At 35.4% G+C, this 72,089-nt stretch overlaps 3 protein-coding genes across 3 annotated transcripts; 2 read left to right on the top strand and 1 right to left on the bottom strand.

The window, feature by feature from the left end:
• Positions 1–3,922: 3,922 nt before the first annotated feature.
• LOC140139057 (NLR family CARD domain-containing protein 4-like) lies at positions 3,923–6,618 on the top strand. The gene has a single exon (XM_072160839.1). It carries the CDS (start codon positions 3,970–3,972, stop codon positions 6,616–6,618), a length of 2,649 nt encoding a protein of 882 aa, XP_072016940.1. The 5' UTR covers positions 3,923–3,969.
• Positions 6,619–13,123: 6,505 nt separating this feature from the next.
• Positions 13,124–37,130, top strand: LOC140139056 (NLR family CARD domain-containing protein 4-like). The gene is made up of 8 exons (XM_072160838.1): positions 13,124–13,229; positions 15,042–15,154; positions 17,240–17,551; positions 19,495–19,869; positions 21,928–22,122; positions 23,266–23,457; positions 25,836–26,834; positions 31,772–37,130. Exons 2-8 carry the CDS (start codon positions 15,088–15,090, stop codon positions 33,862–33,864), a joined length of 4,233 nt encoding a protein of 1,410 aa, XP_072016939.1. The 5' UTR covers positions 13,124–13,229; positions 15,042–15,087; the 3' UTR covers positions 33,865–37,130.
• Positions 37,131–49,381: 12,251 nt separating this feature from the next.
• LOC140140047 (crk-like protein) lies at positions 49,382–71,646 on the bottom strand. Its single transcript, XM_072161859.1, has 4 exons — positions 71,350–71,646; positions 62,264–62,380; positions 58,467–58,608; positions 49,382–54,199 (listed from the first exon to the last, which is right to left on the bottom strand). The coding sequence occupies exons 1-4, from the start codon at positions 71,370–71,372 to the stop codon at positions 54,134–54,136; spliced, it is 348 nt and encodes a 115-aa protein (XP_072017960.1). The 5' UTR covers positions 71,373–71,646; the 3' UTR covers positions 49,382–54,133.
• Between the last annotated feature and the right edge of the window lie 443 nt (positions 71,647–72,089).

Below are 72,089 nucleotides of genomic sequence, written 5' to 3'. Positions count from 1 at the left end.
AATAGAGCTACGTTAATATGGAAACATTCACTTGTACATTTAGGTTATGTTTGTAAGCCTAAATATCATAATTTTGCATAAAACATTACTTTATACCATCAATACAGCATTGGAATGCTATTGCCTGCCAGGCATTTTCCTTTTCCTGGACGTCTTAATAGTCCCTTACTTTCATATCATATAAAAATGGGTACGCTTGTACCGCACTAATAAGGGGGCACACCACTCAATCAATGCGCCATTTGTGTAACCCTAATGAGTTCAGGTAAAATACAGAAACTATTTGAGGTATTTTGGGCTGGTCTTTAGACTTAGTAATCAGAAAGAGTGGCGAATTATAGCTTAAATAAAAGTGGAAAGCCTATACATAAATTCGTCGCATTTTTACAAAAAAAAGTCGCATTTTTATAATTATTGAGAAAATAGGTCCGCGAATTGAAAAATGGCAGAATCGTGTTTGCAGTCTTGAGAGCATGTCAAAATCATTGGGGATTTTTGAAATCATCGTTCGTTGAACGATATTCAGGTGACCTCAAGCCTTTCATATAAATCAATAGTATCTCGCTATCAGTTGAGCAATATTTAATCCGATCCAACTCGTATTTTATTCGTTGCCGTATATATTTTGACGTCACAAAAAGTATTCGAAGCCGAATATTCGCCTTATGCACTATGAACCGACCCTTATAGGGAAAAGGGGAAAGGTCGAAGGTCAAAACGTGGCTTCCAAAGGGGAAACAAATTCAATGGGCTCAGATTGTTCCGCTTGCAAAAACATTTTAAACAAAGAATAGTTTGCCATATTTCAGGTGGCTTCCCAGCAAACACAAAACGTTTTCGACATCATTCGCAAAAGATTATAAAATGTTGTCAGAAAACGTTTAAATGTCGGGTTATATAAAGGGTACATTAATGGTATAAAACGTTTTCATAACATTAAAAACCATTTGTTGGTAATTTACTGCAAACACAAATGTTTTACAGAAAACATTTAAATGTCGAGTTATATAAAGGGTATAAAAACGTTTTAATAACATTCCAAAAACGTTTTCGAAAACTTGGAACAAATCATTTTAAACAGAATGTTATTTTGGGGTTGAAAAAATATTTTGCAAAAAATGTTTGCCCAAAATATTTACAATAACGTTTTTAAAATGTTTTCACGACCTTTATATAACCCGACATTAAAATGTTATTAAAACGTTTTGTAAAAACATTTTAAGAACATTTCTGTGTTTGCTGGGTGCAAACATTTTAACATAATGTTATTTAAGTGTTGACAAAATATTTGGCCAAAAATGTTTGCAAAAATAGTTTACAATGACATTTCAAAAACATTTAAAAAATATTGTTGTAGTGTGTTTTCATACAAAACGTTTTAAAACGATTTCATGACCTTTATATAACCCGACATTTTAATGTTATTAAAACGTTTTACCTAAACCAAAACCCAAAATATAACTTATTTAAAACGTTTTAAAAACGTTTTTGTGTTTGCTGGGTTGTTACCTTGACAACACGGCAAAAAAGATCAAAGCCTATACACCAATCCGAGAAGCGTTTACTGTATTTGGCCCTCTATTGACGGCAACACAGATGTACCAGAGCGGGAGATTTAATTCGTAATTCAATACTCATGATTGTGTATTGAATATCACTATTGTGTACAATTCCCGGGTACAATTCTGTATAGCACACAATAAATAATGGATGGAACCCCCGACCTCAGGACACCGCAGTTTTACATCAGGGGACACCGCAGTAATGGCGAAGTCGGATAGGTGTATAAGACCTGTTGACCTTGACCTATTTTATGATGTTACTTTTCTTCTTTGATTTTTGTTTGCCAAAGAGACCAGTTTGATTAAAATCGGCGCAATTTTCAATCGTAGACCCCCAAATTTGACCTCTGACCTTTTGTCTATAACTCGATAACTGTATGTCGGAGACAGGTCAAACTATACTTTTTCTGAATCCCTATGATGTATTTGAACCAGTACCAAATTGCACACCTGCATTGGCAGCCATTTTGGATTTATGCAAATTAAGCATTGTTCTACTACTTGGACTTTCGGGACTTTTGATATGGTCTCTAATATACTTTTCTGAAATGATTTTGATTAAATGGATTTTGTTGCAATAAGTGGTGGGTTAAGCCCTTATATTCCCTAATTTGACGGGGCTATTAGAAAAGGGACCAATGCATATCTTTTTCCACTAGAGATTATTCAATAAAACTGTTTTCAAATTGTTTCCCTCTCTAGCTGTATCTGTTAAAGGGGGCACATTAAAATTACCCATTTTTTGTAACACTAAATGCGAAGGGGGGTGGGTGCAATTTCTCCAATTTCCTATATGAAACGTCATATACTCAGTGGCGTAGCGTGCCCGCTCTTATCCCGGGGGCTGAAGAAAATTCAATTTTGCCGCGCCCTTCCTCAACAGCCCGAAAAGGTTGACCCAATTTTTTTCTTCGGTGGTTTGAAAAAGTGAAGAGAGAAAAAAAAGGATTATAGGCGCTAGCGCCCTAAATGCAACACATTTTGATCTATAGCGCCCTTTTTTCTTAACTAATTCTTTTTGCCCCTTCTTCTTCTGCCGCCCCTTCTTTTGCCGCCCTTCTTCTTCCGCCGCCCTTCGTCTTGGCCGCCCCTGCTTTGACCCCGGGGAAACTCGCTAAAGCCCCCAATACTCGCATGTATACCGTTATATTTGTATCTAGGTGTCTTATCTTACAACCACACAATATCGCTATGACGCCATAATGCGAGAACGCCCTCGCAAAATTGGGAAATTCTGGCAGAGGTACAACAGATTATGAATATATGAATGGAGTTTACTATTTTTGTTACTACCAAGTTAAAAGTCGGCATGTCTTGGAATAAATTTAGGAGAAAATAAATGAAAATAATGAAAGTCACATACTATATAAACCTACGGTAATTTTTAATGATCAGCCTTAGCCCTGGGTAATATGTTGGGGTAAAAAGGAATGCACATTAAACATACTAGCCAGTAGTGTTTTCATTCCCTCTCATTCTACTTCCAGGTCACACTTCTTTTGGCTTTTCGTTTGCAAAAGAGGACAATATGGAATTAGAAACGTCAAGTATATCCGGGTACGGGTCAGATGGAGAAGCCGGAAAATATACCACAAAAGGAAGAAAACCTGATCAATGTAAGATGCGTGAAATTATGCAAATTATATACTAGCCTATGAGATCAAATTAAAAACTTAATCTTTTTACATTAGGACTTAGGATTTAGAAAGATTTGTGTCATAGATTCCAAAGATGCGTTATGGTTCATGATGTTTCTCAGATGTAAACAAAACTGCGCGGGGAAAAAATACCCACCCCACTCAACCCCACAACAGCAACATAACACAACCCTGGATGATGACCGTCATTTTACACGATACTGAAAATATACCTATATATACTACAGTTTCCGCTTAATGTGAATATGTCTAAGGTTTGACAGTTGTCATTTTGTAGGGTTTAACAAAAGTGGTACCACGCAAGGTATGACAGAAATATGTCATTAATTTTTATTGGCTTTGATTTTTATACAAACACGCCCTTAATAACTTAATAAACTACGACATACAAACTACCGTCGCTGTACCTCTACGATTGTATATGAAAAAAGAAAACAATGCAAGAAAGAGTTGATAACATGATGGCACCACCTTCAAAGGAAACTAGTACAATGCCGTTTTGTGACGATTTAAGTGATATGAACAACATTTATATCACTTGTTTATAAACTTAAATAATTTCCTCAAACGCATAGATAAGGTTTTGTTTCTCGTACCAAAAGTTAGTTATATTGTTATATATTATTAAATTTTCAATCTTATAAAAAACAACCCTTTTTATGTTAAATGTTTTGATTTTTTCCCTATCACATACAGTATTTAATTTGGAAGAGTGCAAGAATGAGTTGGTCACATTCTACCGCCATGCAATGAGCAGAGTGCAATTGTTACAATGGTGTGACGAGTCAAGAGATATGAACGACATATATGTCACGCTGAAGTTGCAAAGTAGGTCTGGAATAGCTACAAAGTTGCTTTCAAATAATGAAGATCTTGTGTGCGTTCAATCTTTACAAGGCGAACCAGAAACACGGATACTACTTAAGGGAGTAGCTGGCACTGGGAAGTCAACTTTGTTAGCCAAATTGGCCTACACTTGGGCAGAACAAAAGAATGACTCTCCACTCGCCAACTTTGAATTGTTATTCATATTAAGTTTACGTGAAGTTAAACATAGTAGCTTGATTGATGAAATATTCGATCAAATCTTTGAATCACACACCAGAGTATCCAAAGATGGGCTGAAACAATACATCGAAGTTAATCCACAGGCAGTCCTTCTCCTACTGGATGGCTTCGATGAGTATTCTGCCAGTGATCTTTCTAATCCTGTTGGGAGCTTACAAGAAATTCTCACTTTCAAATCTTTCCGGGATTGTTACACGATTTTGTCAACTCGACCTCACAAGGATTTGAAAGATCATCAATCAAGCTACGTAGTAGTAGATGTGTTAGGATTTTCACGAAAAAATGTTAAATTGTATATGCAAAGATTCTTTAATGGCAACAATGATATGGTCCAAGGGCTACAAGTAAGACTTGAAGAATCTGAAAGACTTATCTATTTGTCAAAAATACCAGTAATACTAATGTTAATGTGTCTGCTTTGGGAAGATGAGAACAAGTTACCAGATACACAAACACAACTGTACCAAGAATTTTTTTCCTTTTTATGGAGAAAATATTGCATCAGGTGTGGTACAAATGTGTATTTCAATATCAAACTTGATAGTGAGTTTGAGCCATTTATATCACGATTAGGTCAGGTAGCTTTGGATGGCTTATGTTCAGAAAAGTATGTCAAAGAGGTAAAGATTGTATTTACTGATATCGACTTTGGTAAATCGTTTCAGTTGGGGTGTGAAACAGGGCTACTTAGCAGAGAAAGACTGAGATCCAAGTTGAGTCGACGCAGTGCCGTAACATTCCTTCATATATCCTTTCAAGAATTCTGTGCAGCAAAGTACTGGGCTAGTTTGTATACCACAGATCCCGATCAGTTCACTCAAATTCTGAGTCGATTGGAATCATGGACGGTTTTAATGAGAAAAATTGAACTTGTTAAATTTTGTTGTGGATTAGTTGAACTTGGTGGGGTGAACTCTATCATACGACATGTAATAGATGTTTACCTACGTATCTCTCATCCAAAAGACATTTGTATAGGCTATTACAAACCAAATGATGGCAAGAAACATATAGTAAATATATTGTCTTTGTTGTATGAGAATCAAAGGACCCCTAGTGACTGTGATTCAAATGATGACAGCATTAATCCACAATCATCTGTCAGTCAGCAGTGCCAAGATAAACCCATCAGTAGAACAGAGTGTTCATTTGATCCACCAGGGGAAGATTGCGCAACTGTTAAGAGCCCCAAGAGTGGCGCACTGAAGTCCTCCCTGACTCAATCATTCAAAGCAATATTTCCTGACGACGGGTTCACATTAGCTGTAGCTAACAAATATCCTAAAGCAATATCAATATTTCACACTTTTGTTAGGTCTGAATTAGGATTCTCAATACTATCAACAGTGAAATCGATTAGCTTTGAGAATCCACATTTATCAAAGCTTGTTGTTGATGATACACTTAAATGTATGTCATATGTTCAGGACGTGAAATTTAAGTTTTCAGAAGTTGACCCCAATGTCAAATACGAATTTGAAAACCCAATTCAGTCAGCAGTTGAATCGGTTATCTTTGTCAATCCGCATTTATGTTCATGTTATGTTGCTTATATAATAAGATCTATGTCAAATGCTCATGTTCATGATGTTAGTGTTACGTTTTCAGAATTTGACCACTTTGATCAACTTGGAGTAATGTTGATTGATAAACAGTGTTTGGCCAAGTTACCTAACTTGAAGTTAACATTTGCCAAGCTGAAAGGAGATCACATTAAAATATTAAGTGAATATCTTCCCAAGGTATCAAACCTACAAGAACTGAATGTCTCAGATAATGATCTTGGAATGGCAATAAGACCTCTAGCACAGCAACTGCAGTATTGCACCAAATTAACAAGGTTAAATTTATCTAATACCCGGCTGGAGGAAGACCACATTAAAATAGTGAGTGAATTGCTTCCCAAGGTAACCAACCTGCAAGAACTGGATGTGTCAGAAAATAATGTAGGAATGGCAATAGGACCTCTAGCTCACCAACTACAGTTTTGTCCCATGCTGAGTAAAGTTCACTTACGTAATGCAGGTATTGCAGATGAGGGTGTTATTGAACTATCACAAAGATTTGTTTCAATGCGCAATCTGACTCACCTTGATCTCTGGCATGGGCGGTCTTATTTTGGAAACCATGCTGTTGATGCTTTGTTCAAACACATTCACCATTTAACAAAGCTTCAGTACTTGCGTTTTAGTTGCAAGCTTGACAATAAGTGTAGTGATCGTGTCAAGGATTGTATTGCTGCGACAGGAAAAAGCACACAAAATAGCCATATCGAAATGAAGCAGGACGCTGTGCAATTACTGCAGAATGCAGCAAGTAAATATCTATAAGAATTTAGTTTTCTTGATCGAAAGAAATCATATCAGCAATCATTGAAGTAACGATTTATATTTTACTTTAATCATCTTGTGTCTGAAAACCTGTTCAGTAAATAACACAAATTAAGTCAAATGCACGATGAGATATACGACATCCTTTAATGAAAGGTGCTCAAGATGGTATTAGGGGTGTTTAATGTGAATAACATCAAGTGACAAGGACTTGAAACTTTGTACCCTTATGTTATATTGTCACTTATCTGACCTTGGTAAAATTTGATCAACTTCGAAACAAAATGTGTATAATCATGGCGTGTGAAGTGGTTATCGTAGTTCAAAATGAAAACCGCTTACTCGCTGGCAAAATACGTGACTTGCTCAGACTCATATAATTTGGATATTGCTTCTGTACAAAAAGTAGTCGCGATTTTGATTTTGAGAAAGTTATAAAATAATATCATATCCCTGATAATGTTTAACATACTAATGCTAATAAATCAGTGTCGTTTTAATGCCAACTGATAATATAAAGCATAAAGTCGTGCAACGCATTTACTGCAATATGAAACCAAAATTTACCAATCTAGTATCAATAACATGCCTTTTCACCTCTTGCCAAATCTGTGTAGCTGATAGTATGTGGAGTAACGATTTGATATATCTTCTCATCTGGAAAAAGATTACAAATCGGGCGCAAAACGCCCCTTATTTAATCTTCTGTGCTACTTATGCATATATAACTTAAAGAAAAGCTGTACATATTTGACTTGACTTCAACGTCATGTTCAAATCCTCTTATACATGTAGGTGGCTATAGACGTTTAGTATTTGCGTTGGTGTTTGTCTGAATTACAGTAATGTATAACTCGAGCTTGATTACTCGGTGCATGCAAGACTCAATTTTGTGCTACGAAATGCTATGTTATGAGTGGGCATATTTTCATTTGCTAGATACTAGTAATGAAAAGATTCAATGCCATTTGCTTGATTGCTGAAGAGACGGTGTATATTTCCGCTATGATAGCTTTAAGAATTGCTGATGGAACGTTATTTATAATATTTATTTATTGTCCAGTTCTAATAGTTCTACATTTTTTACTATTTAATGATAGAGCAATATTAATATAATTGTTGTCTACTTCTGATAACATTGTATTTATTTGTATTCGTGTGCTGGTAGTGTTGTATATAAATTCAGCCTACATCCAATAGAATTATATTTATTTGTACTGTAGTGCTGATGGTATTTAATATATTTTTTGTCTACTTCTGACAGCATTGTCTTTATTTGTATTCGTGTGCTGGCAGTGTTGTATATATTTTCTGCCTGCTTCTGATATTTATTTGCACCCCTAGGGCTAGTGCTGATGGTATTCACTACAGACAGTACTATATTTATTGCACTTGTGTGCTGATGGAATTTAATATATTTGCTGTCTACTTATTATAATATTGTATAATATATTTGTAATCGTGTGTTGGTAGTGTTGTATAGAATTGATGCCTACTTCTAATAGTATTATACTTATTTGCGCTATAGTGCTGATGGTATTCAATATATTTGGTGTCTACTGCTGACAGCATGGTTTAAGAAGATATGATTGTGCTGTTTATATTTGTTGTAAACTGTTTATAGTATGCATTGTATTTATTGGATATCTACTACTATAAATATAGTATATATTTTATTTATTGATATCTTGAGCCACCCTCCCCTAAATGTTAATGCTTTCTGCAGCTATGGACTGATGTTTTAATATACATTCTTAAACACTTGAGAACGTTCCTGCAACCTTATTGGGTCTTACCCGTGTGATATGATACGATATCACACGGGTAAGCGCGTGTGCATCGGCGCGATACGCGGACTCTCTATTTGAAACAATCGGAGGGCGCACTGCAACAACGGGACTGATCGATTTTAATCCCTATGTAATTTCTTGTAAAATGTAGAATTTAATTTGATTACAATTAGTAATACATACGATATTTTTATTTGAATTAAAGTGTTTAAGAATGAGACAGAAAAGAAAGAAAGAAAGAAAGAAAGACAGAAAGGACGTTGTTTTACTTAAAATAATGATGTCGCCCGTGTTATATGAGACGATAGATGCACTCCAGCGGCTAAAAACAATACCTTTATTCTCTAAGTCAATGACATTATTTTTAGAAACTTTGTGAAATCGTAATTTTTTTTGTGAGTTTTGTTATTTATAGATGATTTTATGTGCACTTTTTCAGTCAATTCTTCTTGCAAAAACGACTTTTGTGCAATATTCTTCTCATTGCCATGGTAACAAGTTTTCATCATACTCATTGTTTGCTATATGCACTGTTAAACTTGTGAATTGCAAATGTGTCATGCAATAATTAAACATATCTTCAACCGTAGAAAACATAATTATGTGTCTTGTCTGAACACACAATTGACACATAAAGACAATTGAAGACAGGTTCGAGACACTTCTTCAGATAGACGCGTCTCTGTGCAGGACATTAAAAACACAGCACGTTTGTTTGATGGGATCATTTATTAGTTTTTCAAACAAAACACCTTGTACGACCACATTTTAGGCTTAAACGGCTAAATGTGATATTATGCTGATATATACAGATGCTTTTGAGTCATTCTCAACTTTAATTTCCCCTCTTTTACAAAATTATTCACTTTTATAGCATTTTTATAGCTTTTTCGTATTTAAAATGTATCTATTAATGGCAAAATTGGTGGCGCTATTTAGTTACTGGAAATTACTGTTTCAAGCTTTTAATACAAATAATTCCTTTTATTGTTTGATAAAATATATTTATAAAATTTCCTTGTTGCTTGTTTCACCTATTCCAGCTGTTTTAATGGCAGTATTAATCGCCTACCCCTTGCAAATAAAGAAATATGATTTAGGATAAATAGCGCCATCTATAGTTTGCATTTAGTTAATAATGAAGCCAATTCTATATACATCAAACAACCGTGACAGAGTTATGCGTCCGGGCAGACACAGAGTCATGCGTCGTTGTACGTCATCAGATAGACGCGTCTCTATACACAGACACAGAGTCATGCGTCCGGGTAGACACAGAGTCATGCGTCCTTGTACTTCATCAGATAGACGCGTCTCTATTCAAGACACAGAGTCATGCGTCCGGGTAGACTCAGAGTCACGCGTCCTTGTACTTCATCAGATAGACCGTGTCTCTGTACAATACACAGAGTCACGCGTCCCTGTACTTCATCAGATAGAGGAGTCTCTATACAAGACAGAGTCATGCGTCCGTGCATCTGTCATTGGAAGCCAGTTTGAGACACGTTTTGATGTTGTGTTTTCTGGTTAGACAGTATTTCATGAGACATGTCTTAAATGAGAATAATGTGTCTTAAACTGTGTCTTCAGCCAAGACAAATGTTTCTATTACTTATTGCTTATGTTTAAAGATACTTTTTGACAGTAGCTTTCAAAATGTATATTGCTATTCTAATTTTAACAATCATTTGTGTAATTTTATGTTTCGACATGTATTTTGAGATTGTCATGTTCGCCGGTCTGGGTAACTGTAAGTAGATACGAGTTGTTGTATCATATTACTTTTGTGGTGTGTTTACAATAAATTATAACAAAGGCTAGACAAAGATATAGATCACGTGACCATCCACCACAAATGGGCAGTAATGTCAGCATTGTCACTTTTTTGTTTTTTTGTTTTTTTAAGAGGGTCAATGTGCCATATTTAAAAAAAAACTCTTCCGACATTGCAGCACATTTGTGGTGGATAGTAACATAATGTCTTTGTTTAAAGACGGATCTATTTGCTAGACTCTTTTACCAATTGAATATATGAATACAAAACCCACCCAAGTCCCAAGTTTTCTAGCAACCTTTTCTAACCTTTTGCAAATGATTTTGAAAACGTTTCGTGTTTGCTGGGGCACTGTGGCAAAGCTATGGATAAAATTAACAATATCACCTTCTTTCATTCGAACACAAATATGTCAACAACGAAAACATATCAATTAGCACTAACATACCATTTCAGTCGGTACACTCTTAGAAATATTTTACTAAACATTGAGCTCATTTTAATAGATATTACCCTCAATGTTGGGTAATATTTATCAATATGAGCTTAAATTTGTTGAGTTGTGACCTTTTTACTCAATGTTGAGTAAAATATTTTTTGCAGTGTATAAATTCCAAATGTAAGCAATCTGATATATATTAATTCAGTGTTTTCTTGAAAATGTTGAAAATGACTCAATTGAATGTGTCGGTAATAATCATTTTGATACAGCATACATTATGGTAAGCAACTGCTGTTTAACTTAGCGTTTATTACGTGAACAGTTTATCATCAAAGTTAAATAAAAGATGAGATTTATAATAATCTCAACCGTAATTCTGAGCAGTGGTGTGTTTTAATTGTGGTCTTTTTCATCTCATCAACTGACTTGCTTACCTTATTGGAAAATATATTAATAGATATGTAAAGGTACGGAAATAGGCTCATTATGTGATGGTGTAATTAGGTAGTTATATAAAACTATATCGACGACATGCTTATCACCCCAAAATATATAGATACATTTTTATAACTCTTAGTAAAGGTAAAGAAGAACGTTCCAAACAATTATCACATATTATGTGAATTGAGGTCTAACGTCCACGCCAAAGGACATTTAAACCTCCCGGTTCTTCCACATCAGTATAAGACCGGAACTCTCATTAAGAGTAGGCCTAGTAAGATTATTTCCTTTTATTCCTCTTCCATTCCAAGCATGTATTGACAGGAATAATCAGACAGGAAAAATACTACTGCGACAAGTTCTCCCTAAAAACAGATCAGCCTAAGTTCTTTTGGACCTATTATTCTATAAATCGTATTAATTACGCTTTGAATCAACACAATCTTGAATAATGTAGAAAGCTTTTAATGTGTATTTTCCTGCTCGCGATTCTTCACTCACTTGCACCCGTTGGAAACGTATGGGGTGGGTTTTATAACTGGACAAAGCGAGGAATTCATGTCATCGCTTTGCTGTTTGCATTACAATACGTTTTGATACCAGTAAAAATCAAAGATTGAACCCTAAAATAACCCCACACTTTGTATATATGTGCAATATTGATTGGCAACACTTTCCAATATGTCAGCGCTCTAATGGGACACAATAGAAAAATAAACCCTGCAGTGCTTTGCTTACAGCCGTGTAGAAACGTTTGGGGTAGGCTTGTCCTCTCATACAAAGTGAAGATTTCATGTCCTCGCTTTTCTGTTTGCATTCAATGATCAAATCGTAGTAAAATCCTCAGTTTGTATGTGCTATATTAATTCGGTGTGTCACCACCTTTGCCTGTGTATTGTATCACAAGAAATAATGATCACTTTCATTTTCGACTGAATAGCGCCAGCTATTGGCTACGCACGTATTCGTTTTAGAGACCTCGGTTTGAATGGATAAAGACCTCACACTTTGTATGGGGTGTCACGTAGCGGATCTGAGGTGTGGGTGTGAGGGGTGTGCGGGGGGGGGGGGGGGGGGGGACTTATCACAAACACATGTATACTTTTTCCGTGTAAAATTCTCGTCACAACATGGCATTATGGGAATATATATATTATCTCTTATTATAGCTCAAGTGTTTTTAAATGCGAGCCGGTCAAGTTAGGCTTTGTGGTCCATTTTGGTGGTTTCTCTTGAAAGATAAATTTCAATATTATCAGCTTTGTAAGTTGTAATGTTGGCAGCTTGTACCTCCTAAACAGCATTCTGATTTAAATTAATTAATCAGTTAGATCGAACCATCATTTGTTTTAACCATATTTAAAGTATACGCCATCATCATGATCATGTCGGAAATTTGAATACATAAAATAATAGACCTATATTTCGCCATTTAAATTATTGTTCACATTGCATAGAATAATACTTTCAGTTGGTTTTCTGATCTCCGATTGTTTAGTCCTACTTCCAATATTTGATTGATTACATCTGTAATAATCGACTAGGCCAAGAACGTGTGAATTAAACCATATTTGGTGGTGATTTTAATATATTATGACTGAATTATTCCGATTGTGAAAAGGTAACTTCTTTCTTTTGAGCGGTTATATGCGAATTTTGAAAAAACACACAAAAAAAAAAATATACCGTAAACAAACGGGTGAGCTGATTGTTCTTTTGCACCAAGTTGAACTCTATTCAGACAAATTATTGATTAGGGATATATTTATGTAACATTTTGAAATCATTGGCCCAATTTTGCTATTTGTTTGCAAAGCAGACCTTTTTCAGATTGACAGGAGTGCGTTGCATTCCTGCACCCCCTGGTTACAGGCCTGCATGTAGGCTACTTAACGAAATCGTCTCAGTGTTTACAGTAATACTAATATTAAGTTACCCTTTCAAGCGTGTCCAAAGTCAAGGTTAACGTCACTGATTTGGTATGCTGGGTACGTTTTACATATTTAGTTTTGGTGTACAGGTACAAGGTGTACATTGGTACCAAACTTCGGTCGCCATTTTGGTTTGTATGTCGTTATATTACATTAATAAAAATAAACAATTTTACCTTAATTAGGATCGTTAAAATACCAGGACTATTAGAAGGTGATTTCCAGCTTTCCAGGTAAGTGATACTTTCACCACAACAAAATGTGTGGACACGCATAAGTTAGTCAACACATATTTATTCCCTGTGTGAAATACATTCTGAAAATTGATTATTATCTATGAATCATGCTTAATGAAATAATGCAAATAATGTATATGATACAAAGAAAAATTTATTTTTTTACCTTTAAAGAAACCTTTTCATGAATCAACGATAATGGTAAATTGAAACAATTGTTAAAATGATGATTTCAACGTCGATGGCTGCCTTGCTTGTCGGTGCATTGTGCAAGATTTATTTTTTGTGACTTTACTTCCTCCTAAATAACAGTTCATAAAATTAATAACATGGCGCCCATTATGTGACATGTACTCAGTTTTAAAAGGAAAGTAGGCCTATGCAGCAGACGAGGTTTTCGTCATTCTGTAAAAGTATTGATGATAAATATTTTATTTGAATAAGAATGTAATAAAATTATGTGTGTAAAATGTTAAATAGCAATAACAATTAAATATATCGACTAGTCGGATTAACCTAAAATAAAACAAAATATACCAAGTGCACTTGGAAAGGATACGATGAATCGTCGTCACATTAAGACTAGAGTTCCATATTTCAATGAGCGTTGGCAGTTTTTAATGTGTTGAATCTATTCACACAATGCCACAACACGTAGCCACGCTTAGTTTTAACCAACGGCTACATCGAATATAGAATGTAGACGAAAACCAACATTTTCCACTTCCAAGTCCAAGAGTAGAGTAATATACACACATATGTACGGCTGTATAAATACAATTAATGAACCCCTAACTAATTTAATAGGATTCACACACCTTAAAATTTACCACTGTAGGTCTATTGCTCAATAGATAATAATGAAAGACATGGAACTTCTTTACAACATTCACACATGGCTAATTCCATAAGATAGTTTAGATTCCTGAAGTTCAAGTCTATACAGCAGGATGATTTAAATTGCCAATCTCGACACAAAATTACTTGATACGTTTAGCACCAATATAATTATGTTCAATTTGGAACCTTATGCTGAACACAATATTTATCACACTATGAAAATCTAATTTGATTTTCCCGCCAAAACAATAATTGGAAATATCACAAACTAAGCTTTCTTTAATTAACTAATTCATCATAGATTTCACTTTATAAATTGCAAATAATATCATTTCACTTACACGAACAATGTCTTAAACTAGCATGATTCTCACAAAGTTGGAAAAGTCAAAGTGTCGGCTTCCAACGCGGCGACCATTTTAACTTCCACACCCGACGTAACTACAAGGCGCAAATTAGTTTCATTTGCTGATTCTAGCTTCCACAAAGACCTGGTACATGTCTATTATTTAAGCATCGCAAACTGGTAAAGCCTTCCACCCCGCTTCCACCCAAGAGCCGTCAAAGAGAAAAACAATTCATGCTGAGTAAAACTACATTTCACTTTCAGTGAAATGGGCAGCAGAGATCTTACCTCACCAAGATCTTTAAAATGAATGCCCGGATTTCCTATGAACATGCATTCAGCAAGCCAGGAGCTCATTTACATGACGCACACAATCTGAATATTGACAATATATAATGAATTGTCCACAACAGAAATGGACTGCCCCACTGTCCAGGTCTGTCCACTAGCATACATACACACGCACCACATCCAGATTGGAAGCTTCTGCACATACCCGCAAACTAGATATAAGGGATCATATCATAAATGTGAACCCAGAAAACAATCCGCTTTTATTTTAAGGGATCAACTCCAATATGTGACAATGTTATTTAACCTTAATAATTACATGTGTGTTTTAGAAAAAAATACCTGCACTTGACAATGCCTGGACAATCCGAGTGAACCATGGCAACGACAAGATCAGATGAAGCAGTAGAAGAAGAAACCAGGAAAAGGAGAAAACATGATCTGGGTAAGATGCGCGGGATTATCGTATTTATTAAGTAATCAACCACATAAGGCCAGAATGGAGAATTTATAAATTAGGGGAAAACAGTTGGTCTCAAAGGCCTCCCCGCCCTTTTTTGGTGAATGTCGGCAACATGCTATCCTACAATGCATTGCACAAATTCCAATTATTGTTGTTCAATATTTCTTGATTTTGAGCTATAAGGAAGCATACATATTTTAAAACATTGATGAATATTATACATTTCGAGATAATTTCCCAAACTTATCTATCTGCATAATATCATGTTTTCTTAATACTTAAAATTTGCCCTCTTTCTAGGTGAACATGTTTAAATAACATATAAGTTACTCAATTGTGCAGGACATAGTGCAGTTATGTCCACGGCAAATTCCCCGTGACTTTTTCAGCCATAAACCCGCTTAGTGAAGATTAAACCGAGATATGCAGTACTAAACCATTATAGTAATCGATTGTCCAATGCAAATTTATTACCACGTGATAATATTAATCCAATGAGCGATCAAATTGAATACATGAATACAAAACCCACCCAAGTCCATGGGAAGTGATTTTGAGAAAGAAACCTGTGTATCATTTTTATTCCTTCAGTTAGATTTACCTGGTCAATATGGTAAGTTTTACGTGCAAATGAGTGGGTCAAACTGTATTAGGTATGACGATTAGCATTTCAGGGACTTTGTGGGGATCATTTTAAATGTTGGACTTGGGTGGTTTTCTAAATCATATACAAAGACAACAATGTTGGAATGAGATTACCACTACTAAGATAATACAAAATAAAGCACACAGGTATGTATAATGTTGACAAGCATACGGCCATGTCATATAAACCACCCACTTTACTTGATTAAACCCATTTTATTTTTCAAAAGTCGCTTTCCAGCAATGAATGTGTTACAAGTGGACTTTTATACATACTGGATTTCAATCAATGTGTTACAAGACTCAAATCCTAGATTTGGGTGTTTCTTTCATATACGCTATTTTTCACATGCTCAATAGACACAGAGGATGAATTTGAGTTGTTCTTTCATATATATGACAGGCAACATGTATAGCAACAATTTCCCATGCTTAACTCAATTTGGCTAAAGTATGGACTTGTGTGGGTTTTGTATTCATATATTCAATTGTCCGCTACGGTCGACTAATCCAATCGATAATGACGCTATTGACATGTACGGGCGGAGCTCCACTGACCGATTTTTGGGGTATTTTTCAATTGTTTGCTGTCATTTACTCATCATGGCGGTCCCCCGTTATTATAAGGACTATGCGAATGATTTAAAGATTGACATGTAGAGAATAAACCATACTTGATTGACAGAAAGTACTAAATGTGTACCTATAACGGTTTCGTGACACCCCTCTTCCAAATGCGACCAAGCCGGGCGGCCCGTTGAAGCAAAATGTGCATTGGAATAACACGGGAGTTTGGATAGATGGTAGGATTTCTTTCTCATACAAATGCATGGTCCTCCGTTATTAAAGCTTGTACCGGGTTGAAAATTCAGATATTTTGAAAAGAATAATTTATTGAAACATAGAGCAAGTAGGCCTACTAAAATCATTTATACTTTTTGATATATGATGCTAACTAGTTAATCTCCTATATCTACAACACAGCGCTACCAGGACGGGTCAATTGCCTATTGTGAGTGCCCCTGTGTTGTGTGCATACATGTAGGCAACAATAACTGCATGATGAAAATCGCCCGATCAGTTATTTAGTCCCATGAATTCAGCAGATTTGCGAAGGTAGATGTTACCCACCCAGGCAGTCAGACCGGACTGTTTGTATTCTAGGGTATGTGCCTTGGGTATGTGGTTTGTGGGACAGATGACCCTTAGAAATACATGGGTAAGGGTTTGAAGGCCTCAGCCACCCGCACTTGCATGTCTAAAACAAATACGCGTCTGATAACATATTAAAGTGCATTGTAGTTTATTTGTATTTAATTGTATACAGCTTTAACTAAAATAATGTTAACTCAGAATAACAATACATGACCTATACGCACGGGACGTGTAGACACATTATTATGTATACTTTGTTTCCTGTAGGTACCTGTAGGCCCATGGATCTCATGGTAACTGACAGTGACATTAATGACGTTTCAGGCAATGCCAACCTTTTACATCACCAGCTACAACAACTCTATATTCAACTTGGTTTAAAGGCATCAACTATTGAGAATGCAGAACGAGGATCAGACTCTAAGTATCCTATGCACCAAGCAATTCATGTGTTAAGATCCTGGCGACAATCTAACGGTGTAAAGGCTACGAGAAAGGCGATCATTGATGCTTTGATAGAGTGCAGTTTGATCGAAGCCAAAGATATACTAGTAAACAAATGGACGCTAACTTTTCAAGGTGAAGATCAATTTGCATCTTATAATTTATATATCATGACGGGACCTCTTACACAGAGAAAACTGTTTAAACAGTAATTTGTAATTTGTTCAAAGTTTAAACAGTTCGGGTGAACTAATAGACTAGTCAAAATAGGAAAAATAAGGGGTTAACCCACCACTAATTGCAACAGAATCCTTTTAATCACCATTCGTTTCAGAAAAGCATATTTAATAATACATCAAAAGTCCTCAAAAATCCAAGTATAATGAAAGACAGAGATACAAATTTTTATCGCGTCTGACGTCATCTGTCAATCAAACTCGAGCACGGTTTGTTTACAAGTGTCGTGATGGTGACTTGTTGAACGCGGCGGTATAAAGCGGGCGTGTTATTGTTAATTTTACATCTTCAAACATACAAACCATCTCAAAAATTAGGTCTTTATAGTAGAAAACTTATTTTCGCGAAGGCACCATGTCAACAATGCTCAGAAAAGTTGCTTTTTGTCTAGTAAAAGTACGTAATTTTTCGCCATTTTCTGCTATTACTTTTCTCCGACCGGCACCAGATAAATCGGCCTTCCTTTTGCCCGCTATTAACCTGTGTAAGCCAATAAGGATAGTAATTGACAGTGACATCAGCTACGATAAAATATTTTTGTCTGTGTCTATCATAATAGTGGAACAGTGCCTAATTTACATAAATCCAAAATAGCCGCTTGAGCAGGGGGGTAAATTTCAAAGTTAGTCAAATCATGTTAATAACCATACCAATGTATACCATAATCATCAGTTTTCAGAAAATGTATAGTTTGACTTGTATCCGGCATTATAGTTCTTGAGTTATAGGCAAAAAGGTCAAAGGTCAAATTTTGGGCTCACGGGCGTTTACAATTGAAATATGGTCCAATTTGAGTCCAATTGGTCTCAAATTGTTTCTTTAGCTAAAATATATCGAAATGATAAAAGTTGCATTGTTTTGGATGTTTTGTTACATAGGTAACACTACAAAGTAGGTCAAGGTCAACACGGCTCAATGGGATTTGATGTTCTTTGCCATGTTACCAAGGTAAAAATCCACCTGAGATATGGCAAACTATTCTCTTTATTAAATGCTTTTGCATGTGGAACAATATGAGACCATTTTTAATGAAATCAGAGAATTTTTCAGTTCCCCCCTGTAGAGTCCAAATTTTTACATTTGACATTTTCCCCTATAACTCAAGAAAATACATTCTTTTTGAATCCTTATGACAAGGGCAATACATTGGTTTGGTTTTAAGCAAGATTTGACTAAATTTGAAATGTCACCCCTGCATAAGCGGCCATTTTTGTGGACCTTTGATATGTTTTTGTATGAGTTTTTGGGAGATCGACGCATGTTAAATGGATTCTGTTGCAATATTAGTGGTGGGTATTTTTAAAAAATTTGACTAGCCTATAAGGAACGTAAAGGTAGAATCTGTTTACACTATTTTGTCCCGAAGTCAAGGTGAGCTTTGTGACCAATTTCTGTCGGGTAGACCGAGCGGGCACAGATCGTTATTCCGAAGGACCGTTATTCCGAAGGGTCCTTATTCCGAATTATCAAACACACGTGATCAGATAATATCCAACCATCTTCTAAAACACATGACATCATACCCCGTGCAACAAATAATGTCAGTTTTTGATACCTTCCCGCAGTATGAAAGTCCACTTGATTTTACCCGTAAGTTGAAACGTTATGATAATCCGACACTTTAGATACCCCATACAAGATCACGGGACAAATATTATGATTCAGGTACAATTTTATCAGATAAACCAGTTCTGTAGAGCAATATGTGTAGCGTATATTTAATGATAAGTGTTGACCGCTTCCATGTGCGTGAGATACATGGATCCTTAAAGCAATTGTGCTTTCCAAATGCGGCTGCTATACGGGCAAATAGATTGATATAATATATTCTACTCCCCCAGATTACCATTTACCAATTGAAACAAGCAGAGATCCGACACCCCTCACCTCTAGATACCAACACCATGAGGAACCACTCACCAGTCAAGATTTCCATTTACCGCAACAATTGGAGATGTATAAGCCTACAGAACAATTATCATTTCCATCAAATAGCCAACAGTCATCTACAGCTATAAATACGGCAGAAATCCAACCACCGATGAGCAATTTCCCACCAGCACATTACAGTTGCCGAGAACAAATCCCCTCATTTGCACATTCATCATCATTCGGTAGGACTACGTCACAAAATCCACCACCGGATTTCCAACACGTACATCCGGGCTCTAATATAGACTACTCTTCAGCAGCATCGACAACATCATTACATGTTGGTAAGTCACGAATACTCTGGTAGAAGTCTACGATAAAACTCAAAAGCTCAACTTTAATAATTATGTGAATCTGCTAATGTAACGCTCAACTATCGTGACTATATGTTAACTGATCATTATAACGTATCACTATAATGCACAGTAATTAACCATAGAAGCAATATCCTCTTTGCAATGTTAAGCCATCAAATAGAATATTGTTTTTGCAAATGTCTTTCTTTCCACAGACCCGCAATCAACCTTGTTCAAAAACCAAGCCTACTCTGAAAGTCATTTGCAGCCAAACTCTCAATCCTCGTGTCAAAATAGGCATTTTCAATCTCTAAGTTGTGTAACGGGATTCCAACAACCAATGGGTCAATTTCAACAAGCACGTCACATTATAGGTGAAGGAGTTCCTTCATATCCCGTACAGTCTTCTTCACATTCTGCTCTGCCAAATGTATCTCATCGCGTATAATCTGATTATCCACCATTTCATGATCAAAGTTATCTCCGTGAAGGGCAACTTGGGGGCACATGCATCATCATCTTGAGAGTCACGGTTTATTTGGTTTCAATTTGGCTTTAACTATATAATAACTATATTAATATTCAGTGTTACTTTTGCTGTAAATTAATGAAACAAACGTACATTGAGATTTAAAAGTTTTCATAGAAAAATGCCAAGAAAACTCACTTGTTCGGGGAATCCTATCTGTTGCTTTCGCAATAGTGAATGCCAGTTGATCCTTTGAATCCAGTTGAATGCAATGACGTCATCACATGATGACGCCCTCTGTATCAATTATTGGTCATAAATGTGACTAAGGTGGAAAGCCCCTCGTTCATTAGACTCTCTTTCAAATTTGGTTGTGCTCTCTTCCGGATCGAGATCGACTTTCTTATCCATTTGGTGTTTCTCGTCCATCGCAATAATTTCTTTGATGACATGTTCTGCAATAATGATGACATCTATTTATTGCGAATCCTTGCGCACCGCAATGGTAAAATGTTGGGCTGACATTGGGTTTTTCCTCTATTCTGCTAAATGCTCTTTACAGAATTGGTGGTCCGTTTCTCCCACAAAAGTGCTTTGACAATTATGGCAAATGATTTATTCAACCCAACAACGTACATTCAGTCTGGTAAATTGTAGGATTTTTTTTTTCATTACCACGTTTTTCAACCCCCTAAATCAATTGGAGAGCTATATCAACGGCGTGCGCATGCCGCTGCTTTATTGCTTTAAATGGTTGGTAATTTCTTGCTTAAATAAGCTGAAGTCACATAGCAGATAATTCGTTATTGAGATTTTAATCAAAAGCGTGACAATGATGGGTGATATCACAGCAATCAGCTGAAATGTTTTAGCTGTTTTCTTTTATCTATTGTCATATCGCTGGCGATGATTTTCTGTCAGGATTATGTCTTTGATGTCGTGTGACATAGCCTTGATGTTTTGGTGTTAATGTCCAACAGCGCGAGGACCGTACCCGTATTTATACTTTCTCTAATCATGCTTCTTTAACCAACTCTCAACAACGATTTTTTGTTCTCAACAAAGATACCGCTAGCCGATAAATATCGTAAAATACGGAAAATAAACGGTTAAATGACCGCCGTATCTTTTAAATTAATGATTAAACGTGTCCTTGCGTATACTTGTAAAAATACAAAAAAAACCCAAAAACCCAAGACAAAAAACAAGACAAAAAAACAAGACAAAAAACAAAAAACCAAAACAAACGAAAAACGATGGCCAACTTATAGGGATTAAAATGGATTAGTAGAAGTAGTGTTTAGTTATGTTTATTTATGTTTAGGAATGAACATAAGCTGCGTGTTTTCATTTTTAAGACAGTATTCAAATTCTTTACTCGTTTACCAACAAAACAAAACAAATATGTGAGTTTACGCGCAAAAGCGAAAAAAAAACACCTCAAAACAAACAAATGTTTGGGTCCATGTAGATTCCCAGGCACATAAGTGTTAATACATAGAAGAGCCTCTTTGCTCTTATCTCTCTCTTTCGCTTTTTCACTCACACCGTTTCTGTTCTATTTTTACATGTTTTAGGTTATCATCATCCAACAGGAAACACAACACTGCAACAGCAAGCGCATGTTCCACTATCAACGCATGGACCGGTTTCACAAGGTTTTCGGCAGAACTCACTTCAGACTATCCCTGCTGCTCAGCATACTTACCAGTCACAATCATTATCGTCTACTCAAATAGAGACATCACCTACAACTTCATCAGGGCAACAAGGTGAAAAATCAATATTTTTTTTCGAGAGATAGCTCGATTTAAGATTGTTCTTGCATCATGAAAAGCACCTAAATGGGTGTATGAAACAGGTGTATCTCTAAATCGCACAGTTTACACCCAGAATTGGTGGAAATTGAGCTTAAATGCAATATCAAATTGGGGTTCATACTACTATTTGGAGTGTTGGAGGTGAATAGAATTGCTTTACCTTGTGGTTATGTCAAGTTATAGAGGAGGTTCTTTGTCTGTTTCGTATCTTGCCAAATCTCATCATTTTCAGCTGTTATAAGAGTATAAAGATGGCTGCCGTTTCTTTCCACGTATGGTTAAACATGTTTGTGCGTAAAGTTTAAAAACAAATGTCCAGCTTAAAGCGATTAAAGTGGTTTAGTGTTTTTTTATGTATTAATGTTTATTACATTTTCGTAATGTACATAATCAGCATGTTTTCACGTTATATATCCAACTTGTTTACTCTCATTGGTGCCTAAGGTTTCGAGTACCAACCTAATTATATCATTCAAGTATCATGCGATTTTAATTATTTGTTGCTGTTGAAATAACCGGCTTGGGGAGTCAGTCAAGTTTACGCGCAAACGCTGAAAAACAAATGTTGGGTCCATAAGGAGTCGTCAGGGCACATGTTATTGCATACCGTAAAGACTCAGTGGTTACGGCCTTCGACTCATAATCTAAGAGCTTACTCGAAGTGCGTGGGTTCGAGTCCGCGTCCCACCACCGCGCTTTACCTCGTTTGCCTCACCCCACCCAGGTGTAATGGGAAGCTGTTAGGGGTAGTCACAGTCGTGGTACTGATGAACCATGCGATATTTGTAGGCTGCAAACGTGGTTCCGACATTATTATAATGACGGCGGAATGAATGTAAAGCGCATTGAGGCTGTATACGGCATAGCGATATAAAAATATCCACATTTATTTATTATAAAAGAGCCTCTTTCCTCCTCTCTCTCTCCCTCTCTCTCTCTCTCACCTCTCTCACGATCTCTCTCTCTCTCTCTCGATCTCTCTCTCTCTCTCTCTCTCTCTCTCTCTCTCTCTCTCTCTCTCTCTCTCTCTCTCTCTCTCTCTCTCTCTCTCTCTCTCTCTCTCTCACTCCTCCACTATTTCTCTTCTATTTTTAGGTTATCATCCATTAGGAAACACAACACTGCAACAGCAATTGCATGTTCCACCACCAGCACATGGACCGGTTTCACAAGGTTGTTGGCAGAACTCGCCTCAGAAGATCCCTGCTTCTAAGCATACTTACCAGTCACAATCATTATCGTCTACTCAAATAGAGACATTGCCTACAACTTCATCAGGGAATCAAGGTGAAAATCTTTTATTTTTACAAGTGTTAGCTCGATTTAAGATTGTTTTTGCATCATGAAAAACACCTAAATGTGTGTATAAAACAGGTGCATCTTTGAATCGCTTAGATTATATCCAACATTGGCGGAATTTGTGTTTAATTGCAATATTAAATTGGGCTCATAGTGTTATTTGGAGTGTGTTGAGGTGAATAGAACAGTTTTACCTTGTGGCTATTTTAAGAATCAGAGAGGACTGAAAAGAGGGTCTTTCTCTGTTTACGTATCTATAACTGTGGTCGAAACTGGAATCAGAACAAGCTAAGTTGTGTTGGACAAAGTTGTCCTGTGCATGTAATATGCAGGGCTCTATTTTGAAAATCCTTTTGTGAGTGTCTTTAAATAAATTCTTGATAGTTAAGAAAGGGGGAATGACATAACTCAGATTGTCAATTCTGTTGCCATTTTTTCAACGATTGTAATGATTTGATTTCGTTGGTATTACCCAAATATCCGGTCTTTAATAGTCTCCTAGTTTCATCTATTATTAAAAATAATCTGGTGCTTGATTTACCATGAGCAAATGAGGAAAAGTTTTTCCTGGTGCGACTTCAGGACCCTCTTTAAGCTTTGAACAAACAACTGCAGAAGAACTTGCAAAGATGTTTATTTATAACTATTTATAACTATTCCTGGTCAATTTTGCAACTTGTGCGTTCGATTTAATAAAAGTGTCATTCTTTTTCGTCCAGATTGAATGATCGCAACGAATCCCGATTTCTTTTTCGCATTATGAGCAATCGATTTCATTTTAGTTCAATCAAATTGTTAATTCAATTTCGTTCTTGAATGTTTCAATTTCACCATTAGACGTCGTATTTAAAGAAAAGGGCAATCAATTTCGCAATGAGATGCATGACGGACTGCGAAACGTTGTTAATCCGACTTTCCATTTCATGCATTCACAATCTAATTAGCGAAAAGGAATTCAATTTGAAATTATGCGCATTTGCAAATATACATGACATAGGCCTATAGGTCTACGTTGCAGCAGAAAAAAATGAGTAGTCCTATGTAACACAGAATAAACACACAAATGTTTTAATGGGTAATGCCTGTAATGAGAAGTATACTTTAGGTATAGTGTTCATTTACAAACACATTAATGCTTGCCAATACGAATACGAATATATACCGTATAACATGTTAATATTGTTTTAAACACACGAACGTATAAAAATATGTTTAATACATCGCTTTACACATTCGGATGTTAACAATATTAACGTGTTAATTTTCACGTTTAGGATTTCATGTGTTTATAATTGAACAATCACTGTTCACCTTCACTGCATAAGTTATTAACATGTTCAAATGTTTTTGCAGAGACCGAATAAAAATTAATAAAATGTTATATATACATAATATATGTTTACAAGTCGACTGCAAAATAAGCTTAGCTATTTAATTTCTAGATGTTGTTTTGACTGTGTTCATTCAGTTTTTATTCTTATACGGTACATTATTATACAATTAAAATACGAAGCTTTAAAAAGACCTACATATTCTTGTAAGAAGAAGCAGCATTAACTTAAGAAATATATTTTTATATGCTTTACTGCGCTGAGCTTGATTGAACTATGTGGCATACATCACTTTATGGTTTCTGAACTTAACTGGGAAAATGCTTTTTTACTAGGCCTATGCATTAGGCATTTTTTAACATGATACTTAAAACTATGTTTTCCCTTAACATTTATTATAGCAGCGTGCTTGTTGGAACAATGTTGACGACATGTATCTATAATGCTTAATATAAACACGATAAATAGCATTTCATATTTGAACCATTGTAAAATATTTAAAAACTTCAGGGTTTGATTCTGCACTTCGCGAAATCCATTGAACATGTTTCGATTTTGTTTTTGAATATATGAATTTGTATTTCCAAATAGGCTCTGAATTCAAGGCTACGTGAATTTGGCTGCACAATTTGCTAAATATGCTGCAAAATGTGCGAAATTGGATGCACTATTTAGAATTTTAAATGCGTTTTAAATAAAATAGATTGAACATTCGCTAAATTGAAATCGAGAATGTAAGCGTTCGTTCAATTTCGCGCGAAAAGGAATGACACTTATACTAAACTGAACGACAAAAGTTCGAAATTGGACGGGAAAAGCTATATTTAATACAAGCAATCAAAATGTCTCCAAACATTAGTGTATTTCTGACAAGGATTGCATTATTATTTTATTTTTTTATTTTGTATCTTATGCCGAATGATCTTGTAATCATATTTTGTCAGATTTATCTTACATTTGTTTTTGCTGATTTCTTATTTATAAAGCATGTAGTTCGTTTGCTAAATGTTTAGTTTGTTTTCTCATTACCTACAGTGTATATATCACCAGTATTCAACTTGACAGAGTGCAAGAAAGAGTTGGTAACATACTACCGCCATGAAATGAGAAGAGTGCAAGTGTTGCCTTGGTGTGACGATTCAAGAGATATGAACGACATTTATGTCACTTTGAAGTTGCAAAATAGATCTGGAAAGGGAACAACATCGCTGTCAAATAACGAAGCTCTTGTGTGTATCAAATCTTCACAAGGCGAACCAGAAACACGGATACTACTTAAGGGAGTAGCTGGCAGTGGAAAGTCAACTTTGTTAGCCAAATTGGCCTACACTTGGGCAGAACAAAAGAATGGCTCTCCACTCGCCAACTTTGAATTGTTATTCATATTAAGTTTACGTGAAGTTATAAATATTAGCTTGATTGATGAATTGTTCGAGCAAATCTTTGAAACCAACACAAAAGTGTCCAAAGATGGCCTGGAAGAATATATTGAATCCCATCCGCAGTCAATCCTTCTCCTACTGGATGGCTTCGATGAGTATTCAGCCAGTGATCTTTCTAACCCAGTTGGGAGCTTGCAAGAAATTCTCACTTTCAAATCTTTCCGGGATTGTTACACAATCTTGTCAACTCGACCTCACAAAGATTTGCAAAATTACCAATCAAGCTACGTATTAGTAGATGTGTTAGGATTTTCACGAAAAAATGTCAAATTGTATATGCAAAGATTCTTTAATGGCAAAACTGATGTGGCCCAAGGCCTACAAGAAAGAATTGAAGAATCTGAAAGACTTATGTATTTGTCAAAGATACCAGTAATATTAATGTTAATGTGTCTGCTTTGGGAAGATGAGCAAAAATTAGCAGATACTCAAACAGAACTGTATCAAGAATTTGTTTTCTTTTTATGGAGAAAGTATTGCATCAGGTGTGGTAAAACAGTGGATTTGAAAAGCAAAATTGATGGCGAGTTTGAGCAATTTATATTACGAATAGGTCAGGTAGCTTTGGATGGCTTGTGTTCAAAAGAGAATATCAACTAGACTTAGCTGTGGTCTAAGACCACGAACACAGCCGTGCTGTGACCCCTTATTGACCTTTGACCCCAAAATATATGAAAGTCCCATAGACATTGGCTAGTATCAATGTACATTTGCATGTGGCATCACTATGCTATGTTACTTGTGGCAGTAGGGGCATTTTAAAGGTTTTTCGTCTCAGGCCGGAAGTGACCCCTTGATGACCTTTGACCCAAAGTAAAAAAATACCACATATACACTGGGTAACCACAATTCATATATGAACATACCGTTACTGACCTTTGTTTTTCTTAGCTAATAAAAAAATTTTGAAGGTATTTCGTTTTATACCGGAAGTGACCCCTTAATGACCTTTGACCCCAAATCTGTGTACACCCCATATACACTGGGTAACACCAATGCATGTGTGCAAGTGGTATCACTGTCCTACGTAATTTGTGGAAGAAGATGCATTTTATAAGTATTTCGTTTTATACCGGAAGTGACCCCTTAATGACCTTTGACCCCAAATTAAAAAATACCACATATACACTGGGCAACCACAATTTATGTGTGCATATACCGTTACTGTCCTACGTTTTTCTTAGCTAATAAAATTTTTTGAAGATATTTCGTTTTATACCGGAAGTGACCCCTTAATGACCTTTGACCCCAAATCTGTGTACACCCTATAGACACTAGGTAATTACAATACATGTGTGCAAGTGGCGTCACTGTCCTACGTAATTTGTGGGAGAAGATGCATTTTAAAGGTTATTTCGTTTTATACCGGAAGTGACCCCTTAATGACCTTTGACCCATATAAAAAAATATCACATATACACTAGGTAACTGCAACTCAGATGTGAACATACCGTTACTGCCCTATAGTTTGTTTAGCTAATAAAAATTTTTGAAGGTATTTCGTTTTATACCGGAAGTGACCCCTTAATGACCTTTGACCCCAAATCTGTGTACACCACATAGACACTGGGTAATATCAATGCATGTGTGCTAGTGGCGTCGCTGTCCTACGTAAGTTGTGGGAGAAGATGCATTTTTAGTTGAAATCACGTTTTTGACCCCTATGACCTCTGCGTGACCTTTGACCCCATGAGTTTCATGTAACTTGTAGGTGCACCGTGAATGATCATTGTGACTAAGTTAGGTCAAAATCGATGTAAGCATGTGAGTGCTAGAGCAATGTAAAAATTGACAGAAGAAGAAGAAGAAGAACTAGACTTAGCTGTGGTCTAAGACCACGAACACAGCCGTGTTCTGACCCCTTAATGACCTTTGACCCAAAAAATATATGAAAAGACCATAGACATTGGCTAATGTCAATGCACATGTGCACGTGGCATCACTACACCATGTTATTTGTGGCAGAAGGCCCATTTTGAAGGTTTTTGTCTCAGACCGAAAGTAACCCCTTAATGACCTTTGACCCGAAATTGAAAAATACCACATACACATTCGGTAAACACAATTCATATGTGAACATACCATCACTCTACTATGTTTTTCTTAGCTAATAAATTTTTTTGAAGATATTTCGATTTATACCGGAAGTGACCCCTTAATGACCTTTGACCCCAAATCTGTGTACATCACCTTGACACTGGGTAATAACAATGCATGTGTGCAAGTGGCGTCACTGTCCTACGTAATTTGTGAGAGTAGATGCATTTTAAAGGTATTTCATTTTATGGGGGAAGTGACCCCTTAATGGTGGTTGACCCAAAATCTGTGTACACCCCGTAGACACTGGGTAATGACAATGCATGTATGCAAGTGGCGTCACTGTCCTACGTAATTTGTGGGAGAAGATGCATTTTGAAGGTATTTCGTTTTATACCGGAAGTGACCCCTTAATGACCTTTGACCACAAATAAAAAATACCATATATACATTGGTTAAAAACAATTCATATGTGAACATACCATCACTGTCCTATGTTTTTCTTAGCTAATAAATTTTTTTGAAGATATTTCGATTTATACCGGAAGTGGCCCCTTAATGACCTTTGACCCCAAATCTGTGTACACCACATTGGTACTGGGTAATAACAATGCATGTGTGCAAGTGGTGTCACTGTCCTACGTAATTTGTGGGAGAAGATGCATTTTAAAGGTATTTCGTTTTATTCCGGAAGTGACCCCTTAATGACCTTTGACCACAAAATAAAAAAATACCACATATACACCGGATAACCACAATTCATGTGTGAACATACCGTTACTGTCCTGTGTTTTGTTTAGCTAATAACATTTTTTGAAAGTATTTCGTTTTATACCGGAAGTGACCCCTTAATGACCTTTGACCCCAAATCTGTGTACACCACATATACACTGGGTAATAACAATTCGCGTGTGCAAGTGGCGTCGCTGTCATACGTAAGTTGTGGGAGAAGATGTATTTTTAGTTGAAATCAGGTTTTTGACCCCTTTGACCCCTGCGTGACCTTTGACCCCATGAGTTTCATGTGACATGTAGGGGCACGGTCAATGATCATTGTGACCAAGTTAGGTCAAAATCGATGCAAGCATGTGAGTGCTAGAGCAAATGTAATGGGTGACAGAAGAAAGAAACTAGAGTCAATAGAATCTGGGTACACAGCGAATAGCTATCTGCAAACCATATTTTGACCTTTTGACCCTAAAGTAAACATTGACCTTTGGGGTAATGAATAATTTTAACATGTTTAGAATGTCGTAAGAATCGTTCCTGTTGAATTTGAGCTCGATTGGGCCAATTTTAAACATTTTTTTGCAGTTTGACGTTTTGACCTCCTTAATGACCTTTGACCCCAATTTAAAAAAAACCTTATCTACACCGAGAAAATGTTTTGTTACAGTTTAAATTTAAAAAATCTACTATGCTTAGTTATGGAGATAAAAATTCTTGAAGTTATTTAGCTTAAAACCGGAAATGACGTCTAAATTACCTTTGACCAAAAAAATAAAAATACCGTGCATACATCGGGTAACACTAATGCATATACGAAGTTTATGTCACTCTACGTTTTGAGATAAAAAAAATAAAAATATTTGATGATTTTTGGTTTTTGACCGGAAGCGACCCTTTAATGACCTTTGACCCCAAAACTGTAGACACCTTAAAGACCCTGGTTGGTAGCAATGCATGTGTGCTAATGGCAACACTCTGCTATGTAATTTGTAAAAACAGTGATTTTTTTTATATTTTTAGCTTTCAGACCGGAAATGACCCTCTTAATGACCTTTGACCCCTTATCTGTGAACACCCTATAGACACCGACCAAAGTCAAGTCACATGACCTAAGCATGTCACCATCACATGTTATTTGTGGAAGAAGAGGCAGTTTATAGTAAAAATCGCATTTTTGCCATTGTGAGCAGGTCAAAGGTCAAATGGAGTTCAATGTCATGTCACATGTGGGGACATGGTCAGTGGTGTTTGTGACTAAGTATGGTCAATCGGTCAAAACATAGCAGAGCTAGGGCGAGACGTGGCAAATCACGCAAAATGTCACGTTTTGCTAAGGAAGAGCAAAAAAAAATCACGTTTTTGACCATTGCAGCTAGGTCAAAGGTCACAGCCAGGTCAAAGTCAAATGCAAGTTTTGCACTAGCCCAATGGTCATTTGGGTCAAGTATGGTTGAAATCTGAAACTAAGACCACGAACACAGCCGTGTTGTGACCTCTTAATGACCTTTGACCCCAAAATATATGAAAACCCCATAGACATTGGCTAATGTCAATGTATGTGTGCACGTGGCATAACTTTGCCATGTTATTTTTGGCAGACGGGGCATTTTGCAGGTTTTTTTTGTCTCAGACCGGAAGTGACCCCCTAATGACCTTTTACCCCAAATAAAAGATACCACGTATACACTGAGTAACATCAATTCATGTGTGAATGTACCGTCTTTGTGCTGTATTTTTCTTGGCTGATAAAGTTTTTTGAAGTTATTTCGTTTTATACCGGAAGTGACCCATTAATGACCTTTGACCCCAAATCTGTGTACACCCCATAGACACTGGGTAATAACAATGCATGTGTGCAAGTGGCCTACTGTCCTACGTAATTTGTGGGAGAAGATGCATTTTAAAGGTATTTCGTTTTATACCGGAAATGAACCCTTAATGACCTTTGACCCCAAATAAAAAAATACCATATATACATTGGGTAAACACAATTCATGTGTGAACATAACATCACTCTCCTATGTTTTTCTTAGCTAATACATTTTTTTGAAGATATTTCGATTTATACCGGAAGTGACCCTTTAATGACCTTTGACCCCAAATCTGTGTACACCCCATAGACACTGGGTAATAACAATGCATGTGCACAAGTGGCGTCACTGTCCTACATAATCTGTGGAAGAAGATGCATTTTAAAGGTATTTCGTTTTATACCGGAAGTGACCCCTTAATGAGATTTGACCCCAAATAAAAAAATACCACATATACTTTGGGTGACTGCAGATCATGTGTGAACATACCGTAACTGTCCCATGTTTTACTTAGCTAATAAAATTTTTTGAAGGTATTTCGTTTTATACCGGAAGTGAGCCCTTAATGACCTTTGACCCCAAATCTGTGTACACCCCATAGACACTGGGTAATAACAATGCATGTGTGCAAGTGGGGTCGATATCCTACGTAAGTTGTGGGAGAAGATGCGTTTTTGTTGAAATCACGTTTTTGACCCCTATGACCCCTGCATGACCTTTGACCCCATGAGTTACATGTGACATGTAGGGGCTCGGTCAATGATCATTGCGACCAAGTTAGGTCAAAATCGATGTAAGCATGTGAGTGCTAGAGCAAATGTAATGGTTGACAGAAGAAGAAGAAGAAAGAAAGAAAGAAAGAAAGAACCTGTAAGAAAAAAGACACAGCCGTGACTAACGTCACGGCTGTGTAAGAAAGAACCTGTAAGAAAAAAGACACAGCCGTGACTAACGTCACGGCTGTGTAAAGAGGAAAAGCTTGTATTTACTGATAATGACTTTGATAATTCGTTTCAGTTAGGGTATGAAACAGGGCTACTAAGCAGAGAACGGTTGCGATCTAGGTTGAGTGCGCACACTGCAGTAACATTCCTTCATCAATCCTTTCAAGAATTCTGTGCAGCAACGTACTGGGCTAATTTGTATGCTACAGATCCCGATCAGTTCAGGCAGATTTTGAGTCGATTAAAATCTTGGACAGTTTTAATGAGCAAATTTGAACTTGTAAAATTTTGCTGTGGATTAGTTGAACTTGGTGGGGTTAGCTTTATCATACGACATGCAATAGATGTTTACATGCGTATATCTCATCCAGAAGACATATGTATAGGCTATTACAAACCCGAGGATGGCAAGAAAAATATAGTAAATATATTGATTTTATTGTCTGAAAATGACAGCTTTACTCCACAATCACAGATCAGGCATCAGTGCCAACAAAAATGCATCAGTAGGACAGAGTGTTCATTGAATCCACCCCAAAAAGATTGCGTTACTGTTAGGAGTCACAAGTCCTCACTGACTAAACCATTCAAATCAATATTTCCTGATGATGGATTCACAATAGCTGTAGCTAATAAATATCCTAAAGCAATATCAATATTTCAAAATTTTGTTAGGTCTGAATTAGGATTATCAATACTATCAACAGTGAAATCTATTAGCTTTGTGAATCCACATTTATCACAGCTTGTTATCGGTGATACACTGAGATGTATGTTAAATGTTCAGGACGTGACATTCAAGTTTACAGAAGTTGACAACAATGCCAAATCTGACTTAGGAGACCCAATACAGTCAGCAGTCAAGTCGATCAGCTTTGTTAATCCACATATATCTGCGCGCTTTATGGCTGATATACTAAAATATATACCAGATGTTCAGGACGTAAATGTTACATTTTCAGAATTTGACCACATTGATCAAGTTGGAGTAATGTTGACGGATAACCTCGGAAAACTGCTTGATAAACTATCAAAGTTTGAAATACAAATGATCAGTGATATTAGGCTTAAAGTCAGTGTCCCGCTGCATCAATTAGTCAGTTTCACTTACAGGGGTAATTATACACATGTTATGTTAGAAAGGGTTCGTTTTGCCGTATTTAATATGAATGAACTATTGTCCGGCTCGACTAATCTCAGATTGTTTGCCTTGAAGGACATCTCAATAACTCTGGGTGATATGGATTTGTCTGTAGATGAGATAAACGATAACGATAACCGTATTGAAGACTTGTCAATAGAATACATTGCTGATTGTAAGAGCAACAATGTCCAGTACAAGAAGGATATTACTGAACCAAGGATGTATAAATTGAAAGTGGGACGATTTTCGCTATCAGAGACAATAGCTAGCGCATTTTATGCTCATATATTTAACCCTCACATACAGGTAATTGAATGTGCGAATGATCTGAGAGAAGCACACATCAAAATGTTCAGTGAATACCTTCCCAAAGCATTGAACCTGCAAATGTTGGATTTGTCACATAATAATATAGGAATGGCAATAGGACAACTGCAGTATTGTACTAAATTAACTAGCTTGAATTTATCTAATACTCAGCTGGAGGAAGAACATATTAAAATATTGAGTGAATTTCTTCACAAGATATCCAACTTGCAAGAACTGGATGTATCATGGAATAATGTAGGAATGGCAATAGGACCTCTTGCACAGCAACTACAGTTTTGTCCCATGCTGAGTAAATTGATCTTACGTGATGCACATATTCCAGACGAGGGTGTTATTGAACTATTACAAAGGTTTGTTTCATTGCCCAATCTGACTCACCTTGATCTCTGGCCTGGTTCTGAATATTTTGGAAACCATGTTGTTGATGCTTTGTTCAAACACATTCACCATTTAACAAAGCTTCAGTATTTGAAATTTGATTGCAAGCTTGGCAATGCGTGTAGTGATCGTGTCAAGGATTGTTTGGCTGCAATTGGAGAGAGACTAGAATACGGTACGGGACTATTTATCAGAATGAAATCTGAAGAGTTGCAATTGGTGCGGAGTACAGCAAATAAATATCTGTAAGAATTTAGTTTTCCTGACTGAAAGAAATCATAACAACAATAATTGCAGTAACATGTTATGCTTCACATAAACCACATTGGGTCAGGAACCCTGTTCGGTAATAACACAGATATAAGACATGATGTGATGAAAGGTGCTCAAAAGTGTATTCAGTGGTATTAGGCCTACCTATGTAACGTCCCTCAGTAGGCACGAGCTGGTTTTTTTCTCAATTTTAATGTATACCGTTACACAGAGTTGGGAGGGGAAAACTTTTTTTTTACTCATCAGTGAGGGAAATTTTTTGTCTCACTAGTGGGCGAAGATTTTTTTTTCAAAAAACTCCCATGCCCCCTGTAAATCAAATGGTGCGCCTCTAATTCAGTATTTGTAAATTTTGTACCCTTATTCTATTTTGTCACTCAGCTGAACTTATAGACGAATCCAACGAGCCAAGTCATGGTCAGGATTTGGTCGGCCATCTGTGGGTCCCCGCAACACCAAAAAACCGCTTAAAAATCGATGTTAGATTCTTTTGTGTTGTAAACTGTCATCATTTTCTTGTCTACGTGTAACACGGGTGATAGAATGCAGTTTAAAATACCCTCCAAGGCCGCATTATTTCACATTTTAGGTGAGATTGAGCCGACAGGGACCCAATTTTGGCAGCCATTGAGGTATAGGAATGCGTGAAATTGGATTCGTCTATAGCCAAAGTGTGTGGTGTAAGTTATACTTTTAAGATCATTTTAAAGCGCTTGCTTCATACTTATGCTAATGCGCTAAATTCCGTTCATCGTATAAATAGACCGTGTATAGTGATTATCGTAAAGTTTAAAATTAAAATCGCTTACTTGCTGGCAAAATACTTGACTTGCTCGGACTCATATATAAGTTGGAGATTATGTTTGCGATTAAAAAAGTAGTTACCATGTTTCTGATAACATTTAACATAATGCATGCTAAAAAAATCACTGTTACTTTAAAGCCGTCTGATAAAGCATAAAGTAGCTTTGCTCCAAAGCCGACCTAGTTTCCATCCAATTGAAAAAAAAAGAAAGAAAAAACCATGCCATATGCCCTCAGACACTATAGTAAAGACCGGGCGTCGCCTCGGTGAGTGGACTTGAGTGGTTGGTGGGTGGGGTAGACCAATATCTGTGGGTAGATAGTGATCTTTACTGCATAGTGGTCCTACTTGTTGGTGACTTATTGCCTAGTGATAGTGTAGCTTGCCCTGTACTAGGAGTCGAGTGGTATTAATATTTTACAGAATGGTCTAACCAGGCAGGGATTGGCCATACATTTTATTTACTAGTCACTTGCTTGGGTTTATTTTACTCGGGGATCACTGGATGGATCTTCTAAGGTACTGCGAGGGCTCTGATCAAGAGCTAGCATAAAGTCGTACAACGCATTGGATGCACTAAATGAAAACAATATTCAACAACAAATTTTCAATAGGGAAAATAACCTGGTGAGTGCAGTTGAAAGTTTTAATTTTTTTACTTCTTGTTTACTATAGTACCTACACGTATGAACTTACACAACTGTATCTATATCTGTACAACATCCATCTTTTTACCTCCTCCTGCCAACTCTGTGTAGATGATGGTGTATGGGGTAACGGCAACGGTTTGAAATATCTTCTCATCTTGAAAAAAAAGATTACAAATCTGGCGCACATTATGTAATCTTCTGTGCTACTTTTGCATTGAATTTTAAGAAAAAGATGTACATATTTGAAAACTTTACTTCGACGGAATCTTAATGTGGCTGTGGTGTTTCTTTGCCCCAACAATACGAGCTTGATTACATAATATATGCAATACTTAATTTTGTGCTATACAACAGTGGGTACATTTTCACTTACCAGATACTAATAGTGACAAGATTAAATTCCCTTTGCTCAATTGCTGATGAAACTGTGCATATTTCCAATATATGTATATATGATTGTATTTAGAATTGCTGACCGAGCATTATTTATGTATCCATATATTTATTGTACAGTTCTGATAGTGTTATATTTATTTGTTATTTACTGCTGATTGCGTTATTAATATTATTGTTGTCAACTGTAACATTATATTTATTTCAACAACTCTTCCTATACCTTTGTACAGGAGCCAAGCGTTGTTAATCCGTGATGAATTCACACTTTTCCAGTAGCGTATACGCGAACGGCAAGGTTACGCGTTTGCGTTACGCATGAGCGCGTAAAAATGGTCATGCCTGGAACTTATGCGTAAACACTTTCTTAATATGTTATTAAAGTAAGATAAACATTGCCGCTTTATTCTTTAGTTTTATTACTGTTATCAACAGAGAAATCATCGATCTTCTTGTAAGGTTGAGTGGCAATGACATACGGATAAGAATCATGTGAATTAGACGATCTTTAGCTTGTTTTCGTCGTTGAAAGGGATTCAATCATGTTTCACCGTTGTTCATCGCGAAGTAACACGCAGACAACGCGGACGCATCGTTGTTAATCGGTAATGAACAACGGTGAAACATGATTGAATCCCTAATTGAATTCGTGTTCTGGTAGTGTTGTATATATTGCTGCCTACGTGTGATAGTATTATATTTATTAGCGCTAGTGATTATTTATTATAGTGATGATGGTATTCAATATTTGATGTGTACTGCTGATAACATTGTATTGATTTGAATTCGTGTGCTGGTAGTGTTGTATATATTTGCTGCCTACATCTGACAGTATTGTATTTATTTGTACTATAGTGCTGTCGATTCAATATATTTGCTGTCTACTTGTCCCAGTAATGAGTCATTTTGGGAGCTGATAACATTGTATTTATTTGAAGTCGTGTGCTTATAACGTTGTATATATTTGCTGCCAACTTTTGATAGTCTGCTGGTATTCAATATTATTTGCTTATAGTGCTGACAGCATCGATTAAGATATGACTGTGTTGTATTATGTGCTGTAAACTGCTGATAGTATTTATTTTATTGATGCATGTAGTGCTGATAGGATATACACACTTACAGTCTACATGTATTGATGATGGTATTGATTAAGATACGGTAATATAGCATTGTAGGCTATATATTTGCTGTCAACTGCTGTTAGTATGTATTGTATTTATTGGTTCTGATGCTGCTGCTGATAGTACTGTATTCATTTGTTATCATCTGCTGATAGCACAGACGAAGTATTAATTTACTGCAGCAGTAGACAACAAATATAATAATATTTTGTTAAAAACATCGGCTGCCAATAAAATGGTTTATATTTCTGTATTTCGTGTGTATTGCTTGTGGCATTATAATACTTGTTATTCACACTAGAAATATGTTTATTGTAATTTGTATGTATTACTTCAATAATATTGCATGTATATGTTGTACCGCTAATAGTAGGCATATCACCTCAAAAATAAGCGCAGCAGAAACACGTTATTTAATGTTTCTACATGAATTAAAGACACTTTTGCATTGTTATTCTACTATTACAATCAAGTTGTAGAATATTAAGTTTCGACATGTATTTTGAGATTGTCATGTTCGCTGGTCTGGGTAACTGTAAGTAGATACGAGTTGTTGTATCATATTATTTTTGTGGTGTGTTTACAATAAATTATAATCAAGTCTAGACAAAGATATAGATCACGTGATCATCCACCACAAATGGGCAGTAATGTCAGCATTGTCACTTTTTGAGACCGTCCACCACATAAGGGCAGTAATGCTAGCATTGTTTTTTTTTTTTTTTTTTAGGTTCAATGTGCCATATTTCAAAACAAACTCTTCCGACATTACAGCACATTCGTGGTGGATAGTCACATAATGTCTTTCGTGAAGACACGTGTTTGTATCATTTATATGTCTATGTTTAAAGACGGATCTATTTGCTAGACTCTTTTACCAATTGTTTTTTAAATGTATTGCCATTTCAACTTGTGTAATCTCTAATTTGGACAATTATTAGGTTAAAGTTTCGATATGTATATTGAGGGTCTCAAGTTTGTTGGTTTGTGTACCTGTATGTAAGGAGATTTTGTATAAAATTATGTTTGTGATGTTTTTATACTGTATGTGAAATACGTATATAACAACGTGATTAAAGTTAAACACATTTGATCCAAACACAAGAAAGTTATTCCTACCTCATGGAACAAAGCCATATAAATATTTGATAATACTGCCATTATGTTAAATTCGTAATTCTTACAAACTATCTGAACCTGAAAGTGTTACGAGGGTATATTAATTTTGTGAGGGAAACAGTTATATCGCAATAAAGGCAACCATGCCGTCAAAACCCCTCAAGATTAACAAAATCAACTTATACAATTGATGCCAAAAAGAGTTAAAACTATTAATTTTGGGCTTTCCAACCCCCTCTGGGAGTTATTGCGTTGTAAGTACCATGAATTGTGTGTTTACATTGATTGACGTTATATATTATAAATCATTGTCACATTATTTCATGTAATCTTGTCTATTGCATGAAATTGTTTAATTACACTCGTTACTTATTTATATTTAATTCAATTTAACCAAAACTAACATTACATGTTATAGACTTTAGTGCTATTGAGGACGGAATGTTGGCTTTTATCCTCTTTTGACTTCTCTGCCGTTGTAAATAATTTATGTTTACCTTTTACCTTTATGTTTAAATAAAATGCTTGTCTTGTTTGTAAAAGAAATATATTTATCTTTTGTTTTTATACATTGTTGTATCTTTGCGGTCGTCCGGTGAGTGATTGTTATGTTGGTCATAAATTATGTTTGCATTATTTTATTAAAGTTATATTGCCACATTTAGACCAAAAATTAATAAGTATTTTTTTCCAAACACGTTTGCAGATTGTTTTACACATTGTGTGATCAACTTGAGACAATAAGTATGATCGTAAAGTACAGGAAATTCTCTTTTGCTTTGGCACCCAGCAAACACAAAATGTTTTTGAATGTTATGAAAACGTTTTATATCCTTTATATTCTCTTTATATAACCCGACATTTAAACGTTTTCTAGCAACATTTTCTAACCTTTTGCAAATGATTTCGAAAACGTTTCGTGTTTGCTGGAGCACTGTGGAAGAAATTAACGACATCACCTTCTTTCATTTGAACACAAATATGTCAACAACGAAAACATATCAAGTAGCACTAACATACCATTTCAGTCGGTACACTCTTAGAAATATTTTACTAAACATTGAGCTCATTTTAATAGAGAAATATTTTAATTAAGAAACAATTGATTGTGACCCATCACATCGAAACAGACCACTTCGTGGCTAGCTTCATTGGCAGATAACAATGAAAGAAGATGGATAAATATAAAGAAAATAAAAAGAATTCTGAGCTTGTTTTGCCTCATAAAACATTTTTACTGTATCTGATTTCAACAAGTAAGGTGTCATTTTCAAGCCAAAAAGCAGCAGTTTATCCTAGTGTTTCAATCTCCATTTTCATTTCTGCCGCGAGGTGGTCTGTTTCGATGTGATGGGATTGTTAACATTTAACCATGCCTTAATTGCACAAAGGTCGTCAGTGCGCTTTTTAGAAATAATATCAGTATCAGTACCACTGACAAACAGAGTGGTATCGTCTGCGTACATAGATATTTTCCCATATGATACTACATTTGGCATATCATTGATAAAAATCGGAAATAATAATGGGCCCAATATACTGCCCTGGGGAACACCAACTTTTTTTTCTAGTGAATCAGAGACAATACCCTTAAAGGTAACTCTTTGCTTTCTACGAGATAAATACGATGCAAACCATTTAACTGTATCTTTAGATGCCCCAATATAATGGAGCTTTCTAAGCAAAATATTATGATTTACGGTGTCGAACGCTTTTCTAAGGTCGATAAAGGCAACATCAGTTATTTTACCGCTGTTGATGCTCGTCAGCCAATCGTCAACCATGTCAACAAGAGCAGTCTCGGTAGAATGGCCAGGACGAAATCCTGATTGATGAACATTTAAGATACCATTTCAAAAAGAGTAAACATGATTATGCATAGCCCTTTCAATGATCTTACTTATTACAGGTAGGATGGAAATTGGCCTGTAATTATTGGTGTTATCAAGATCACCTCCTTTATCATTTTTGTATTGATTTGATTTAATCACTTGTATTTGTCTCTAGACTCGAACACAGGACACATGGGAAGAGGGAACATGGGAACACATGGGCAGGCTCGACCCCTTCGGGGTCTCGCCTACCGAGCGACTATCATGCTCACCATACCTCAACAAGACACCGATTATCTATGGTAATTGTCTGTTTCTCACCCTTTATCTACTAAATATTTTCGCATTGCTGTGGTAACAAGTAGTTGTACTCATTGTTTGATACACTCTTAAACTTCATGTAGCGATAGTATGTTGCAATTAGACATGTCTTTAACAAAAGAAAACATAAGAAATATAATGTGTCTTGTCTGAAACATAATCTAAGACACGCGAAGGTTTGAGACACTTCCACAGATAGACGCATCTATATGCAAGACATTAAAGACACATAGTCATATGTCCGTGCAGATACAGAGTCATGTGTCCGGGCAGACACTGCGTCCGCGTATGACGTGTATAAAATGTTAGCCGTGTCATTTGACAAATGTTTGAGACACGTTTTGATTTCTGATTAGACATGATTTGCTAGGACATTTTTTCAAATGAGTATTTTGTGTCTTAACCTTTCCCCAAGACACATATTTCTATTAGTTAAATTTATATTTTAAAAACGAATCGATTTTGCCACAATCTTTCAAAATTTATTTCTATAAAAATTGTGTATATCTTATTGACAAATAATAATTTGTTGTATACTTGTCAGTTTTGACATGTATATACTTTGCGGGTTACAAATGTGTGTGCTGTTCGCCTGTAAGGATATACGCCCTTGGGCATTACATAACTATGTGCAATAACCATGATATTGTACAAAAAGCGATACTAGTAATACCAGTATTAATATTTGAACAACTATTGTGCCAAAATTCTTATTTATTTAATTTAAAAAAAAACCTCGAACGACATGATTAAAAGATCTGTTGATTTTGTGTAGAAAACAGCCCGAAAAACCGTATAGATTTCAGGTGTTTAACAGGCGGAGATGGAAGCGATATCGCCAATTTTGAGGTCGCCATTGGATTAACACATAATCATGAAACCTTTGTTCACGAAATGAGACAAAGACCTGCTTTTTGTTAACCAGCATTCTTCAAAATGAGCAACATAATGATTGTTGACTTAACACGGTTTGGAAATAATTTCTTCATATTTTTGGTGTTATCTGTCGTTTACATATCCTTCCTAAAACACAAAAGTGCGACCCTCTCCAAACATCTAAATTAGCTAAAAATTTAGGACAAGTTACAAAACTATATTTTCTAGAACCTATTTAGAATAGTTTAAATGTAGCTTTTACCGTTTTTTGTGGCATCCTTCAGAAGTGAGCGGTCCGATACCAATATTTTCGGTCAAATCTCCATTCAATTAACACGGGGAGTTGGCTAGCTATGCCTTGCCCTCACTCATATTTTACAAAAGTGCGACCATTTCTGAACATCTAACCTAGCTGTAATTTTAGGTCATGTTAGAGAAATATATTTGCTAGAAGTTTTGGAGAATAAATGAAATATTGGCTGGTTATTTTTCACACAGTGATGTTAACTAGGCAAGTGTCCATTCTTCCAACATGCATCATTTGTAGAGGTCACGCGTCAATGGTGAGAGCACTGTGTATTGTGTATAGGAAAACGGACAGTAACTGCAGTATGTCAGCCCTGTATCTTCGCCAGCCTCGTACGTCACGTGTTGCGCTTCCTATGCCGCCTGGTGTTTAACTCTCGTGTTTCAAATGCCCTCTGGAGGAATGTGCTAAGGTTATTATATACCAAAGGCCTGGGCGATACATGGAAATACGATGCGGAACTATTTATTTGTGTGGCATCTGAAAAGACTGCTTTAAAATCACTGAAATTTACCAAGTTATATAGCCCCCCCCCCCAAAAAAAAACCCAACATTTTGTGTTTTGATGCTTCAAAATGGTATATTTTCTCTCTTATGACATTGTTGTTGTAATATTACCAAAATTCATCCGCACGGCATCGGTTTTAAGTCGCCTACCTAATTGTATTTCTCAGCTTCGAGGGCGCACTGCCATTTTAAGGTGTTTATGTTTCAGAGCGTTAAAACAAGAAAAGTCTCAGGTCAACCTGAGTTTTTGATTATTTGGAATATAGGTCATCTAGCTTCACCTGATATTGGTAGTTTTTAACGGTGAGAGTTCTGAATATGAGAAATTTCCGCCCGAAATAAGCCATTTTCCTATTGAAAACTGCGTAATACAAAATTTAGTGGTTTGAACCGTAAGAGTTATGCATTCTTTGAGTACTTTGATAGACATGTTTATGTTTATTTACTACTAATTGAATACTTGAATATAAGAATAGACAAAAGTTCATTTTGAAATTTTTTCTTTTTCATTTCAAATGAAACCAATAATGGTTAATGGTAGTTCTGTTAAAGCAAACCACTAATATATCATTAACCAAATATCTGATTATAACATTCTATAATGTCTTTAAATGTCATATTCAGTGTCATTTGACACGACAAAGACAAAGTACCAATAATACTGTGGCGTGAATCTTAGTCGTCCATTATTATGAATTGCATTATATTGTATCTAATATTTTTATATAAAATTCGTATCTGCTTTGTCTCTACTTCTTGTTCGTTCCGCGACCGGCAACTTTAGGGTGTTGATTCTGTTATGTTTGGAATTCTATTTATTTGAATGATATGTTTAAGTTGTGTATGTTTAAATAATTACATGAAATTATTATTATTATTATTATCGTTATTATTATTATTATTATTATTATTATTATTATTATTATTATAGGTTTTCCCGTCCAATTTCAAACTTTGGTCGTTCATAATGTAGAACAATTTAAAACTGATTCACACAAGCAATGTAAAATTTCACTTACGAGTGGAATTTTCGTGCCTCATCCGAGGTCACTTCTTCAGCACTGAGTTGGCGTAGTACTGGAAGACGTACCGCTACTCGGTCGTTCAGTTTAATAAAAGTGTCATTCGTTTTCGCGCAAGATTGAATGATCGCAACGAATCCCGATTTCTTTTTCGCATTGTGAGCAATCGATTTCATTTTAGTTCAATCAAATTAATGTATGATCAGAACAATTCATTATTGTGAGTTCAATTTCGTTCTCGAATGTTTCAATTTCACCATTAGACGTCTAATTTAAAGAAATAGGCAATCAATTTCGCCAAAGATGCACGGGGGATTGCGAAACGTTGTTAATCCTATTTTCAATTTCATGCATTGACAATCTAATTACCGAAAAGGAATTCAATTTGAAATTATGTGCATTTTCAAGTATACTGACATAGGCCTATAGGCCCTACGTCTACGTTGCAGCAGAAAAAAAGTGAGTAGCCCTATGTAACACAGAATAAACACACAAATGTTTTAATGGGTAATGCTTGTAATGAGAAGTTTACTTTAGGTACAGTGTTCATTTATAAACACATTAATGCTTACAAATATACGAATACGAATGTAACATGTTAATATTGTTTTAAACACACGAACGCATCGTCGTTTAACACGTTCGGGTGTTAGCAATATTAACACTTTAACATGTCAGTTAATCCAGTGGCGTAGCGTCATAGGGGCGGGGGGGGGGCACGTTCCCCCAATCGATCTGAAAATCGAAAATCCCACAGAAAAATGGCCGAAAAACGGCTTGTGCCCCCAATCAGACCCGGTGCCCCCAATCATGGTCGGTTCCCCACCCCGAATAAAAATTTATAAAATGTTATACTATAGGCCTATATATAGTTCAGATTTTCACACAATGAAATGGACACGAAATGGGTCTAATTAAACAGGTTGTGATGTGAAGGATATGTTTATAAGTCGACTGCAAAATATGCTAAGCTATTTAATTTCTGGATGTTGTTTTGACTATGTTCATTCAGTTTTTATTCTATACGATACATATTATACAATTAAAATACGAAGATTTAAAAAAGACCCATCGTAAGAAGAAGTAGCATTAACGTAAAGGAAGAGTTTCATTATATTTTTATAATTACGATTAACTACACTGAGCTTGATTGAACTATGGGACATACGTCACTTTATGGTTTCTGAACTAAACCGGGAAAAATGCTTTTGAATATTATAATTAGTTATAATTCATTTTCTTTTTTACTAGGCCTATGCATACGGCAATTTTAAACATTACTTAAAAATATGTTTTCCCTTCACAATTAATATAGCAACGTGCTTGTTTGAACAATGTTGACGATACATGTAGGCCTATCTAATGTTCAATATAAACACGATAAATAGCATTTTTATATTTGAACCATTGTAATATATTTAAGAACTTCTGGATTTGATTCTGCACTTTGCGAATTCGATTGAACATTTTTCCATTTTGTTTCCGCATATATGAATTTGTATTTCCGAATAGGCTCTGAATTCAAGGCCACGTGAATTTGGCTGCACAATTTGCGAAATTTGCTGCACAATGTGCGAAATTGGGTGCACTATTTAGAATTTTGAATGCGTATTAATGAAATAGATTGCACATTTGCTAAATTGAAATCGAGAATGTAAGCGTTCATTCAATTTCGCGCGAAAAGGAATGAAACTTATACTAAACTGAACGCCCAAAGTTTGAAATTGGACGGGAAAACCTATATTATTATTATTATTATTATTATTATTATTATTAGTGTTATTATTATTATTATTATTAATATTATTATTATTATTATTATTAGTATTATTATTATTATTATTATTATTATTATTATTATTATTATTATTATTATTATTATTATTATTATTAGTGTTATTATTATTATTAGTAGTATTAGTATTAGTATTAGTATTAGTATTAGTATTAGTATTAGTATTAGTATTAGTATTAGTATTATTAGTATTAGTATTATTAGTATCATTATGTGCCTACTCAGAATATAGGTCTATAATAGTTATTTTAGTATTGCTTTTCCTATGCTACCATATATTGATAAAAAATACATTTTGTATCATAATCATAGCTTATACCGAGCGTTTAAAATGCAATTGTATGAAGTTTATATTGTTTTAAGGGGGCTGTTAGCTAAGAAGGCATTTTTGGCTATTTTGGACTTTTTGGATAAACAATTATCACTGGTGTATACCTATAACAATTCTCAACTCAAAAATCTATTTTTTTTCGTCGCCGCATCTACCGTTGCCATGGTAACGGCGGCCATATTGGATTTTTATACACTTAGTTATTCAAGTTTTTCAGAAAAATTAAAACAACAATGAGTCTGAAACCACCAATATTTAACTGTTTGAAGCATAATAAAGAGAAGTACAGAGCCCTTTTTCACAAAATTTGCTCCGTTTTTGTTTTTGAGACGTTTTAAGATTGTATTTATGCGAAAAGTTCCAAATTTTGCCATTTTTGGGAAAAAATCACCATATTTCAAATTTGGAGGGGTTTTGTTAAAAAAGGGCTCTGTACTTCTCTAGATCTACTTAAAATACACATTTCTGCCAAGTTTCAAGTCATTTGGACTTATAATGGCTGAAAAAAAAACTTGAATTACTGATAAAATTACCATTTTGAAATAAACGCATTTTAAAAATGACTAATAATAGCCAGGTGAGGAATTATGAAATATAGTATAAATATACTAGAATATAAATTTGTTGAAGCAAAAATAATAATAAAGTATATATAAATAATAATAAAGTAAATAAATGTTAAATTATGATTGTAATTGCCAGGTAAATATTTTTGCTAGTAATTCTTTTATATACCGCACCTTGAAAAACAATAAAATACATTAAAATTCAAATGCATGGATAAGAATAGGAAACGGACGAATTTTACCATATTTCTCGACACCTTGTTCATTTCAAATAGCCGAAACTTGGCAATGCAACATCCGATTTTAATGGGGTAAAAAATATTTTAAAGCTAAAACTCTGCTGAATTTAATAAGTAGCAAAACTCAAATTACACATATATGCTCATTTCAGTCATTTTCTTAGCTAACAGCCCCCTTAATATTTTATACTGTATCTTATATTTTATATACCATTATAAATCGTTATCATGTGCCTTGTCACTGTGTGATTGCTATGTATTAGATGGAAAAGCATTTGTGAATAAAATACTTTGAATAGAACTATTATTATAATTATTGATATTATTATTATTGTTATTTCTAAGAACAATACAAATTTTATATTATATGCGGTATAAACTATTTCGAAAGTAGCTAGTTTCGTTCCGAATGGTTTTTGCTTTGAAGGAGTTTTGCTCCAAAAGTATTTTATTCTGGACGGTCTTTAACCGAACGGTCATTACTCCGAAAGGTCTTTATTCCGACAGGTTTTGTTCCGAAAATGAAAAACAGCGGGATTTTTCTCCAAAGGTTTTTTTGCTCCTAAGGGTCGCTTCTCTGAAAATATCATTCAGAACAGTTGTTACTTTCGGAGCAATGACTCCTATAAATTTTGGACTAATGCCCTTTCGGAATAAATACCGTTTGGTAAAATAACCCATATACGACGTATATCATTTTCGGACTATTTTGTCATCCCTCATGGATCGTACACATGGTCTAGAGAGTAACTACCGATGTACCGGTTGACTGTTTTGTCTTTCCCCACTACCTGTTTTTACCAAAAAGTAGCAAATAGAACATTTACATGAAACAATAGAGCAGTGTCAACTTCCAAAATGAACAAATCTGCCATAACCAACCATGTTGTAACAGAAAATCATATCATTAATGTGTAGGCTGGGGTCTAAACTACTTGAGAAACATGGAAACCTGCTAAATAAGACTGATAAAAAAACCCAATAAGGCAAGGGACAAAACATTCAACCAGGACATTGGTAGTTACTCTCTACACTCATAGAAATTGTTCGTTGGCATTACTCTTTTTACAATTTTGAGTAACGCTGACTCGATATCATTATATTGGTCGCACTCATTTGCACTTACTTTATTGAGTTGTTACAACTCATAAAATAAAACTAGGTTAGCATAATTTTCCTATAGTATACAAAATTTTGCACTGATTACAAAAATAACTATTTGAATACTGCTAATTGTGCAGAAAATGATCCAATTACGTGAATTAAGTAACAAAGTACCAAATTGGAATAACTCAAAACAATAAGTACCAGTAACTTAATATGAACGAGTTACATCAACTTACATGTTGAATTACAATAACTCAACTAATTGGTTCTTTGAACCTTGTTTATTTTTCTAAGTTCCCTGAACTTGAATTCAGAAGTTGGCATTACTTAAAAAGTTGACGCAACGACTTACATCAACATTTTAAGTAATGCCAACCAACAGTTGATTAGTTGACGGATCTTTTGAGCTGTTTCAGCATTTTTAAGTTCGGATAACTAAAATGAATTTTGTTTTGGCAACTTTTACACTATTTTTGAGTTGTCCAAACTTACTCCTTTTGAATTGCGCCAACAAGGCGAACAAGTCATTTCTATGAGTGCATAGGACATGTATACGATCCACTAAATAAGAAGAACCAACTAATCGATGGAGGCGAAAAGCACCTGAAGTACCAGTCAATACCGTGGGAAAAGTGGATCCCAGAAGTCATTCTGAAGAAACCATCAGCTAAGATGGCAAGTCTTAAAACAGTGAGTAATTTTGGATTTTGTCAATCAAAAAACACTTTAAAATATAGATATCTCAACGATTCTTATTAGTGGTGTATTTATTTTCATGGTGTTGTTTCGTCTCATAAATTGCAAACTGATCTGCAAGCAGGTAGCATACATTTTAAAGTAAAACATTAAGGGTGGGGTATGAACGTTCGGACAGTATTTATTGTGGGACATGAGAGCACATCAGACACATCGAATTGCATTCGGAATACGAAGAATGGCCTTCTGAATCTGATATCAAATAATTTTGATTTTTTGAAATTCGAAATGTAATACACATTTTATGGCAAATGATTAAAATTTATATTTTTGATATTTAACAGTACTCAAGTAAACTTTATAAATCTGATGATTTATACTTAAAGTGTATGTAGGTGGGATGAAAAGCCGACGATCAATTGAAAATTTTAACCTTTTGTATTGAAGATATGGATTTTTTCCCTAAACACCAAAAAAAAAATTAGGTCTTTTGGGGAAAAAATCCATATCTTCAATATGAAAGGTAAAATTTTCAATTGATCGTCGGCTTTTCCTCCTACATACACTTTAAGACTATATCATTAAATTTATCAAATTTACTTCGAGGACTGTTATATATCAAAAATTATGTAAACAATGATTATGCATAGCCCTTTTGAAAAATATGAAATTTTAATAATTTGTCATAAAATTTGTATTATATCGTGAATTTCAAAAATGAAAATTATTTGATATCAGAAAGACATGCTTCGTATTCAGAATGCAATTCGATACGTCTGAGGTGCTCTCATGTCCCACAAAAATACTGTCGAAACGCTATAAACGCTCATTCCAGATCCCTTAAGGGAAGTGGTATGAACGTTTGGACAGTATTTATTGTGGGACATTAGAGCACATCAGACAAATCGAATTGCATTCTGAATACGAAGAATGGCCTTCTGATATCAAATAACTTTGTTTTTTTGAAATTCGCAATGTAATACAAATTTTATGACAAATTATTAAAATTTGATATTTTTCACATTTTTGAGATATAACAGTCCTCGAAGTAAATTTTTATAAATTTAATGATATATTCTTAAAGTGTATGTAGCTGGGAGGAAAAGCCGACGATCAATTGAAAATTTTGACTTTTCATATTGAAGATATGGATTTTTTTCCCAAAAAGACCTAATTTTTGTTGGTGTTTTGGGAAAAAAAATCCACATCTTCAATACGGAAGGTCAACATTTTCAATTGATCGTCGGCTTTTCATCCCACCTACATACACCTTAAGTATAAATCATCAGATTTATAAAGTTTACTTTGAGTACGTTAAATATCAAAAATATCAATTTTTAATGATTTGCCATAAAATGTGTATTACATTGCGAATATAAAAAAAAATCAAAATTATTTGATATCAGAAGGACATTCTTCGTATTTAGAATGCAATTCGATGTGTCTGATGTGCTCTAATATCCCACAATAAATACTGTCCAAACGTTCATACCCCACCCCTTAAGTAAGATGACAAAATGAAGACCACTCCTAACAAACCAAACAAACAAATATATCGCCCTCAGTCAAGATTTAAATGAATCCAATCAAAAGGTGTCCAATCAACACATCTGATTCGAGGCTAACGCCCCGGCAAAGGGACATGCAACTTTATGGGTCTTTTGCATAAAATACAGCAGAATTCCCCGGCGGAATTCTCGTGAATATAAGATTATCGACAATTTTCACAAATATTTTGGATATGATTCGTCAACTTTATAGAAAAAAAATTCTCGAATGAAATAGAAACGATGAAATGCTACATTGTGAATAAGTATGTTTTATTAATTGGAAACTCAATTCCCTCTTCGGAACAAGTTGGGTTACCCACTATTCTGGAGTACCTAGAAACGAAGCAATAGAATGAACGATCTTTATTGCAAATAATCATTCAATTCCATGTTAAACTTATCAAACACAAAATGTTTACAGAAAACGTTTATAATGTTGGGTTATATGAATGGTATTAGAGACATTGCGATTTTCCAAACGCAGCACGCAGCACGTAGCACGTACGTTTTCGCGTACGTTAATACGGTGTTGAATATTGCTAGTCTCGGTTCCAGACTGGATTGTGCTCATTCGTCACGAAGGAGAACAAGAAAGCCAGAATAAAGACTATAATATTTGATCTAATCTAACAGCTTCTAACCAAGGTCGATAGAGGGCATAGTGATGAAAAAATAGCAGTGAGCTGAGTCTCTGCATAAATTCAAACAGACCGCTTTTGATTTTGATTAAAATTTTGACCTACATGCTGATTAAACCTAATTGTTTTTTGTGCTCCCCAAATATTATAGTTGCCCCAAAACATATATTTTGGTAGATTAAAGATCACTACATACATACATACATACATACATACATCATGACTTTACTTTCAAAATGAGACTTTTTCGTCTTGAAAATTGGGCGCGTTGCATGGACTTAGACATGAGGTATAATCAGCATATTTCAACGTAGCATCTGCGTTTTTTATTCTACGTTGGATCCAAAATGGGAAATCGCAATGTAATTTTTTTAACGCAAAGTATCACACACATTTCAATGGGCAATCTCTGCGTGTGAATATTGCGTTTAAATTTGGTCCATTTTTAACACATCGTTGTACCTTTATTATAATGATTTGTTACAAACAAAAGGATCATAATAATAATTAGACTTTTCCTTCATATGTTCATTATCTTTGACTGTCTTTAATATATTGTGAAATAGACAAATTTTGTGCATTTTCAACGATGTATCTACGTCGACTTCGCGCGTGGAATATCTTCAAAAATAGCTAAATACGTGACCTCGCTTCGATACAGGAGAGTGGTTTTGAATGGATCAACGTACGTCCGATTTCTACGTTTGGAAATCGCAATGTCTCTATTATAAAGAATAAACCGTTTTAATAACATTCAAAAATTGCTGCAAAACATTCTAACTAAAAATGTAGTATTTTTCACATAACATGTTATTGTAGTTTATTTTCATTTAAAATGGCGTAAAATGTATTCATGACCTTTATATAGCCCGACATTAAACGTTATTAAAACGTTAGAACACCATCAGACTTTATCAGGCAACTGACCCGCTGGGCTGATCATGTGATACTAGAAGATAAGTTTTGCCATAGTCTCCCCCTTTCTAGCGGCTACTCCACTCTCTCCCAGATGGCTTCTTTGTTGCCTCTCCTGTGCCACTGTTCATCCTCACTGCGTCTTCCCTCGGTGTTAATGTTATACACAACGAGTATCACATGACCAGCCTAGTGGGTCAATTGCCTGATAAAGCCTGATGGTATCAGACCAGAATCAGACGCTGTAAAAGTAAGTTCCAGTAAAAAAAATTAATTTAAAACGACAATGTGATTTTAACGACTGGATGACTGAGAATAAACAGTGATTACTTGGTAGGCCTATATAATACATGTAAAAGTAAGTTAGATAGCGGACTGTGGGTACCGCGTTGATACACATCTAGTCTATAAAGATTCCAATCCCAAGTTCTCCTGAACAATCAGTATGTGCTTAATGTACTGGCTTTTCTTTAAACATGTTAAATCTGATAATAGTAAACAAATTGTTGCTCGAGAAGCGGGTCGAGAAGTGTAGCCACGAATTTGCTTAGCTCACCGATGAACTAACTATGTGATGCGATCAAGCAAAATCAGTCGGAACTCGGTAATATTGATTTTGAGATATAGCCAAACTAAGCAAATATTTCCTTTTGTTTCCTCTTGTTTTGGAAACTCTTTAATTGCTCATATCTTTGGAACTGGTTGCTCAATTTCAATAGAGTTTTCTGTAACATGCAGGTTTGTAAATGCCGTTCAGTATCCTATAAGAAACTGAAAATGTAATATTTCCGAGTTCCGACTGATTTTGCTTGATCGCATCACATATATCGTGTGCAAATTCGAAGCTAGAGTTCTCGAGTAAACGCACATGGGCATACATATTTACACGTAGTACAGCCTGATGGTGTCCCAAAAAGAGGCCTCTCCTCTCATTGCGCCCTCTTTTTCGTATATTTCTGAAAAATTGATCAAATATATTTTGGAATGTAAAGAAACCTTTAATTGTTAGCTTTAATAAACCAAAATAATTATTTCAATCAGCTCACAATTTTTGAAGATGTGCTCTTTTAAAGACAAGTACCCGTTTTTCACTCTGTCCACGGATAGCAAACAGTGGCTGGGATGGGTCATGTTGTGGAGTGGCCTGCAAGATCACCAGACCTCACACCACTTGATTTCTTTATGTGTGGCAAATATTACTGCTATATTCGGCGCACAAGGTTGGTAGGCAACGCAATTGATGCAATGAGGACTAGGGCTGAAACCTGTATTCGTCAAGGAGGCCTCCAGGTAGAGGGCAGAGCAGCACAGTAAACTGAAACTCACTTCAAAAGAACCAAAGACAAACTAAACAGCCCTTTTCAGAAATGACTTATGTTGTCAATAAAAAGAAAGCAAGAAACAATAAAGTAACAAAGTAAGAAACATAATAAAACAAAAGAGGCATAAACCGAGTAATTACAAGTATAGCAAAAGAGGTCCCATCCCATATCAATTTCGCCCAAATTATAAATCCATAACCCATAAGCCCACCAGTAAAGCCCATCCCCTAAAATAAAGTTGTTATTTTATAAAGTTATCATCGAGGAATGTTTTATATTCATGCATGGTATAATACAATCTTTAAAGTAGCCAAACCTCCTCCATGGACAGAGTGAAAAACGGATACATTTCTTTAAAAGGGCATATCTTCAAAAGTTATATGAGCCGATTGAAATAATTATTGTTTCGGTTTATTAAAGCTAACGGGTAATAATGGCTTCTATATACTTGATCAACTATTCTGAAATATGAGAAAAAGATGGCGCAATGAGGGTCTCTTTTTCGGACACCCTGTGGTACACAATAAAATTTACATATTTTACATACAATTATCAAGTAATTGCCTTCAAACTAAATATTTTAAGAATAATGCTGGCAACATTTACAATTGAAATTAACATAATACAATAGACCATTGTAAATTTATATTTAAGTCTAAATATCACAGAGCATAGTTTCTCCATACAAGGCATACCATCTAATCATATGACTATGGATATGATGGGCGAAACCCAGCAAACACAAAAATGTTTTAAAACGTTTTAAACATGTCATATGTTGGAGTTTGGTTCAGATACAAACGTTTTTGATAACATTAAATGTCAGGTCATGGAAACGTTTGAAATACACTACAACAACATTTCAAAAATGTTTTCAAGCAGTTGTTGTTAAATATTTTTGGCCAAATACTTTTGTCAAAAATAAAGGAGTATTTCGTGATCCCTAGCATCCTCTTTTTTATGACATTTTCAGTAGATATCCACGAAAAAATCTTATTCCCAAAATTTCAGTTGATTCCGATTTTGCGTTTGCGAGTTATGCATGATTATATGTAGTACACTGCTCCATAGACAATGTGTTGTTGTAATTTCCTTCTGGTATACCAGAACGAAATTCAAATTTCACGATATCTTTGCTGAACGAAATGATAAAATGGCGTAAATATTTGGTACATAAACATTATGTAGCCAGAGGTTTCCAGTGATGAGGCTGTGGATCACGAAATGCCCTTTTAATAACATTATGTCAGAATATTTGCAGTAGGTTATCAAAAAATGTTCTTTCCATAACCCGAAATTTAAACGTTTTCTGACAACCCTTTCTAACCTTTTGCGAATGATGTCGAAATGTTTTGGGTTTGCTGGGAAAACGCTTGAAACGATTTTGAAGTTTCTTCGATTAGTTTTGACATAATTAGGTCTATATCGTGCTAAGAATTCATCATTTTACATTTTTGTTAGTGACATTCCTACACTATATTCTAAAACCTTTCTTACTGGTCGACCGATCATGTAAAAAGAACTAGATCACGCCTGCGTCACGTAATGCTATGCAGATTGATCAGTAAATGAGAAATGAGGTGCTGATGTGATGATGACGTGATTCAATTAGGCAATCAGAACTCGACTTCATGTTACGCCATAAACTGCGCCACATCGGGCAGTGATAAAGGTCTTTGCAAGTAAGTAAGTGTAGTATGTCAGTAATCTTGGGGCAGCAGCATCTGAGTATACTGGTCGATAGCCTTGACGCCGAATTTGATTTGGCGCGAATTTCAAAAGCACGGGCCATCAAAGTTGCGCGCCATTTTATTTGGGGCGACATCTCGTCTATCATGTGTCTATATACAAGAGATCACACAAGTACCTTCAAAACCTGAGATAGCACCATTGTTCTAAGCCATCACACCGTATAAAGTGATACAACACACGCGCTGTCTTGTGGTACACGTGTATTTCTCAATTAAGCGTGATGATTTGTAACACGCGGTGCATACACTGTTGAGCAAAGTGTGCACATGGATACCAACGTAACGCTATATCGTAGCGTAGCTACCTGTGATGTCATTGTATCTAGTTACGTAATATATGTACAGATCCAATAGAGGCCATAAGATGCGTGTCTGTGAATTAGTACTTGAAACTTCCTCCAGGTGACCCAGGTGACGTAGGGCTCGGTAAACCTTCCTTGTTGGCCTGTAAATATTAAAACAGGGAAATTACAAAAATCAGTAAGTTTCAATCATCATTATCATCATCAACATTAGCACCATCATTATCATCATCAACAGCAGTAGCAGTAGCAGCACCCAACACGACTTTTCCAGCTTTCGAAATAAACCCTATCGCACTGCAATTTGCACTCCAAATTTCGCCTGTTGCGATACAACTTTACAAATGGGGTGCAAAATTGCGATACCACATTGTATTGACTTTATGTGTTGATTGCTTGCGACTGTACTTCAAATTGCTCTGGGTCAGTTTAAATTGCACCACAACTTTCACAATGGGATGCTCAAACCACCTCACTTCACGATCTAGAATGATAATATCCTCTGTATCAGTCATGGGATCAATCACCGGACTGAAAGAACCATAAGCGACGAAAACAAAGTTCCTCGTGAGAAAGATCACATTGAAGGAGCTCTAAGGAACTGCGGTTTTTCTGACTGGGCCTTTGAGCAGGACAAAAGAAAAAGAGACGCTTAAAAGCTTCAGTAACCCCCTGTGAAGATTCTGAACATGCCACTCGCAATACCACGATAACCATCCCCCATTGTTCTCGGCTACTGTGATGTTGTCTCCGATAGATTTATTACGGCATTACAACCGCGTTTATTAAAAGCCCAAATTGTTTATGTTAATAAATGTGGGCAAGCGGACTGCACAGAAGCATTATGTAGGTGAAACAAAGCAATCCCTCAAAGCTCGACTTGGACAACATAGACGTCCTAGTTCTATTGACTGGTAATCGTACTCCGGCCACCTAATTGATATGGAGGATATTATCATTCAAGATCGTGAGTACTTTAATACAGGTGGTTTGAGCGGGGAGTTTGAGAAGAGATTTGTGAACGAGTGGAGAAGCCATCCCTCAACCAACGAGGGGTCTGAGATTCTAACTTTTACATGCATGGGATTCATCAATTCAATATTCCTTGCCGATTGACATTTGACCAGTCTCTCATTACATCAATATTGAAGCATCTTTGCAATTGCCAGGCAGCTATCTTCGAGTCGACTATATTTATGACGTGACCCATGCGCACGTGACCCACTACATAGCAAGATCAGCAAGGGTGACCAAATCCTCATGTCAATGACATGGATAAAAACGCTTAGGTATAAATATCATCAAACGTGTTACAAATGGGGGATTCCGAACATTTTGACATTTTGAAAGTATTTGATGACCATGCTGACGGAAAAAATATTTATCGACAGAAACGTTTTCAATAATATCACAAAGTTAAACAAAATAGTAGGCATATCACCTCAAAAATAATCGCAGCAGAAACACGTTATTTAATGTTCCTACATTATTGAGCTTTATTAAAGCATCAAAAATCAAAAACAGAATTGAAATCGGTCAATGCATTGTGATGTAGTGTCAATTTAAAGATGCTCGTAGATGGAATGAAATCCTGCCACAAATGGCTGTAATGACAAAATTGGCACATTTCGAGATTTTGAAGGTATATTTGGACGCTTGCTTGAAAAAGCAGCGTTAATTTAAATATCACATGTTAAATGCCTATCTTTCCTGACTTCGTTACAGAAAACAAAATTAAAAAATCTATCATTGAATAATCATAATAAATTAACCAAATATACTATTTTAGCAATTTCGCCAATCTGCAGACAAATTAAATCTCAAAAAATGACTAAGTTCAGCTAATTAATATGCAAAATTGATGCCAATAGAAAACCGTACATGATATAAAGGTGCGGGTTTTTTTGCACACAACGTTCTTTCAATTGATAACAAAAAATACACAAAAAGTAATTAATTATGCAAATTAGGTAATTACAGCTAATTATGTATTTATGCTATTATTATGCAAATTAGGCATGAGTAATTTTAGGTTTTTTTCAATATTTAATGAACGTCTGTTCATTCATCATAATTTTTTAAGTATGATCCTGTTATGAGGTTGAATAAATGAACTGCAGTTAATTATTTAAAAACAATACAAAAAAATAAAAAGTTTGACATTTTGACGGTGTCTTGAATATAATTTTAATTTTACTGTAAACATGGTATGTGTCACCATTACTCAAAGCCATGTCCGAAAAGTAAAAATTAAAATTCAGTTGCAATGAGGCTTTAAATTAACATTTTGTCATCTGGATTAACACGGGAGGACAATCGGTAAAGTGAACAGCAATTTTACTGTACCGCGTATACAAAAATAGTATGGCCTAGGACACACACAATGGCTTAGAGCTATTGTGGTTTGGAAAATTACTCCCTAAAAAAACCATTGATTAATGTTTTGCTTCAACTGGTTTTAGGGAAGTGTTTCATTTGTTGTCGACGGAATTAATTTACATGCTAAGAAAGATTAGTATTTCAGCTAAATGGTGGTAGTTCCTTTACTTCAATAGGCCTATATTTACTGATTTATGAGCGATCTTCAAAAATCCATAAAAACAGGCAGTAGCTCTTAAACAAAACAATTTTTAATTTTGGAGGACCCGATGTTAGCCTCGGAAAGGCTTCACACATCATATATTAAAAATTTAAACAATTTGGATAAATGAAGCATATGAAGAAATTCATTTATCGACATGGATGTTTTCTAAAATTGGCCAAATTTGAAGCGCGCCCTTTTCAATTCACTGTTATGCTTGCATGCACAGTGTAGCAGAATTATTGTGCAGCCACTGTGACATACCTAAAAATAGATAATTTTGCACAGTCTGGTGTTCTTTACTTTCCATTCAAATGTAGAGGAAGACCACAAGCTGGATCGAAGGTTACTTCCAGACTTCCTATCTATCAGCTGTTATGGCAGTGCGGAGGTGGTCACGTGCGTATTTATAAATACGTATTTATAAATATATTTGAAGCATATTGCTAGATGAAGTCCAGTGAGATTAAACGAAAATTTGCAAAATTCGAGAGGCCAGTCCATTTAAATAGATTGTAATGGCTACAATTCTGAAATTTCAGGCACGTTTTTGGTTCTACACCGCCAGATGACATCATTATAAGAGGCGGTACCCAGCAAACACAAAAACGTTTTAAATAAGTTATATTTTGGCTTTTGGTTTAGGTAAAAACGTTTTAATAACATTAAAATGTCGGGTCATATAAAGGTCATGATAACGTTTTAAAACGCACTACAACAATATTTTTAAATGTTTTCAAAAATGTTATTGTAAACTATTTTTGTAAACATTTTTGCCAAATATTGTGTCAATACTTTTAAAAATAACATTATGTTAAAATATTTAAATGTCGGGTTATATAAAGGTCATGAAAACGTTTTTAAAACGTTATTGAAAATATTTTGGGCAAACATTTTTCGCAAAATATTTTTTCAACCCTAAAATAACATTCTGTTTAGAATGTTTTGTATCCAGTTTTCAAGAATGTTTTTGGAATGTTATTAAAATGTTTTTATACCCTTTATATAACCCGACATTTAAACGTTTTCTGTAACACATTTTTGTTTACTGAGCAGTAGATTATCAAAAAATGTTTTTTAAGGTTATGAAAACGTTTTATACTCTTACTTTACCCTTTATATAACCGACATTTAAACGTTTTCTGACAACCTTTTATAACCTTTTGCGAATGAGGTCGAAAACGTTTTGTGTTTGCTGGGTATGCTGTAAGATTGACCACTGCGAAAAATCAAGCCGCTTTCCTACCAAATCATTGTTGGCTACATGGTAAAGGATATCATAAACTTTAGGCAAAATCGTGTGTTTTGAATAAACCAGGGAGTTTTAACATGAAAAAATGACAAATTCCACACATAAAAGAATATACATGTAATGATGTGGCGTGGAACCTACAGAGTCTGCCGATATTGTCCATGTTGTTTTGTGAGTGACGTCACATATCATGTCTCGCGTCTCTCGGAGTCGGAGATGATTTGCACAATCTCGGAAACAGTTAGGTTGACCGTAGAGTCTATAGACGAATCCAATGAGCCAAGTGATGGTCAGAATTCAGTCAGTCTTTACCTGCACCAAACTTAGTGTTGTTACTGCCCAATTGGGTGGATTGAATCCGCTTAAAAATCGATGTTGAATTGTATTGTGTTGAAAACTTTCATCATTCTTTTGTCTACGTGTAACGCGGGTGATGGAATGCAGTTTAATAATCCCCGCCAAGGCCACAACATTTCACATTTTAGGTGGAATAGACCTAAGGGGGACTCGGCTATGGCTGCCATTGAGGTGTAGGAATGCGTGAAAATGGATTCGTCTATACACCATGTATACTTACTATTTCGGTGAGAACACATGTGTCCAGCATATGTGTTTTGTAGAAATCAATGATGGCTGTGATGTCTACAAACTGACGATCTTCTATTGAATAGCGCCCTCCTTTTCTCTCGATAGGATAGTCACCGACCCTGCCATTTTCGCTATGCGATTAAACAAAAAAAAGTTTTATTCATTTTAAGATATCGACAAAACAAGCCAATTTGTATCAATCAAAATGGTCGAAATTTATATTATTTAACAATATTTATTTGTACAGATGGTAATAATTATACGACCATCAAAAATAAGTATGCCCTACGCTAACCGTACGTCACGTAGGCCATAAGTGGGATATTTTTTGGTATACCTGAACACCTAAATAGTTTTAACTATTAAACTGTTTAGCTCCCAAATTTGGTACAATTGTGCACTTTGAGCCACCAGCCTGGGTGACTCACACTCCAGTAATTTCAGATTATTGAGCTCAGTAATACATCAAAGAATGTCTTCCAATTCATGAAAACAAATAGATAATCAGCTTATCAGATTAAAAGCTTAGAGGGAAGGTCTTGCTGCTCAGCGAGTGTTTGTAATTATCAGAAGGTTTTCTCCAAATTCATTATCTGATGTGAAGTACATACAGTTGGTCCACTTCGAAGTACAAAGTAAGATGCGCACATTTCGCGTAAACGTATCTTGCGTCGCGTATTAAGACGCTCATGCATTTGTGTGCATTTTAAGATGTGGATGTATTTTGGATTTGATTCCTAGTGACCGTTAGAGGTCACGAAAGGTCACACATGGGTCAAAATTTGAAAATACTTCAATCTTGTTGGCAGATACACCAAATTATTATTATTATTATTATTATTACAGGACATTTCTATAGCGCTCTACAGATAACACAGCGCTTTTGCTCCAACACAAAATACACAAGAAAAACTAAATAAAAACAACAACAAGAAATTACTGATTTGGAAAAAGATACATCTTCAGAAGACGTTTAAAAGCAGCCACAGATTCCGCTTCTCTGACATAAACAGGGAGCTTGTTCCAGTGCTGGGGCCCGAAAACGGTGAAACAGCAATCCCCGGCTCTTTTACTGGAGCGAACTGTATAGAGCCTTGTTTTGTCAGATGATGAGCGAAGCCTGCGACTGCTTCTAGATGAATCTGGATGATTATAAAACGTGACAAGATCTTGTAGATATGCCGGAGCAGTACCTGATATGCAGTTGTATATGTGCAACATGATTTTGAAATTAATTCTTTCTTTCACCGGGAGCCAATGGAGGGTATTCAACAAATCGGCAGAGCACCTGTCTCGTCCACATGCGAAGATCAGCCTGGCTGCCTTATTTTGGAGACGCTGCAGCCGTTTTAGGTCCATTTCACGGGCACCATACATGAGGGAGTTGGCATAGTCTATGCGAGACAAGACAAGTGCTCTGACGGCATGATGACACGCATCCTGACTGAGAAAACGTCGTATCCGCCATAAGTTACGGATGTGAAAGTTGAGAGTTTTACAAAGATTGCTAATATGGGAAGACATATTAAGAGCTCCATCAAAAACAACACCTAAGTTCTTAACATTGGCAGATGGTTTGATTGAGTGGTTACCCAAGCTCAGCTCAATGACGGGAAGCTTATTGAGAGCTCTATTGGTGGCAATGATGAAAAATTCCGTTTTGTCCTGATTGAGCTGCAGCTTGTTATTAACCATCCAAGAGTTAATATCAGAAATACAAGCACACATGTTATTGAGCACACGCTCACGATCACCACTGACTTTGGGTTCAAAGGCAGCATAAAGCTGTATATCGTCAGCATAACAATGAAAGCATATATGTTGTAACGACGAATGATTTCACCAACGGGAACGGTATACATGATGAAACACTGAGGGCCAATGATGGAACCCTGGGGTAATGAGTAAGTGAGCGTATGCTCACTAGACATGTCGTTGTTAATTACCACTCTGACGTTACGTTGATTAAAATATGACCTATACCAGGAATGGACTGTGCCATCGATATTGAAATCTGATTTGAGTCTATTCAACAGGATATGGTGATCCAGCGTGTCAAAGGCTGCTGACATGTCAAGCAGCACCAGGAAGACAACTTTACCATGGTCCACGTACTGGAGGATGTCGTTTTTACCTTTAACAGGGCGGTTTCAGTACTGTGAGACCTCTTATAGGAGGATTGGTTCACTTCACCCAGGTTGTAGTTGTCAACATGTGTGACTACTTGACATGACGCAGCCTTTTCAACAACCTTACACATGAATTTCATGTTGGCCACTGGCCTATAGTTCTTTAGGATATTGTTGTCAAGATTTGATTTCTTGATCACTGGAGTGATAATAGACTCTTTGAGTGCATTTGGAAAAATACCAGATATTAACGAACTGTTGACAATTTTTGTGAAAATCGGCAACAAGATCGGAAGATTATCCTTTACAAGCCACGTCGGCAGAGTATCTAAGTTACATGTTTTACTAGGAAACCTTTTTATGCTCTTCTCAATATCTGTCTCAGATAGCGGAGTGAATGTGTTTCAGCAACAGTTAATGTTAGCATCAAGATTACAGGGTTCTATAGAGTCAGAATTCGCAATACTATCATCAGTAGAACTAGGAGAAACATTAACATTGGCCCTGATCTTCTCAACTTTTTCGATAAAAAAGGAGAGAAACTTGTTGGCAAGAGCTTGATCAGGACACTCAAAAACAGGTAGTATTTTTTGAGATTTGTTAAGCAACCCATTAACTGTAGCATACATATCTTTAACATTTGATTCAGCGAACTTATTGGAGAAATACTCAATTTTAGAGTCAGTGATAAGTTTAATGACTTGATTCTTTTGAGCGACAAATTCTTCATTATCTTCCTCAGATTGACTCTTTCGCCACTTTCGTTCCAGTCGTCTTCTGATACGCCGGGCTAGATGGATGTCTTCGTTGTACCAAGGTAGTCTGTGTCTTATAGTACGCTCCCTGGTGGTAATAGGGCAGACTTCATCAAGCACAGACTTTGTTAAGGACTCATACGCATCAGTAAGGACATTTGGATCCTCACAGTCAAGAGGGAACTCAGACATGCGCTTTTGCAAAAGTTCGGTAAACTGCTCAGGTTTCATTTTACCAAATTGGCGTGAGCGAATAACCGATTTACTTGTTTAATTATTTGTCTGGTCACAAGGATGTCAAAAATGCATAGTTGTGCTATCTATGACCAATCGTTACAGAGTAATTCTACAAAAACCTCATTTTTGGGTGAAACAGCACATTCTTGGTTGTACAGGGGTAGAAAATTTCAACTTGCTCCGATTTTGGTGGCAAATTGTGTGTCTTGACATAAGAATCAAGAAACAATAATTATAGGACTTACCATCTAATAGCGAGCAACAGGGCCCTATGGCTTGTCAATGGCATTTGACATTTTAACCTCTAATCTCAGTAGGTTAACACAGGATATATGCACAACCAAAATGTGCCATTTTCATATTGTTTATAAACAAAATTTATGAGAATAAAATCTTTAAAAATATTCTCCTAAAACGAAATACGCGTGGATTACAGGAAATTTGTGTTAGCCTTAAATTTTAGATCTTCATTTGCCAATAGGACATATGACAACCTAACAAGAGACGTATATCCCTATTCAAGTCATTAAGCTGAATTTATACTCCATCGCTGAGCGATAAGTGATTTGTTTCTAGCCAATGAGAGAGAGCGCTTTTGGCTGAGTTGCGAAAAGCGCGCTATTTTATTGGAGTATAAATTGAGCTTTATTTTAAAGTGCACTTACTTGACACAAAGTATAAAACGCCCTCCTTTGGTTGAAACTTGTACCAGATACGTTCCCGTTTTTGTTCCTTGCAATCTTCTTTTTACTTCGTCATCGTCAATCTTACCAAAATACCACCTGTTAAAGAAACAAGAAACGGACTATTCCTTTTGAAATCCACACTCCCTCGTGGAAGATTTAGCTAAAGTCTTCCACAGAGGGAGTATATGGTTTCAATAGAATAGAAAATTGGTTAACTTCCGCTTGAAATACACACTCCACTTGTGGAAGATATAAGTAAAGCTATATACAGGGGAGTACGGCTTTCAAAATAATTAACCTTAGCTAATTTCAATTGCAAATCATACTCCCTCTGTGGATTACTTTTCTTAAATCGTCCACAGGTAGATTTGAAATGAAAAATCACAATAACGATCAGTGTAAATGTAGACAGTGACGTGTGCAAAAAGGGGAGGGGATAAGGCCCCACCTTTATAGTCAGTTGCATGCACCCAGTCGCGGGTAACATTAAAGTGCTACCGATTACGGGGAGCGAAGCAAGGACCCCCGCACTTTTTAAAACCTGCCCAAGTACAAAGCCTCAAGCGCTAGTCCTAAGGGTAGCTGGTCCTTAGGTTTGTTAGTTCGAAAATAAATTTTCGCTAATCCGAGAAAAAAACACCCGGTTCACTAGTCCGAAAAAATGATTCGGTAGTCCGAAACATAAAAAGGGTTCGCTAGTCCAAAACTTTTTACTGGTATTATCTCTTCTTTCTTTTACTATTTCCCCTCTTTTCTCAATTTTCGTTCATGTAATTTGTTTGATCTTTCTTTCCTTCGAACGTATTTCGTTCAGTCAGTGCTAGGATAGTTCATATACTTTATTGCATGGATAATGTTTGAGGACTCAAGTTAAGCCCAGACTCGTACCCATGTTGAACTTGATCTTCCACTCAAAGTCAAGTGCCAACTGCCAACTCACTGAACTCTCCTTAAGTTTTAAATTGACTTCCCTGGCAAGTAACGGTAGAAACAAAACACAGAATTACAGGTGGTGATGATTGAAGCGTGCGCGTGTAAACCCTTAAACTCAAGCCCGGGCGCTTTTTTGCAACCATAATCGGCCGTAATACCAATAACTCTTAGGGCAATGGTTAGGGTTTAGGGTAAGAGTTAGGGCTCGGGTTCACAGTTGTTTGATGGGATCATTTATTAGTTTTTCAAACAAAACATCATGTATAACCAAATTTTAGGCTTAAACAGCTAAAAGTGATATCGTGCTAATGTATACAGATGCTTTTGAGTCGTTCTCAACTTAAATTTCCCCTCTTTTACAAAATTATTCACATTTGTAGTATTTTTTAAAGCTTTTTCGGATATAAAATGTATATATCAATGACAAAATTGGTGGCGCTATTTAGTTACCGGACACTTTTCTTGCAACCATAATGGGCCGATACCAATAACTCTTAGAGCAAGGGTTAGGGTTTAGGGTAAGAGTTAGGGCTCGGGTTAATTACGGTTAGGGCCAGTAGTAGGGCTAGTGTTTATGGTTATGATTAGGGTTAGCGTATTGGGGCCCATTATATGGTTACAAAAATAAACACGCAGTCTGGAATCGGTCCAGATTCCGGATCCATCAAAAAGAATGAAAGAAAAGTTGTTGCATTGGACTCGGATTAGTCGGATAGGTGAACTCGACTTAAACACCAGTTCCATTGCAAGTTCTAGTGATCTACAAATATATAAAATTTTATAATACAGTAGTTGTAACTATAGGTGACTCCACACGACGAGAGCCGGATCCTATAATTAAAACGTTTCAATGGGATCGCCTGGTAAGTGTATCCACAATAGGAAGTGCCTGAAGCTCTAAAACACATTTCTGTGATCTCATCTATTGTGCGCACACGGTATCTCGACATGCGCGTCCTACACACATACTTGTCTTACTAATCATGCTAATAATAATAATATTACCGAAAAAAAAAAATTACGAAATTAACATCCAAGAAATAGGCGCGTATAGTGAGCCCGTGTTTGTAAGTGTGTTGGTGTGGGGGTGTGTGTGTGTGCTTGCCCTTCCGAGGACTCCAACAACAACAATTAACAACACACCGACACAGCGAGGATATTGTGCATAACGAGGACCTAAATACGCGTACTCGCTACGGAAACCTAATTAAACGGCGAAAATGAGGTTTTATACCCTATAGCTTACGTCCTCGCAGTAGTGTTAACCGGTTTGACACTTGTTCGGTTTTACCGACTTCATGAGGGCTTGACATGACAAGTCCAAATCGAGGGCTTAGAGCCAGAAGCAGGTATGTCCATTTGTTTTTTCAATTACATGTTACTCATTTCGGCAACAAATGTACGGTTAATTATGCCCTAAATACAAGGGACTTTGGGGTATATGCATGGTCACTTTAACAGTTAGTTAGACGCAAGTGACCATGCATATACCACAAAGTCACTTACATTTTCTTATGGAGGGCAGAATTAACCGTCCATTTGTTATCAAAATGAGTAACATGTAATTGAGAAAACAAATGGACATATATAGCTGCTTCTGGCTCTAAGACCTCGAAATGTCCTCGGTGTGTCGGTGTTTTGTCATGTCAAGCCCTCATGAAGTCGGTAAAACCGAGCAAGTGTCCAACCGGTTAACACTACTGCGAGGACGTAAGCTATAGAGGGGATAGTAGGGTATGAGACCTCATTTTTCGCCGTTTAATTAGGTTTCCGCAGCGAGGACGTGTAATTCAGTATCGAAGTTACGTAATGTTACTATGTCAACGGGATCACGCGCTAGAGTAATGAACCACGATCGAAATGATCACCACATAAAGTATATGGCACTCGAAGGCATACCAAAGTAGCGTGATCCGGTAACCAAGAGAATTACGTAACCACTTCGATGCTGAATTAGGTCCTCGTTATGCACAATATCCTCGCTGTGTCGGTGTGTTGTTATGTTGGAGTCCTCGGAAGTAATGCAAGGCAAACGCACACACCCCCCACCCCCACACCCACTGTAAAACCGTAAAAAACGGTCTCACTATACGCGCTCATATCTTGGATGCGAATTTCGTAATTTTTCAGGTCCTCAGTAATAATAGTAAGACAAGTATGTGTGTAGGACGCGTATGTCGAGATGCCGTGTGCTCGCACTAGAGGAGATCACAGGAATGCGTTTTAGAGCGGTTCCCCACTCTCGTATGATGGAGTCCCCCGTAATAATTCAATGCTACTGAAAGTTGTTTACTACATACTAATAACGCACAGGCCTATTCTAGAATGAGTAAATAGAAAAGGTAAATAAAACTAAGATCAGATTGACGTTGTTTCTGTTATAAAGGTCATTTTACCCACAACAGATAAGGGTGTTTATGTAAATTTAGATAAGATATTATTTGATATTTTGCGATCGGATGCAAATAAATACATGTACAAAATTAATATTGCAACGTTACAAACGAGAGAACTGGTCAGTAGGGTGTCTATTTTTTACATTCTAGTCACTCAAATTATTTTTTTCTACGAATGATAATAATATCATCAATTTGATTTTTAGGATGGGAACAAGAATCGATCCTCTTTCTTTGGGACAAAATCTAGTAAAATGTACAGTTTTCTTTATGAGCAGAAAAATAGTTCAAAATCAGAACTCCTCAATTTAAGAGCTTAGTTTGGACATTTCCGTGATATTTCATTCACTTAATTGTACTTCCGGCTTTTACAAGGTCATTGGCAACTGGAATTCCAGTCGTTTTTTAGAAAGTAAACTTGGAAATCCAGTCATTTCTGTTATTGAAAAGATTCTCCTCTATAGGGAGTGTGTACTTATTGAATAGCCCATTAGCCTGACGTTACTTTATTTCATACAAAGAACATTACCATCTAGTAGTAGTCATGTGAAATCGACAGGATATTGGACTGTGAGGCTGCGATCACAGAAGTATACGGTATACGCTATTCGCTCTACGAAATACGCTCATTCGATCAGGCTGAGGTCACATATTTTTTGTATACTTCTATGTGAACTCAGCCTGATCGAATGAGCGTATTTCGTATAGCGAATAGCGAATACCGTATACTTCTATGTGATCGCAGCCTAATGGATGAATCTTCAACTTTCAGTTTGTCGAATTTTCAGCGATTGCGATACTTTTGGCCAGTGTGTGTACTATTGCTAACGGTCAATATAAGTGTCTATGACAGACATGTACTCCGGAAATTGTAATTGTATAGTATTCCTGAGCTAAACAAGATTGGACAATATAATCCAAATGTGAAATAAGGCAGCTTTCGTACACCTTTTGATTTTTTACATTTACAGTTCGTTTTGAATCCTTTGCACGGATTCAATAGATAGAGCAGTCAACGGTCTGCTTTTGGTTTTCTTTTTGACCTGAGAAATGGATGAAAAATAAGGTGTGATTTTCAAATAATATTGTTATAATTCAAGAATAGTGTTACAAATTTTCGCAATTCAAAACTGCATGGTAGCTGTCTTATTACAAAATAACTTCTTTTCAGCTCTGTTTCGTTCACAAATTAAAATACTCAAAGAGACACCCTGTATGTTGTGTTTTGGATATCAGCTCCTCGTATATGTACAGATATTTGCAAGTTACCATAGTTATAGACTACTCCGTAGTCCACTTGTCCATTGTCATGATTGTGCATACTCTGGATATTGCATTTAAGCTTAAAACTCCGATTTAATTAATATGTGCACAATAGATAGATTTTCACAACTGATCATCTTTTCAGTCACCGTACTCCCTCTGTATGTTAGCTTCCCAAGTGGACTACTGACTTTGGATTGCGGATAACATTTTTAACATGGGACTCTATGGAGAGTTAGGCCAATTTCTGGCCTAACTAAAATTGGTCATGATGTAATGCATCTTTAAATGAATCTGGCTTGTGATTTGTCGCCCAGATCTCGTTATTGTTATTTAAAAATCCTCCCGACACGTACCATTACCATTAAATATACATGGTACACATCTATCTTTGGAATGCGGCGCTTTTGTGCTGGCGCGAAAGTTGGTGGATGAACGTACGCATCTATAGCGGGTATTGTACCACCATGCTTAGTCTTGTGGTTAGATTTGATTGATAAACAAGTATGATTGACAGTGTGTTTTAGAGAACGAAGTCCCTGGGTAAAGTTCTGCTTAAAAGTGAAAGTCCATAGTCGATTTGTAATTCGTAATAAACTGGCAGATTCTAAAATTAGAATTGTTCAGTATTGAAGTGCCATTATAGTTATGCCATTATGATATGTTGCATTCAATAATATAAGCCTACGTATACTTTACTTTTACTGTCACAAATATAATTATATAAACTTTTTCATAACCATTTTATACTAGTATTTTGATGTAATAAATATCAGTATAATTTCGAGTTCAAGTGAATGCGTTCATCATGATTAATAACGTATTTGTATTTATCAAAAGTCTACCATGGTTACAACACTAATAATTAACGTAGATCATAACTTTATTAGTTTTTATTAAAATTTGTTTCCTAACATTTGAAACTTAATGATTTAAAATACAAATTATAGAAGTTGATACTTATTTAATTTTATCACATCACATTTGATCAGTACCCGCTCATATAGAAAATATAGGCCCACTGAATGAGTGAGTCTCGCGTTGTATGTATAAGACTTCTACATAGCATACATATTCATTTTTCCTTTTATTAATTTCGCTTGTGCAAATAAAATAAAGTCTCAAAAATTCTTTTGAGTGGTAAAATGTGTTTAATAGAATCCAGGGACGGTGTTGAACTTGTCACGCGTGAGTTACCAATGGTGTTTGCATGGCACCACTGCCTCAGTATTGTGTTATTTCAACACAAGTTCAGGTTTGAGGTTTCGTGGTAGCCTATGTTAACACATAAGGGCACTCGGTCGTTTACAGCAATTGACGCTCATTAACCAAATTGATTGATCTTGTGGGTGAAGAATTATATATCTGAATTAATCGCTCCAATTAAGATTGTACTATTATATCATGTTTATCACTGTCTTAACCCTGGAATTATGGAAACGTTTGGGTCTCATAATTGTTGGTCTAAAGTATATTACAATATACACATGGCTAAGATTTAACGAATCCATCTGTGAGGCCAAATTTGGGCAAAAATGTTCAGAGACAAAAAAATTGTTGCCCTAAAATGCCCACCAGTAGGCCTACCCTAAATAAATAAATAAATAAATAAATAAATAAATAAATAAATAAATAAATAAATAAATAAATAAATAAATAAATAAATAAATAAATAAATAAATAAATAAAAATATCCACCAGGCCCCCATATTTCCTAGGATGGGAAGGTGGTTGATGGATTTAAACAGTGCAGTGATTGCAATAATTTTAATATTTTACGAAAGAAAGAATAAAAGAAAGATTAAATGAAATAAATTAACAAATAACTAATAAATAATTAAGCCAAAATATAAACTTACCCATGATTATTTTATGAAATTAGTTTTGTTGTCGACTTGTTTATTTATATAAATTATTATTATTATTTTTTTTATTTATAACATTCGGCCGAAGCCAGGCTAATCCCAATAGTGCTCAGAGGCTACTAAATTCAAGGGATGCCTCCAGATATGACGGGACAGGGATATGGGAAGAGGTCCGATTTTAGAAGCAGGAGGAAAACCGGAGCACCCGGAGAAAAACCTGCGAGGACGAGCATGGATCGGGTTGTGTTAGCGCAAAACTACACAAGTGTACAATTTGAGGGGAATGCAGTAATCAATCTGTATATATAATAACACAATTATGCAGATACTATGGCGGTTTTTAATATTTAAAAAAGAGGGAGTGCCAGCTGTTACTGCATATTAAATTCCATATCCCTTCAAAACTATTGTATATCATCATATTTTTTTAGTTCACGTGTATACATAATTATTATAATTTTAAAGATTGGCATCACTCATTAATTCAAACAAAATACTGATAGCTCTAGCATACATGAGCATTTTACTCTTTTTTTTTACACGACTCACTCGGATGTGTAACAATGCTTGTTGCTATATTCATATTGGTTATTTTAGTATTGATTTTATAGCGAAACATTGTTAACACACAAATAATGAAATTATGCACCATTGCACCATGTTCAAATGCACATTACAGCATTGCAATTAATTTCGTGTTATATGCTGCACTGCACTTGGTTATAATTATCCATATTTTGATATAGGAACAAATTAAAAATTAAAACACAGTTATTTAACTGAAAACATGTGACTATTAAACAAAAATTAAAAATATTACCAGACTTGACATCAATTAGGTACCGGATCGCAATTTCATAAGGAATCATTATAATTAGTTTTGTTGCCAATTAAATGTTGCAAATTTATTATTTATTTATTTATTTATTTATTTATTTACTTGGAGAAAGGTGGCTATGGCTATCTTCGTGCAGAGTGCTCGATGCATTAAAGCAGAGCTAATAATACGAGTAGAGGAACTTGTGGAACGAAAGTTGTAACTCTGAGTTTCACGCTAATGCGATCATCACGCTCATGCGATCATCAGTTGTCTGATGATCGCATTAGCGTGAAACTCAGAGTTACAACTTTCGTTCCACAAGTTCTACTCGTATTTATTTATTTATTTATTTATTTATTTATTTATTTATTTATTTATTTATTTATTTATTTATTTATTTATTTATTTATGTATTTATTTATTTATTGCCTCTGATAAATTGGCCAATTCAACGTTTTTCCTCCATTTTGTTATACAAAATTGGCAAAAAATATCGTTAAAACATGTCTTTAGAAGTATTAATTAATGATATAATTGTGTGATTAACATTTTCAATTAGTAATAAGATTTCTTTATGTCTATAGAGAATTGTTATAAAATACATTGTTATGCAATTACATCAGTCTTCTTAGGTATGTAATATTAAGTTGTAACTTAAAAAAAACCCCATTAAATTATTTAGATCACGATATAGGCCCTATCTAATAATAAATAATAAATTTTCTCTGATGCAAACATAATTTATAAAATCATTAGGCTTTAGCATAACACTTTGGTCATTATAATTGTTAATGTATGCCTCCATGTACATGGATTGACGAGTTTAACTATTGCGCAAATGTTGAAGCTGAAGTACAAAATAGAATATCTCAAAGATCACGTCGCTACTTATTTGTTTATTTCATACTATTCCTTTTATTTTCTAATTTGCATTAAGGGGTTAGGGCGGGGTGGGGTATGAACGTTTAGACTGTATTTATTGTGGGACATTAGAGCACATTAGACATATCAAATTGCATTTTGAATACGAAGAATGTCCTTCTGATATCAAATAATTTTGATTTTTGAAATTCGCAATGTAATACACATTTTATGGCAAATCATTAAAATTTATATTTTTGATATTTAACAGTACTCGAAGTAAACTTTATAAATCTGATGATTTATACTTAAAGTATATGTAGGCGGGATGAAATGCCGATGATCAATTGAAAATGTTGACCTTTCGTATTGAAGATATGGAATTTTTTTTCCCAAAACACCAAAACAAAATATGTCTTTTTGGGAAAAAAATCCATATCTTCACTATGAAAGGTCAAAATTTTCAATTGATCGTCGGCTTTTCCTCCCAGCTACATACACTTTAAGAATATATCATTAGATTTATAAAATTTACTTCGAGGACTGTTATATATCAAAAATTTGAAAAATATCAAATTTGTATAATTTGTCATAAAATTTGTATTATATCGTGAATTTCAAAAAATGAAAATTATTTGATATCAGAAAGACATTCTTCGTATTCAGAATGCAATTCGATGTCTGATGCGCTCTTATGTCCCACAAAAAATACTGTCGAAACGCTCATAACGCTCATTCCAGATCCCTTAACGTTGCATGTGGTCGTTCCTTTTTTAAAGGTTACGAGTACACTATCATATAATTTATAACAATACAATTGTTATTAATATTTTTGTATGAAAAGTAGCACCGTTTTGGTATTTGAGCACCAAATGATATTTCGCTATAGCTATATAAATAAAATATGAAATTATTATTATTACTCACGGTTGTTTGCTAGTCATTGACATTATACTGCGTTACACACGTACACTAAATACCACAAATACAATTCCACCTGTTGCGTATACCACTGGAAACAGCAATTAGAACAAAACCTAATTAATATTGTGAAGATACCTAATCATATCAATTAGCATCAAGATATGAGCATCCAAACCGACCGTTATCTTCGCGTAGTATTTAGTATAAATAATAGTATACACCGGCCAATATATTGTATTAGCTGGTAAGCAAATTTGAATGTGTACTACACATCGGTTTGTTTACATCGAAAATTGAATACAATATTAGGGACGTGTGGTGTAAAATACAATGGTTCCCATAATGCCCGTGAACGTGACCGAGCAATGGTATTTTATCATTTTTAAAGAAAAAATCTAGGTTTTGTTCATTTTTGTGTAAAATTGGTTCTCAAGGACGGAGCGTTATACCAGATGCAAAACGATATGCGTGTAAATAAAATCTAGTAATCTATTTACTTATTTATTTATTCATTTATTTATTTATTTATTTATTTATTTATTTATTTATTTATTTATTTATTATTATTATTATTATTATTATTATTGTTATTATTATTATTATTATTATTATTATTATTATTCTTATTCTTATTCTTATTCTTATTATTATTGTTATTATTATTATTATTATTATTATCTATATAATAATAGGCATCGTCTATCTGTCTATCTGTCTGTGTATCTGTGTGTCTGTGTGTCTGT

The sequence above is a fragment of the Amphiura filiformis genome, chromosome 18 (assembly GCF_039555335.1).
Source record: "Amphiura filiformis chromosome 18, Afil_fr2py, whole genome shotgun sequence".
Lineage (NCBI taxonomy): Eukaryota > Metazoa > Echinodermata > Ophiuroidea > Amphilepidida > Amphiuridae > Amphiura > Amphiura filiformis.
The sequence above is the reverse complement of the archived record's forward strand: the minus strand, read 5'-3'. Positions and strand labels throughout refer to the sequence as shown.

Excerpts from the sequence above, each read along its gene's own strand:
- LOC140139057 (XM_072160839.1), top strand. The coding sequence starts at position 3,970 with ATGAGCAGAGTGCAATTGTTACAATGGTGTGACGAGTCAAGAGATATG.
- LOC140139056 (XM_072160838.1), top strand. The coding sequence starts at position 15,088 with ATGGCAACGACAAGATCAGATGAAGCAGTAGAAGAAGAAACCAGGAAA. Across the intron at positions 23,458-25,835 it reads AACTTCATCAGGGAATCAAG|TGTATATATCACCAGTATTC; the intron begins GTGAAAATCTTT and ends CATTACCTACAG. Across the intron at positions 26,835-31,771 it reads CTTGTGTTCAAAAGAGAATA|CGTCACGGCTGTGTAAAGAG; the intron begins TCAACTAGACTT and ends AGCCGTGACTAA.
- LOC140140047 (XM_072161859.1), bottom strand. The coding sequence starts at position 71,372 with ATGTCAATGACTAGCAAACAACC. Across the intron at positions 62,381-71,349 it reads TCAATGACTAGCAAACAACC|GTGGTATTTTGGTAAGATTG; the intron begins GTGAGTAATAAT and ends TTTCTTTAACAG. Across the intron at positions 54,200-58,466 it reads CATGTGTTCTCACCGAAATA|GCCAACAAGGAAGGTTTACC; the intron begins GTAAGTATACAT and ends TAATATTTACAG.